We start from the raw sequence: 72,089 nt of genomic DNA on the forward strand, positions 1-72,089 counted from the left end.
GTCACAGGTTTCCACTTGCTTTGGTCCTCTCTCGGTTCTTTCTTGCTTGCTTGATCTCTTTTGTTATATTGTAATCCATTAATAAAATGTTAACCTGAAAATTTGCTATGAAAACATTTCACAGTCTTGGTGTCAATCTGTATTTTTTTTTTCCCAATCTGCAAAATTTAGTTAGGTTGAAGGTGAAGTACTCAAGACCTATTACATCACATATAACTGTGGGTTCTCATGAAAATTCAAGTGTAAAATGCTTTATATAGGATGAGTATATTTATTATCCAAGGTAGGATACCTTTAAGAGTGGAAAGATTGTAGAGACTATTAATAATTAAGCCAGAATAATAGGAATAAACTAAAAGTGTCACAGGTAAAACAGGGCAAAAGAGCACCTTATTTAGAGAAAGATTATAAAATACATGTGGGAATATTGTCATAATTCAATATAAGCTCTTCTTAAAATTGCTTATTTAGATACACCCCTTAATGTTCTGATATCTTAAAGGAGAAGACAGATTCTATACTAACTCTTTAATCGGGTTATTTTTCATTCAATTCCTTCCTTCCCTCCTTCCTTCCTTCTTTCCTCCACTAGACTGAGGAATGGAAGCTAAAAGAACATTTTGAAAAATTTATAGTAAGATTGCTCAACCTGGAAAGGCTTTTTTGTTTGCTTATTTATTTAATCTGTATATTTGTTTGTTTGTTTTTGATGATTATGAAATGTTTGTAAGCCACTAGTTAGGGACTTACTGGATTAGAATGTAGTTTGCGTATAATAAATATTAAAAACAGTAATAGGTAATGAACAGTATAGCAGAGTATGAGTAAGCAGATAATAATAATAGTCAGTCATTTCTGTGTATATTATCATTAATCCTTATAAAAACCCTGTAAGTTTGTAAGGTACTATTAGTCCCACTTTACAGATGCAGAAAATGAGGTTCACTAGCTTGCTAAGGTCACAAAGTTGGGATGAAAGAGAACTACCGTCTGGATCCAAATCCCATGATCTTCACTGTATGAGTTGTCTCTCTCTCTCTCTCTCTTTTTTTTTTTTTTTTGAGTTGTGTCTTTCTTTTTTTTTTTTTTTAAAGATTTTATTTATTTATTTGACAGAGATCACAAGTAGGCAGAGAGGCAAGCAGAGAGAGAGAGAGGAGGAAGCAGGCTCTCTGTGGAACAGAGAGCCTGATGTGGGGCTCGATCCCAGGACCCTGAGATCGTGACCTGAGCCGAAGGCAGAGGCTTTAACCCCCTGAGCCACCCAGGCGCCCCGAGTTGTGTCTTTCTTAAGAAAGACCTGAAAATTGCCTTTGTCTACTGTCTGCCATCATCTCAAATTTCTCCACAATGATTAAAGACGTATAATTATAATATAATATTATGTGTCTTTTCCAGCAAAAATAAATATGTTATTTATGTTGTCTATGGAGCTGATTTTCTGGTCTGCCTGTAATGCCTGCTTAGCTAACATGATTCACCAAACAGAATTGCAATAGCTCTCCACAACCGATGGTTGAATACTAGGGACCTGAGTGATACTATTTACTCACTTACCTGTAATAGTTTGGAAACTTATAATAGATGGAAAAATAAGAATCTTTTTCTTAGATAGATTAAAGAAATGCTTGTTTAATCTCCAAAGATGGCAGTCTGCCATGGCAGCCAGTTGAAGCCACTTCTTAGGTAGTTTCGTCTGTTGTACCCTTACACCCACAACAGCCCTGTCTCCCTGAGCGCCATTTAGATAACAAGGGGTACCAAACAGGCCCCTGATGGGAACACAGTCTAAAGAGTGGTAATGACACTGGGATAAACAGAAGTGCAATGACATTGATTATATACAACACAGAGATTTTACTCAGGACACCTGCCTTGCTGTGGAGTAACCAGGAGGTAGGCTAAATCAGAGTCTCGTCTGATGTCCAGGACTTTGGGAAACATTGGCCCTGAAAATTCTAGAACGTGCTATGTCCATTCCCACTAAGACTGATTTGCAGTCCACCTACTAACTCATTCTAGAGTCACTCTTAGGTGAAAGGGCCCATATTACTTGCTCTGAAGCATTTGCAGTCCAGCTTCCTGAAGGCAAAAGTGGAGGCAGCTGGCCTCTTTGCCAATGACTTTCTTTCCGCTATCCCATGAAATTTAGCATGCTGAATTGAATCTTTTATTAGACTGGGTTCCAGTTGTATTTCTCTTCTAACTTGATTCTTCTGCCTTACTTATAAGCATACTAACATTCTCTTCATTCTAAAACACAGCTCTTTCACATTCAAAAAGACTCCTAACAAAAACTTCACATTTATTTAATAATACTTCCCGTTCAAATTCTTGCCCTATCTCTAGCTTTTTAAATTGATGTTGACATACTTTTTTAAACTTCTTTTTCTGTTTAAAAACATTGCCAATGATTTAAAAGAAATTTTTTTTAAACCATCCCAGCCTTTAAAAATGGGCAAATAGAGTATAAAGTACTTTTTCTCCCTGAGCCACTGGAGAGAAAGTTGCCATCCCCCTAAATATTTATGATTTGGGACAGTGACCTCAATAATGTTCATCTGTGTTCCCTGTAGTGAGAAGCCACACTGCCTTCTCCATCGTTCTGCTGCTGGGACTGCTGGGCTGTGTAATTCACTGGACAATATTTGTCTTCTCCAAAGCAGATGCCAGACTTCTTAACGTTATCTTGTGTCTTCCACCTTCTTCATTAACTGGACTTTCTTTCAGTCCAGCCGTGTTGGGCTCTGCTCTGACCCTCTGCAGGAGTGGCTTCTGCGAACATCATATCAGACCCCTTACTAGTCACAGTCTTGGTGTTCTTACTTGCTAGTCTCATTCTCCTTGGCTGCTTTGTAGCACTTGACTTGTTTTATCCCTCTGTACTTTTTTTTTTAAATTTATTTATTTATTTGACAGACAGAGATCACAAGTAGGCAGAGAGTCAGGCAGAGAGAGGGAGAAGCAGGCTCCCTGCTGAGCAGAGAGCCTGATGTGGGGCTTGATCCCAGGACTGTGAGATCATGACCCGAGCCGAAGGCAGAAGCTTAACCCACTGAGCCACCCAGGCGTCCCACCTCTGTACTTTTTGAAACTGTCCCTGTGGTTGGTTTCATTCATTTGTTTATTTATTTACTCAACAAATATCTATTTGTTGAGCACCTGTTATGATGCAGGCACTGTGTTAGGCATTGTGTGTCCAATGGGGACTGTGACAGAGAAACTCTCCGCCTTTATGGAACTAACAAACAAAATTAATTTTCCCAAACCACATTTTGCATCATGCCACTATTTATTTATAATGCCACCTTCTAAGTTAAAAAAGACAAACTTTGGGGCACCTGGGTGTCTCAGTGGGTTAAAGCCTCTGCCTTCGGTTCAGGTCATGATCCCAGCATCCTGGGATCGAGCCCCACATCGGGTTCTCTGCTCAGCAGGGAACCCGTTTCCTCCTCTCTCTCTCTCTCTCTGTCTGCCTCTCTGCCTACTTGTGATCTTTGTCTGACAAATAAACAAATAAATAAATAAAAGACAAACTTTATGGTCCTTATTCAATAGGCTCCTATAATGGTATCCTAGATTATCTCTCTAACCATGCCCTTCATTACTTCCTACCTGACACCAGTGGTTTCTAAACAGAGGACCAAAGACCCCTGCCCTGCGGAACAAATTTTTTATGTCAATGGATCCTGGAATCCATGCATGCCTTGACATTAGACTGAATCATACTATGCCCTCCATCTCATCTCTGTGTTGCTCAAACGTATACAGATACCATGGCACATATATTCCAAAGCGAGTTTAGAGCGACTTTGTCTATGGTGACTTTGTCTTTGTGTATTGTTTTCTATGAAAGGCTACTAGAAGTACAATAATTATCATATCGGGTGAGAGAAAAACTTTTCTGATGTTTAGAGGTAGAACTTAAGTTTCCAAAAGTCTTTATTCTAGCAAACCTGGACAATTTTTTCCTTGCTATCCTGCCTTCAGGTTTTTGCTGGAGTTCAATTTCCATGACTTACTTTCACCTTTAAAAATTCTATCTAAGGGTCTGTTTTTACTTCAAAAATTCCCTACTATGAAGTGTCCTTTCCTCTTGCAATCTTACCCAGTGCTAGCCTTTTCTATGGCTGTCCCAGTGCTGTGTATAAGAGACTGTGTTTTATTTGTCTTTGTGTACCTGAAACACCCAGCATAAGGCTGCCACATCATATAAACAGAAAATCTTGTCACCCTGACATAAAGATTGGTCTGTGAATAATCAGCATCGATACACATATAACATAAAACTTGTACATTAAAGTCAACGGAAATAAGGTGATATATTTCAATTATTGTTTACTTTATTGAGAAAAAAACATCGCATGAATTCATCATTATGCTACTTTAGCACTTTAAAATTCATCTGGCTTTTAAACTGTTTTTAGCTTCTGAACCTAGTGCACAAGAAGCTGAATTCACTCATGGTTGTTTCCCATGCAAAATAAAATTTCTCTTACAGATAATTAACCTAATAATCTACCTCCCAACAGTATTGCTTAACTAGTGTGTTTCTAGGAAGGGCTAACTTATGAAAGTTAAGGCCAGAGTTCAAAGACTTGGTCTTGTGTTAGGATAGAAATCTTACTGCCATTATTGCCTATACAACTTTGATAGATTTTTAAGTCATCACTGGGACAAAGATCAAATCTCTTTTATCTCTGTTTTTCCCTGGTCCTAGAGAACCCATGCTGCTTCACATACAAAGTGTGTTCCAAGCATCTAGTAAGCAAATACACACATGGAGCAGCCGCAAAAAGGGCTCTGTGCTGACCAGGAGTTGAGTCTAGTTAAGTCAAACAGACCCGTGTGATAATGACTTACTACCGAGGCCCAATAGATGAGATAGGCCTTTATTTATCATGATATAAGAGAAAAATATTACACCCCTTTATGCCTCTTTTCTCTTATTTTACCAAAATTATATGATACATTTTTTTCTCACTCTATTCATAGAGAATTATAACAAATTTTCATCAAAAAAGATATGTGCCTTCCTTGGTAACTGCCATTCAAACTACCTAGTTCTTTTAGATCTGTTATAGCGGGAAAGGTGCACAACTGAGAATAGGAAACAGCAGAGCAATCCTTGGAGACCTTCCAGAATTTCAAACTATAATTTTGGTGGGTCTACATCAATCAAGGGAAACTGGTAATGGAAATTCAGAAATCCATTTTTCCCTTGCCCTTTATCTGTGATTTACATTTTTTTAGAGCACCACTTATTATCAGTTGAGATTCAGGATATCATTTCTTTGCCAATTTAGAGACCAATAAGTCTGACTTTAACTGGGAAATCATCTCAAAATTTTAAGTGTGCTTCTGCATAAAGAAAAATTTCTTTTTGTCTTAGTGCTAATAGAGCATTGAAAAAAAGTCATGAAGCCCAAATAAGATTTTTCTAGAGAAGAGTTTAATTTTATTTTATTTTATTTTATTTTTTAAAGTTTTTATTTATTTACTTGACAGAAAGAGACAGGGACAGCAGCAGAGAGAAAGGGAGAAGCAGACTCCCTGCCAAGCAGGAGGCTGATGTGGGGTTCAGTCCAGAGACCCCGGGATGAGCCGAAGACAGAGGCTGAACAGACTGAACCATCCAGGGACCCCCAAGGGAAGGGTTTAGAAAGGCAAGCACCGGTTCTCTTTATACAGTTGGGACTTTCAAAACAGCTCATTGAGACTCACTGTAAACCATCCTCCCTCCCATCACAGAGCTAGGAACAGAATTTGGGAAATCCCAAAAGAAAGAACTGGGAACACAGTCAGAATGATAGTCCTATAAATTTAGAAACCAACTCCTCATGGCAGTAGGATTAGGAAAATGTCCTTAAGTTCAATTGATTCTATCATCAAACAAGCTATTTTTAAAACTGTTTTTTAAAACCTCCATATAGTCTTACTGGGGTGCGGTGCTTATTTCTTCCTTCCTTTATCTTGGCAGAACATCCCCATCATCAGTTTCCCAGAAGGAAATGCCAAATCCGAACATCAGACAGTCAGAGCAAATACAAATCACTCCACATTTTCCTTTGCCGAAGAATCGTTACTCCTATTACCATTGTATTTGTAAGAATATACCCAATAGTTGAATACTTTTCTAGTCAATTGAACATATATATATTTTGGGGGGGGGATTTGAGTCTTTATTATTTAAAGTTTAGAGATTAAGAAAACACTATAGAAACTTTTAATTTTTTTATTATGTTCAGTTAGCCAACATATAATATAGTACATCATTGGTTTAATGTAGTATTCTACGATCCATTAGTTGCGTATAATACCCAGTCCTCATCACAACATGTGTCCTTCTTAATACCCATCACCCAGTTACGCTGTTCCCTCCTCCTCCCTTCTGTGATGTTCAGTTTGTTCATGTATTTTTAAAGATCTGAACTTTATTAAAAATCCAACCAAAGAAGACAGTAAAGCTTGATCGTAAATGAGACGACTAATTAGACATACTTCAATTCAAATTATGACTTCAAAGGTCACCAGGCTTTATCAGAAATGAGGGTGTTCCAAGACAGGCTCTGTTCCTGCAAATCCAAGTGTGCTTTGGCGCTGGAAGGGGAGGCCATCTCGAGGTGTCCCTGTCCTGGAATCCAGGCGGTCCAATCATAATAGCAGAGAAGATGTCCAGGGAGGAAGATGATATTCCAAGTCATTAAGATTTACAATCAAGCCAAACACCTCCTCCCACACTGAGAATCAAACAAGGATCACGTACAGTCCTCAGCCCCAGGTGTGAGCCTGTGCTTGCGATTGATTACCTGTCTTCTAGATGTTCAAACCTCCATTAAATTGTTACCTGTCATTTAACTCTAGTGCTGGGAGGTGGCTTGGTTTTTCTTTATTAGTTGAAGAATTAAAAAAAAAAAAAAGAAAAAGGCAAGGAGGACTCATTCTTTTTTAGATTTCACCTTGAAGTGTGTCCCCATACTGGACAATACAATTTAAGGACACTGACTCAAGTTTTCGAGTTCTGTTCACAGCAAAATGAGGTAAGTAGAACATTCAGACTTAAACTTACAGCAGTACCAGTGCTTTCCACGCCCTTCGGAAGGGACAAAAATAGTTGCCACCAAAAGAGTGCAATCTTTTTTCCCCATTCTTTCTTAAAAAAAAAAAAAAAACACTCCAAATATCCATGCTATTTATTATTATTATCGCTATTATTATTATGTGAGAAGTGAATTATATTCACTCATTAGGGTGACCCACTGATGTGCTAAAGTGGTAAGATGATTTTCTTTACATCTTATCTGACATTACCAAAGCCTCCAAACTCCAAAGCACAAAGCATGACATCATTAGTGGTTTCCGTGAGCAAGTTTAAGCAGATCCGTGTAAGAGTCATGTGGATTTCTTATGACAAATCATTATTTATTGAAATCTAAGTAAATATCATCTACCAGCTTGTGTCAAAACAAGGAGTTCAAACTTTACTTGATTCTTTTTTTTTTTTAAGACTTTATTTATTTGTCAGAGAGAGAGGGAGAGAGAGCGAGCACAGGCAGACAGAGTGGCAGGCAGAGGCAGAGGGAGAAGCAGGCTCCCCGCGGAGCAAGGAGCCCGATGTGGGACTCGATCCCAGGACGCTGGGATCATGACCTGAGCCGAAGGCCGCTGCTTAACCAACTGAGCCACCCAGGCGTTCCACTTTACTTGATTCTTGAAGCAAATCACGTTATACTGAAAGAATGGCTCCCTGGGACTGTGTTCAAACAATCAGTTTCTTAAGCAGTATGTCCTCTGTGAGAAGTCAATTCCGAGGAAGTAAATAGGACATGAGGCCATTTTAAAATCTGTGCCAAGATAAAACAAGAAAGCACCTCCGAAGTTAAGCCAAACAAAACCAGAAATATGTCGCGGGTCTGTCTACTCATAACTCCACATCGTTAATTCAGGTTATCTCTGTTTGTCTAAAGCCGCTTGATTTAATCTGGTTTCATAAAATGTCTGTTACAGAGTCAGTGCCAAACCTACTTCATGATGTACTCTATTTTTTAAATACTGGGAGACAGAAAATACACCTTGAACATATCAGTATTATTCTTTCTTTTTGGCTTATTTATTTGTAGAATGTAATAGCAAAATAACATGGACCCAGAAGTCCCCGTTTTTTTTTAAGATTTTATTTATTTATTTGACAGAGAGAAATCACAAGTAGGCAGAGAGGCAGGCAGAGAGAGAGGAGGAAGCAGTCTCCCCGCCAAGCAGAGAGCCCGATACGGGGCTCGATCCCAGGACCCTGGGATCATGACCTGAGCCGAAGGCAGAGGCTTTAACCCACTGAGCCACCCAGGCGCCCCCAGAAGTCCCCATTTTAAGACTGACATGTTTAATACGTAATACCATGTCATATCACTTTTATTTTTTGCATTTTATTTTTCAATTTTGTTTTTAAAACCCTTTATTGAGGTACGACTGATATACGAAAAGCTATACATACTTATTATATATAACTTGATGAGTTTTTTAGATAAATATTGTCAAATTTTTAGATAAGAAATTATGGCCATGCTCAAGGCCATAAATTTATCCATCACTCCCAAAAGTTTCCATCCTTCTTTCGTTTATATATTTATAATATTTTTTGTCTGTTGCGACAAGAGCACTTAACCCATGATCTACCTTCTTAGCAAAATTTTAGTCTACAATACAACGTTGTTAACTATAATCTCGATGTGGTACAGTAGATCTCTAAAACTTACTCATCTTGCATAACTGAAACTTTGTACCTTTTGACCTATGCCTCTTCATCTCCCCTTGCCCCAGCCCACAGTAACCACAATTCTACTCTCGGGTTCTGTGAGTTTTATATTTTAGATTACTCCTAAAAGTGTAATGCAGTTACTGATCTTGTAACTGGCTTATTTTATTTAGCATAATGTCCTCTGGGTAGGATTCCCTTCTTTGCCAAGCCGAGTAATATTTGATTGTTTGTGTATATCGTATTGTTTAACAGAGATATAATTGAAATATAACATCATATCAGTTTCAGGGGTAAAACATGATTTGATATTTGTATACCCTGGGAAAGGATGACCATAAGTCTACTTAATATCCATCACTATACTTTGTTACAAATTTTCTTCTTGTGCTGAGAACTTTTAAGTTCTATACATACATATAGATATGTATGTAGAAAATATATGTATATGCTCTATACATATATACACACATACAGACATTTTAAGTTATACACATACATATATATGGTATATATATATATTTTTTCCTTATGATGAGAAGTCTTATAATCTACTCTCCTAACAAATTTCACATATACCATACAGCAGTATGAACTAGAGTCATCATATGGTACATTATATCTCTCATACTTATTTATCTTATAACTACAAGTTTTTATATCACATTTTCTTTATCCATTTATCCTTCAGTGGACATTTAGGTTTTTTCCCACATCTTGGCCATAGTGAACAATGCCTTAGTGAATATAGGAAGGCAGACATCTCTCCCAGAAAGTGACTTCAATTCCTTTTATATACCCAATAGTGGGATTGCTGAGCAAATGATAATTCTATGTTTATGTTCTTGAGGAACGTCCCTACTGTTTCCATAGCAGCTACACCAATTTATATTCCCACCAGTAATGTACAAAATTCCCTAGTTCCGCATCTTCACTAACATTTGTTATCTTTTGTTGTTGTTATTGTTGTTGTTTTTATAATATCCATTCTAACAGGTGTGAGGAGAGATCTTGCCATGCTTTTGGTTCTTCCTGATGAGTATTGATGTTGACCAACTTTTCATACATCTGTTAGCCATTTATGTATCTTCTTTGGTGAAAATTCTGTTCAGGTCCTTTGCCCATTTATAAATTAGATTATTCGCTTTTTGCTATTGACTTATAGGAGTTTCTAATGTATTTTGGATATTAATCCTTTATCAAATACATGGTTTGCAGGTATGTTCTCCCATTCTGTAGGTAACCTCCTGCTTGTGGATTTTCTTTTTTTCCTGTGCAGAATCTTTTTAGTTTGATATAATCCCACAAGTCTCTTTTTGCTTTTGTTGTCTATGCTTTTGGTATTGCATCCAAAAAGTTCATTGTCAAGTCCAATATCTAGAAACTTTTGATGTTGCTTTGTTTTAAAACACTGTCCCATTTTGCTCCTTTAGGATCTTGGTATGTTTAGAATGTGTATTTCTTAACTATTTATTAAAATAAAGGTCTGGTTCACACTACACTATTCAACACTCTGTTCTATTTGAAGCCAATCTAGGATTCTTCTCTATCCTCCTATGGCCCTTTGTCCCAGTCCTTCCGTCACAGCAGCTGTTATACTGAATATATATCACTACTTGCAGAATCTTTGGGGTTCTTTCCCAGATGTTCATTTCTGGGCGTTCATTCTTTTGTGTTTGTCCCATAACACCTTACAAAGTGCCTGGCACCTAGTGGATTCTCACTAAATCCTCTCAGTAAACAAATGAATGAACTAATTAAGGTTGTAATTACTTAAGGGCCTGGAATTGAGCCATTTTAAAATCCCATGAATAGTAGAACAACTTTTAGAGATATGTATTTCATAGACAGGAAGCTTCCTTGCTGCTTATGACCTTTTCAAAAGGCCAAAAAGAAAGCAAAATATAACCTATAAATCAAACAGTGGTTTTATTGGATTATCAGATTGATCAGTTTGGTTTAAATTTTTTCTTTTCTTTCTTTTTCTGTTTCTTTCTTTTTTTTTCTTTTTTTTTTCTTTTTTTTGGAAAACATAGCTGGCCAGAATGTTTTCACACTTAGCATTTTAAATGCTGACATCAATGTTCATGTTCTGAGATGCACGTCTTTGGTGATGGTTTGTTTGTTTTCGTTGGTACAGAAAACGTGCTGCTATAAAACAAAAAACAAAACAAAACAAAAAAAAACAGACAAAAAAACCCACACCAACATCAACCCACAAAAGACTGTGTGAGATGGAATCTGAGTATCTAAAGGTATTTAAAATAAATATTTCCACCCTAGAGTTTAAGAATTTTCAAAACAGATGTCTTCTATCAAAGAAAGTAGCAGTTTTTTGGTTTTTTTTTTGTTTTTTTTTGTTTTTTTTTTTTTTTTTTGCCTTTTAACTTGGCAGGGACATTTGTACTTTTTTACATTCTTGATTCCCTGATAGGAAAGGGTTTTTGTTTTTTTCGTCTTTTTCATTTTTCATGTTTTAGAGTTGTCCTCTGAGAGATGGAGATACCTTGGTGCACTGGGAAAGGACGTGGGCTTTATAGGACATGGGCTTTATAGGCAATAGAGTTCTAATGTCAGACCACCTGATAACAATGGCTAACGTTTGCAGAGAGTTTACTAGGTGCTAGGTCTTGAAATACTTTTCTTTGTATAAATTATTTCACTCAATTTTCACAGCTCAGAAGATATTATTATTTTTTTAAAGATTTTATTTATTTGGCAGAGAGAGAGAGAGAGATCACAATGAGGCAGAGAGACAGGTGTGTGTGTTTGGGGGGCGGGGAGCAGCCTCCCTGCTGAGCAGAGAGCCCGATGTGGGGCTTGATCCCAGGACCCTGAGATCATGACCTGAGCTGAAGGCAGAGGCTTAACCCAATGAGCCACCCAGGCGCCCCTCAGAAGATATTATTATGCATATTTTTTACATGAGGAAAACTGATGTTAAAGTATTAAGTAATTTTCCAAGTATGCTCAGCCAGTAAACACTAAGAGAGCATTTGAATCTAGGTCTATTTAACTCCAAAACCCATATTTGAACCATTACACTCCTAAATGACTACTAATTGTGACTTTAGTCAAGTTCCTACACATCTCTGCATCTTGTTATCTTATTGAGGGATTATACAAATGAACATTTGTAAAACACAGGATGGTGCTTAGTACAAAGTAAGCTCTTAATAAATTATAGCCTAGAAATAATTATTATTTTTGCTTTTAACAGCCAATTGTCTGGTAGACAATTAGAAAAGAAGGAAAAATAATCTTTTCTATTGATCCACAAACATATTTTATATATCCCTCATGCCTTCCTGTAATTTCCATCTGGTATTATTTCTCTTCAGCCCAAAGAACTTTCTTGTGGCGTGGATTTGCTGGCAACTAATTATCTCTACTTTTGCTTTTCTGAAATGTTTTCTCTCTCTCTCTCTCTTTTTTTTTTCAACTTTATTAAGGTAGAATTGACAGAAAAAAATTGTAAGAAACTTAAAGTGTGTATCGTGGTGATTTGACAGACATTGTGAAAGGACCCCTCCCGTGTAGTTAACATATCCATCACCTCACATGTTTATGTTTTTTTGTGTATGTGCGAGAACATTCAAGTTCTACCCTCAGTACATTTCAGTAATAGAATACAGTGAATACTGTAGTTACTGTGTCTTAGGCTATATCCCCCTACATTATTCATCTTATAGCTCAATGTTTGTACTCGTTCATCAACCTGTTTCTGCCATACCCCTCAACAACCACTTTTCTACTGTTTCCAAGAGTTTGAGGGTTTTCTTTCTTTTTTTCCTTTCTTTCTTTCTTTCTTTTTTTTTTTTTTTTTTTTTGATTGCACATATAAGTGACACCATGCAGAATTTATCTTTCTCTTTGGGGCTTATTTCATTTAGCAAAACGTCCTCAAGTTCCATCCGTGCTGCTGGTCTCTCTCGTGTCTAAATACTATTCCGTTGTATCTACTGGCTACGTTTTTATATCCGTATTGTGCATGATGATACATTTTAGAGATTCTGTATCCTGCAGTTTCCTCTGAAAAGTACTGAGGGCTTTTGGATTGCTTGCTTCTGTTTTAGCAGGCAGTTAAATTACTGTCGGATCACCTTGATTCTGCCAATATTTAGTTTTAGATTTGAGCTTTGTTAGGGTGGAACGATTTTAGTTTTAATCTTAGTTCTGGGATGTGATTCTTACTCCTAAAGTGTGGCCCTTCTAGGGTTTTACTAAGATGTATACCAAACCCCATTAACTTAATGAGACTTGCTTGTCAAATTCTGCTGCCCCAGAAGCCATAGGCAGGAGATGTTGAAATCTCTGCTAGTTCTTTCAGCCTTCCTGCATTCGATTTCCGCTAAAAGCAAGGCATTCTTTTTCTAAGTAGTTTCTGGACCCCATGTAGGGCTCAAACTCACAACCCCGAGATCAAGAATTGCACACTCCACCAACTGAGCCAGCCAGGCACCCCAGATATATTGCATTCTTATTTCTCATTTGTGCAGTTCAGGATTTAGCTAAGAATCTGAACGTAGTTTATGTGCAGATTTGAGGAGCTGTCCCTATTGGTAACTGCTTCATTTCAGAATTTCTTCCTTCAATTTCCAGCTGCTCTGACAGCCCTAAACTCTGATTTCTGACTTCTCAGCACAGGACCTCTCTTCTCTGATTGAGTTCTAGACTCCATACGCTGCACGGACTGGGGATTGCCCTAAAGAGAAAATAAATAAATAAATATTTATGATTTATATATTTACATATAAATATCAAATATATAATGCAAATATCTATTTATATAATATTTATAATCCTTAATATTTAATATAGTATTCAATATATTTACAATATTTAATTTATATATTTATATAATATAAATATATATTAAATATATGCCAGACATAAAAATATTTATTTAATAATTTAGTATTTGATATAACTTAAATATATTTATGATGTATAATTTATATAATATTTATATGATATAAATATATATTAAATATTTATTTATAATTTATTTAAATATATACAATCTTGTCCAGTTTGTTTCCCTTATTTCAAGGATCATATTGCTTCCATTTTCTGCCTACTTTCAGTTGCTCGTCAGTACTTTCAAGCAGTTGTGTTTTATATTTTGTCTACAGTTTATAATTGTCTGGCAGGAGGATTATTTTCCTATATGCTACTCTCCCATTATCAAAAGCCAGAAGCATGCATTTTCAAGTGGAAAATTATATATATACAAATATATACAAGTATATTTGTATATTATATACAAATAATATAATATTTGTATTATATTACAAATATAATTTGTAATAATTATATTACAAATATTAATCATTTTTTATCACTACGGCACTATCAATGTTAAATTTGGCATAGTACCACATCTGGCCACAGAAAGAGCTTTCTAACTCCAAGACATTGTCATCAGAGAGTGACTTGGAGCTTATCAGAAGGACAGCTGAAGAGTAGGAGACAACTGCAGAAGAGAAAGTCAAGGTACAAGCAGAGCCCTCCAGCAGTTTGAACTCAGGGTAACCCACGGTCACTCACACAGCATCGCCTGCAGCTGTCTTGGGAAGTCCTTTGTATAGCCAGATGTTGCTTCTGAAAAAAACCATTATAAAGTTCGTAAACTCAAGCAAAGACTTTTTTTTTTTTAAGATTTTATTTATTTATTTGACACAGAGACAGAGATCACAAGTAGGCAGAGAGGCAAGCGGGGCAGAGTAGGGGGGAAGCAGTCTTCCTGCTGACTGGAGAGCCCGACGCAGGGCTCGATGTGGGGTTTGATGCTGGGCTCTATCCCAGGACCCTGAGATCATGACCTGAGCTGAAGGCAGAGGCTTACTTAACCCACTGAGCCATCGAGACTCCCCTCAAGCAAAGACTTTTAGTTCTGACCTGGTGTGACTGATATACTCATCACTCGGCAGAAAGAGAAATCAAAGAAAAATACAAGAATGATGAAATCTGGAAATTATAATATTTTACATTGCAATGAACAAAACTCTTTGGCTGCAGATCCTATGCTCCTACTTCAGAAGAACGGAGAAAATTGTGTTCCATAATGTGCTCATATAGAATGCGCAGCCACATCACCTATTCCTATCTAGGCTATAGCTGAATTAAATGTAGCTATGAAAATACACAATATCACAGCCAGAGGGAAAAAAATCAACAAATATTTACCAAATGCCTACCCTAAAAACAAAAAACAAAAACAAACAAAAAAACTATGCAGACTACACCAAACACTGACTTTGTTCTAAAAATTCTAAATGCAATCAAAGCTTTGTGAAAGAGGACTGAACAGATAAAAAGGGAGCATTCCAACTTGGACTAGAAATTGAAAGTGAGAGTAGCAACTCGCAAGAAAAGGGGATACTATCTAGATGGGAGGTTAAATACCACCCAAATCTAAGAAATAAAGTGGCATGAGACAAGAGAAAAGTAGGTGTAATTAGAGTGGTGTAAACACGTAAAGATGTGAGATTGAGTTTATAATGTGGGGTCAGAGAAGGGTAAAGAGTCAAATACTGGGGGGGGGTGAGTTTAATTCTGGCAATAGAATATCTTTCAGGATTAAGAAATAGTAAATGGAAAATACTATTCTTAAAGAAAATATCTTTAATGGGGAAGATACATTTGTTACTAAGATAATATTACACATTTGATTTTATTTGGTATTATTTCTGAAATTTTTCTTTAAAAAGAAGAGAAAACACAGTACACTCAAGCCGTAGAGAAAAAATCAGATACAGAATCTACACTTAATGGAAGCATAATTACTGTGATAATAATGGAGATAATCATTATAATGAAATATGAAAGGAAAGGCCTTTTGCACAGTGTAAGTTCTCACTCTTGCCTTTACCCTTTTCCACCCAGCAAATTTCCACTCTGGTTTAGTCAGAGATTTTAAAAGCCATTTGAAGCCGAGGTTGACACGGTTGACACCAAGGGGATATCTATTTTGTGTACGGAATTGTACAAATTCACGTTTTGTGAATTCATTATTCAGCCAACCATTTATAATTTTACACATATTACCTGAGCCTCCACACCATGCCAGGCATTACTTCAGGCACTGGGTTTCTTCCTTCACGGAGCCTGCTTTTCAGGGCTTCCTCCTTACTCTGTTCCCTCTGCCTCCCGGAGGCCGCAGGCTTGCTGCCCATCCTTGTTCCTTCAGACCGAAACACAATCTGGCCTGTTTGAGCTTGAAACATCAGCTTCCCTGTCTTCTCCCTCATGTCCTTTTTTCTTGGTTTCATATAATCTTGGAGAACTTCCAGAGTAAGACCGAGGCTTTCAGAGGTACTCCTTTCAATTCCCAGCCTGCATGAAGAACATTCCCAAAGTCATTTCAACCTCTCGAGCAGGACCCAGTCCCAATACATTGTTAGGTATTAGAAAAATAAGCTGCAAAATAACTACTTACTTTCCTTTGAACAAACCAGGGATGATGTTGATTGATAGATTCTATTTTAAGACGTAGTAAGAGTTTTTTAAGGCATACCCTGTATATTTTCCCCTCAGTCTATTGACTTCAAGTTTCTTCTTTCATGTTATCTCTTGTTGAAATGAAGCAACAATCATAGGTCTGTCACGCAGTTTTATTTTTTTATTGCTCTTTTATAGGAGGGACAGATAATGTTAAAATGAATCCTAATGTTCTCTGCCATGAGAAGAATTAAATCATTTCTTGAGGTTGAATTATTTTTCATAGGATACTGTATGAGGTTAATTCAAGATAGAACCCAAAGTGGTAGAACCTACCAATAGTATTTTGACCTCCATGTATTCTGGTATATAGGTGACCTACAGGTGTGGAGTCAGGAGAAGCTAGAGCCATGAGAGTGTTGTGTCCATGGCAGAGCAGATGACTTGTGGTTGATGAACATTGTTCACTGCCAGCTTGATTTTTAGAAATCAGTTTTATTTAGGGCCGACCATTCTGATACCTACAATTGTAAACATAGTACCTCGCTTAGAGCCTTCCAGGCATATAGAGAAAATGAACTCGTGTAGTGTTTATTGACAGGACATCACATTGGGCCCATCAAGTGGATTTTCTTTTAGCAGCAAAGAAGTTTTCATGGCAAAAAGAAACCTACATGTAAATAAGTCAACAGAGTTCAAAGAGCTTAACAAAGTCCATAAATACTTGAAGTAATAGTGGACACACTCAGAAAAAGATTTATGAGAATGAGAAATTACATTTTACTCTGATTCTCATTTTTCAAAAAGGGATAGTTTCTCCTATAAATCAAGAACAAATTCCAGAATAAGATGTCTATGAGTGGAACATTTAACATCTTCTGAGCCTTAGCTAACACAAGGACCTCTTAATTCCTTTTTCATGATGGACCTTATTTTACCTTTCATATCTGGGATCTATAAGAAATCATTGAACCATATGGTTAACCATACAGTATTGTACACTTTGAAATATCTCGAGATGATAGATCCCTTGTTAAGTGGCCTTATAAACAATAATAGCAGCAACAACACACGAAAGAACTCAAGGAAATTTGTGGAGGTAATGACTGTGTCTGGTACTTTAGTTATGGGGATGGTATCACAGATGTGCACGTGTCTGACTCATCAAGATGTATACATTAACATTGCAAGTTTTAATATATCAGTTCTACTTCAATAAAGCTTTAAAAATGTAACTGTGTTTCGTCTACTCGATTTGATCAAGTGGTAAGTTTGTTATTCAGTAAGGATGACTCTTCAGCCATCTTCTACCAGAACCCTCAGTCCCCTATTCTCCAATTCCAGAGCTGAGCCTACCTCAACTCTGTCCGATCAACATGACTCTGCCACAAGACATGCCATCCTTCAAATGGGGAGTGTATTCCCAGGCTTCCTAATAATGCATTAAAGCAGCCCAATTCATTAAATCATTAAATATTTTATAGCCTTTATATGTGTGAATCCAGTGGAATTATGAATGAGAGTATATATATGTGTGTGTGTGTGTGTGTGTGTGTGTGTGTGTGTGTGTGTGTAGTAGACACACATTGACCTCCCTTCTTTGGGATTTGTCCTTTACCTTCATTCACTCAGTCCCAGGAGCAAGTTTCTGTCAACCATCTTTACGCATTGTGAGGATATCTGGTAGACTCCAGTGTTACTGGTCCAGGGGAAGGCACCAGACATCAGCTGAGGCTGGCAGAGTCGCTTTCTTGACCTTTTTGAATGGAGCCAAAGAGAGTCCAACCTTAATCTGGGATATGAAAGAAGATACACATACTTGGGCCACATAGATCAGGGAGTGGATAAAATACCTTGGAGAGACAGAGGGAAAGAAACAGAAGCAGAAAGACTGGAAGACGATTTTGGTGGGGAGTTGGGGGTTTTGGAAAGGTTCCCCGTGACTATCCTCTTTCTGGCATATTATGAACACTCATATATATATTTTTTAATTTCCCTTAGACCTCTCAGGGTTCTAGGGGTTTCCCAGAATCCATACAATAAATCCTTTTTTTTTTTCACTTTAACTATGCCAAGTTGATTTACATGATTTGAACTTCAAAGTCCTAACACAACAAGAAAAACCAATTTCAAAACAAAATTTCAACTACATTTAAAGTAGAAGTTCATTAGTTATGTCCATTTTCCTGTTCATATCATGTACATTTTCTTTGTCTAATTCACTTGCAAATTCCACATCCTAGACTAGCTAAGTCCTTCTTGCCTTAACATGCTCTTTCTTCTGCTAGTCATGACTCCCATTTTCTACCTAACCATTAAAATCTGGGTCAAAACTCAAGTATTCCAGGAAGTCATCGCAACTTAATCCAACCCATCCCACTTTTTTCTCAATTCTGTTTCTGCATCTACCCACGGTCCAGAGACCATTATATTACTTTGCACGTGTTTAACTGTTGCCTTAAATTGCCTTTTTTTGTTAATATTTTTTCCTCCAAAGGTATGACAAACTATTTGACAGAAGAGATAAAGTATTTTATTCCCTATTCTATTATTTACCTTGAAATAGCGCCACTACTATGAATTGTATACCGCAGGAGCCCACAAATATCCACGGACTGTCTCTTAGTGATCCTAAATGAGTCATGAAAAGCCCAGTTTTATAAAACCAGAAGCAAATATTTGAAAACAACTGACATCAAGGAACTACGATAATGATGGCATCTAGAAAGGCCAAAATGTTAACCATCTAAAGCTTACCTATGATACATTACTTCCCTCACGGATGTCCATTTCTGCAAGAGAAACAGTGTCAGAGTTCTAATGCAAGTTCTTTTATGCATAATATATTCAGATGACTAACCACAGAGGTCCCTCCTTCTAAATGAAGCCAAGCCAAGTAGAGCTTTCCTAAGAGTCTGGTGCCTTGGATTAGATTTTCAAGGTCTCACTTGTCAATAGATGCAGTGAATGATAAACTCTGTAGAAAGAGCAGAGAAAACACCAGAACCATGGGGAGAATGAGACATCGTAATCTCTGAAAAAGTGTTTGAAGAAAGTGTACAGGGAAAACTTTCAGATTCTACAGATTTTATAGATTTTATAATCTATAGTGGGTCATGAAAAAAAATTATCATCCCCTCCTGATAAAGACTATTCTTTAGTGGTGATGTATCCTAAGACATTTGTGAAATTCATCAGCAGTTAAGAAATAATGCAAACCATCTACAAGAATTCTTCCCCCCCGCCGTCCCCCAAGGGGATAAGGAAAAAAGTAGTGGATAGGGCTGAAGCAAAGACATTTTTTTCTAAAGAGTCTCAATTTTTATATTGTCACATGCCCTGAAGCTACTGGGATGAGAACATTTTTGCAAATCTAAAATAAATAACTGAAGTAGGTCTGTTACTCACAGAAAAACACTGCGTGTTTACATGAATACCTTTTTCTACTTGATTCCTTTGACCTGAGAACTTGAGTGAAACTCTGAAAAAGCTGCCAAATTCCAAAGCTGGGAACAGACCCAGCCCAGCATGACTTTTCTTCTCTTCCTCTAACTACCTAGAAACATTACCTCAAGTAGACAGGGGTTAAAATTTTACAGCCCCATTTTAGCAATCAATATTTGTGAAACTTTGAGGCTGCATATATCCTAAGAATGAAAAGTTTTCTGTTTTAATCATCTGTTAGGTGTTAACAGATTTAACTCAGCCAGTTTTCTTGTTTGTTTGTTTTTTTCTTCCTATTTTTCCATGTCTGTCTTCTCAAACCTAGTATTCCTTGGATTTTCACTCTGCATTTGCCTTTGCCCCAACATAGTTTGCTCTATCAGATCTGCTTCTGCTTAAACTTGTGGACAGCCCCCTTTCCCCCAGTTGGCATCTCTTGTCATCTCTCAGTTCAAAGGCTTTCTGAAGATTTGTCTGGTTAGGAAAAGCCAGCAGAGAATAGGCATCTGTATCACCCACTGAAGGAAAGGCAGGTGGAAATCCAGTGGAGTGGGGGAAGGGAGGGTTGGGGGGGTAGGGGGTGTTCTCTGTGGTAATGGCCACACCTACTCTTTTATTGTTGCTACCCTGAGACCCTGAAGGCACTTCTTTCCTGGGGTCGGCTCAGGTAGTGGCCGTTTTACCCACTGTCATGTCTGTGGCCCTTTCTTCTATAGCCTTCCCTCAGTACATTGGATTTCACGGTCAGCAAAGTAGACATACTTGCTGTCTGAATCAGAGGATACCTGACCACTTTGGAAGGAAACAATTCATTACTTTTCCCAAATTACAGGCCTGTTGGGAAACTGGACAACCATTAAAGGGGCTTGCTTGGTGTTTACTTGAGCAACCATAGATTGGGATTTTTCTAGCCAAATTTCATATAAGGAGCCATGGAGTTTTCAGGCAAAGCCAGTCCACTGCATCTACCAACTCTTAGTCAGTGTGAGGACAATCTTTCAAAGATAACTGTTCTCTTTTCAAGAATAGAGCTCCAAAATGGTCACTACTCAATCCCCCTCTCCCTTCTTTCCTGACTCTCCTATCTTAACCTGTCTCAAGAGAAGCTCATGAGAAATTTGACATTTCTTATGATGGGCTTCTGGCTTAGGTAAGATATAATAATGAACATGCAATCATCCAACCTTAAAGTAACCTAAATAAGCAAAATGTAACTTTGATTCCATGAACAACGTTTATTTTCCTTTCACTCTTCTTTATATCCTCTTAGAATGACCCATTTCACAGCACCATTTCAGTTGAAATATTTTTTTCCACATTGGTTTTACGGTTCTCATATTTTGTGAATGATCTGCCATTTTTTGGTGTATATCGGATTCCAAATTTTTTAAAAATAAAATTATCTAATTTGCTCTTTTAATACTTTTTTGACCTCTCATGCCTGTAATAATATTTTCCCATGTGGGTCATTACCCTCTTTATAATAGGAAGAAATAACTTTCAGATGCAGGGAACTTTTGGAATGTAAGTTTGAGTCTTTTAGAAATTCAAACAACCCCAACTTTTGGATGCAAACAAAATACAGAGACTTGCAAATGTTCGTGACTCATAATAGAAATGTGCCCTTTCATCCAACGACTTTTTCAGCATTTAAAAAATGTTCATGAGAATGCAAAATGGTAGAGCATCTTTATAGAATAGCTTGTCAGTTTCTTACAAAACTAAACATACTCTTATCATATCATCCAGCAATTGTGCTCCTTGGTATTTACCCAAATGAATCAAAAACTTATGTCCGTAGAAAAACTTGCACACAAATGTTGATAGCAGGTCTACTCATTATTGCTAAAACTTGGAACCAACTAAGATGTCCTTCAATAGGGGACCATATACACAATCTGTCGTATCTGTGGACAATGGAGAACCATTCAGCGGTAACAAGCAATGAGCTTCTAAGCCACAAAAGAAGATGGAGGAAACTGACATGCATATTGCCAAGGGGAAGAAGCTAGTGGGGCAAGGCTAAATATTGTATGTAGGCTTCCAACTACATGACATTCTGGAAAAGTCAAGACTACGAAACAGTCAAAGGTGGCCAGAAATTCAGGGGAAGGGAAGGAGGGATGAAGAGGCAGAGCACAGGGCATTTTGGGGGCAACAGTGAAACTACTGCTGTGTATATTGTAATGGTAGATACATGCACATCTGTCAAAACCCACCGGATGTACAAAAAATATGAACGATGCCTAATGCATTTATTTGGTAAAGAATGATATCGACGTTGGCTCCTCAGTAATGACAAAGACACTACAGCGATATAAGATGCTAAGAGTAGGAGAAACTTCAGGCAGTGAGGGTAGGATGGGGAATAAACGAGATCTCTCTATACTTTCTGCTCTCCTTTTCTCCAAACCCCAAATGGCTCTAACCAAGAAATTCTATTAATTTAAAACAAAACAAAACGAAAATGAGCTTGTTTCTTCTGGACCATGGCAGAGTAAGATCTTTAAGGGCTTGCAAGGACCTTCCCATAACTTCACGGCCCTTCGATCGAACACTGGAGAGGACCAGCATTAATGAGCAAGTGCATCTGTGGTGCCAGCCCCTAGGCTAGGGGCTTTCCTGCATGACCTCAGTGGAGCCCTCTGAGGGAAGCATCATATGAGGCCACAAGGCTTAGAGAGATTAAGTAATTTGCCCAAGGCCATAGATCCAGGAAGGCCATGGTGACAGGGACCACTGCATGGGTCTTGGAAAGCAGTGCCATAGCAAGGTCAGTGACTGCCCTGTCCCCATCCCCAGGCTCCCCTGTTGGGCAAGGTGAAGCTGGGATTTGGGGTTTCTTCCTGAGGTAGCTGGGAGCTCCTGAGTCAGAGGGAAAACACAAATCACTTATGAGGAAGGCCTACGGAGATGATCTTGCATTAATATTCTATAACACACTTGCAGTATTTGCAGCATCCTTTATGATCCTCTCAGGATATTTTTATAATGCTTACGGGTAACAGCCCCTGAAAGGTAACACCCGCAGTGCTCAATTTACCCGTGCCACAATCATATTCTTTTCTTTACTTCTGCTCTTACATTAAAAAAAAAAAAAAAAGTTTCAGAGGGTACATATTCCCTTTGCTAATTTTGAGACAGAAGGAAAACCTGCAGAATCAAAAGCTCAAAGAGCTCACTTTAAAAGCACTTGAGAACAGGAGAAAGTTTTATGTGATTACATTAATAGCAGTGACAAATGCATGTAAAACACTTAACCATGGTCTGTGATGCAAAGAAAACCCATTTAGGTGTCATTCATCTTTTTCGCATTAGTACAACGAGTACTCCCTGCTCTAACTTCTTCTCAGACACACTGGGATTACAGTTTTGTGTTTTCCAGAAGCCAGCTTCCTCACTTTTATTTGCAGGTCCCTTTCACAGAAATGGTGAAGACTCTGAAACCCCAAATATAAAACAAAATCTTTTTTTTCCCTCTCCAAGTCCATCTCTCTAAAACACACACACACACACACACACCCCAAAAAACCAAACATAGGGAAACACTTTCTCACTGAAGGGACCTAATTTTTATTTACTAATTGGTTATCTCTAGGACTTTTCCTCCAAAGAAAATAAACGATGCAAATTAAACTCTAAGTCCTGATCGGGTGTTTCCAAACGGAGAATCTTGAACAGAAGGGAAATAAGGAAGAGAAAAGAAATGAGTGATGGGGTGTGGAGACACGGGGTGCGGGAGGGAGGAGCCAAATGAAGGAGAGACAGAGGGGTGAGAAATGGTTGCTCTGAACCTGCTTCCCACGTGCCCTGAATCCGGCTTCTTTCGGTCACTTGCAGGGCATTAAAACTTTAAGAAACTTAAACGATTGTCACCTGCTCCCCCCAGCCACGCACACACGTGCGTGCACACACACACACCCACGCGTGCACACGCGCTCGTGTCTTACAGATGAGAGAAACTATACGATATGGTGGAGAAAATGTTCTTACTGATGTTCAGGAGACCTGCATTTCACGAACTAACGATCTTGGCAGGATCCTTGATTGCCCCCTCCTTCCATTTCGATAGTGGAGTAGGAGTTGGGCTTGAAAATTCCATTGTCCCTTTCATCTCTGGCTTATCTGAGGATCAGTCCTGGAGAAGTTACTTGTACAAAGCCAGATAGCTAGTCAGCGGCAGGGCCAAGGTAGATCTAGGGTCCCTGAGGAAGCATTAGGATTTTTATAGCTTCCTTTGGGTGGAGTGGTTTGTGAAGATGTTTATTCCGTGGGCTCTTGCCGGCACTCATCTTTCTGAGCTGCACTGTGTTTCTCTAAACCTCTTTACAGTTTTGCCGTCTGTTTACAAATTTTCCTTGGCAGGTCAAGTCAGCCTGTATAAGATATCCCAGTGCTGGAAGCCTGGCTCGTTTCTACTGTGAAAGTGAGAAGCGTAGAAAAGAGCGATGTGTTTACTAATGGGAGCGGGAAGACAGGGTCTCACTAGAGCACAACGGAAACCAGGCAGGTAAGTGCTTTGGAGGGCGGGTGTAGAGACTCGAACCCTCTGTCTCCCTGCCCCAACCTTATCTCATCCCCCGTAGCTGTGCAGAGAGACTCTGGGACTCAGTGGACAGGAGATCCAGTGTTGGCTGTCTCTCCTCTCTGCCCTCCAAATACGCATTTGAAGACTCCCAAAGGGATTTCTTGCAAACTTGAACTTCTGATGTGGAAGGAAATGTTTCCAGATATTTAAAAAAAAAAAAAAGAAAGAAAATCACAACAAGCTCCAACATCACACAAAAGAAGAGAAAATACTTAGGTTTGAAACTTTGAAGGAATATTAAATAAGAGATAGGATTTTGGTTATGCCAGATATGAATGCCAGTACTATAGGAAAGAAACTCATAAAACATATCAAGCCCAGGCAAAAATAAAACAAGCAAAAATAGAATATCACTTGAACTATAGCAGACCCATAAATTCAGCTCCAAAATTACAAGCCAACACACATACCATATTGTACAACCGAGCCTGAAAAGGGGGAAATTAGCAATAAACCAAAAAGCTTTTAAAAGTAACAGAATGAAGTAGAAAAAAAAAACCCACAAAGCTACAAAAGTCAGAATAAGTACTCTCTGGGAAGAAACAGCAACAAATTATGTGATTTTCCTTTTTAAAGATTTTGGATTGCGGAGTACATCTAAGACGGTGGATGAGTCAATATGGGTGGGTAGGTTCAGTGTGTTTGACAAATAAGTTTTGCTTCTCACCAGGACATTTGGATACTACATAAATAGAAATCTTCTTTTCATCTGGAGAAGCATAAGGAAGTGCTTTCTCAGAGTGAATATTTTCCTCAAATCACTTGGAAAAGAGAAAGAACATTTATTTCCATGTTTCTCATATCTAGCAAGCTCTATTGACCTTAGGGTGAACTCGAAAACGTTGTTCTAGCGCAGGCTCTCTATAAATTCCAAGCTTGCCTTTACCATCTGTCCCCGGTCTTCCAAACACCATCTCCTGCACTACCTCCTACACTTAAGAATGCTGTTTTGTTCCTTGGAGGGTGGGGTAGAATCCCCTCTGGGGGTGGTGTCCCTCTGGTGTGTGCAGTTGGGCATGAGCGACCAGAGTTGAGGCCCTGGTGACGCAGGGGATCTGTGATGGTTGAGCAGGCCTGGGCAGGGGGCAGTGGTGGCGGAGGAGAGGTGGGGGGCTCAGTGCTGGCGAGGACAGACGGGCCATCCCCCTCAGCAGCTACTTGTGAAAAAATATGTTGAGCCTATAGCTCCCACTTTCCGGAGCCTGAAGAGAACAGAAGACCCCACCCCCCACCCACCATTGCACTGTTGATCATGCTGAACCCCTCTCCCCTTCCATCCCTACCCGGCGTAGAAAGCAGTGTGTGGCATGGGCTCCCGGACTGCCTAGATGCAACTGTCTGTTGCCAAGGCCCAAAGTTGGTCGTGCGGGAGGAGGTGGGCTGTGTTTTCACAAGATGAAACTCTACTCTCCCTCCAGTTGCTACCTCCTTCTTACCGGCAGCATTCAGAGCCCTTTGAAATTTAAAATTCAAATTTGCCATTCGCCGCTGGTGTTATTAGACTTATTTATTTCAAAAAGGGAGGGAGGAAGGACGGCTCTAAATGAGCCCTTGAGAACGAAAGGAATTGTCTGAAGGAAACAGATCAGGTGCTTGTGTTTCTCAATTTATTTGTTTCTCTGCTACTATTCTTTTTGCGTTTCTCTTATTTAGTCTCTGACCCACAGTTGGATCTAGAATCCAGATCAGTATCCTTAGAAGGAAACTGAATAATTAAAGGTCATTCAATATACTGTCATTCTTTTATATAACCTCCAAGGGAAAGGCACTCAGGGCTAACAATGCTGTATGGTTCAATCTTGTAAAAGTAGAATTATCGTTGTAATCCTAGAATGCCATGCTTTCTACTCAGCCTAGGCCCTCATGTTCATTCTTAAACAGTTGCCTTTATGTTTATTTGCCAGGGTATGTAATAGAGTGAACGTTCTAAGGCATTTCATTTCTTCAAAGAGCCGATGTTTGAAAATCTCAAATATCTGTACTTAATTGCCAAATGTATATAGAACTGGCAAATATACATACGTGTTTTACTGCCAAATATGTGTGTGTGTGTGCATGTTTGTGTGTATGTGATTATGAGATGAATGTTTTTTTCTTAACGACACGTTCTGCTTTCAAAAAACCCACTTTTTCTCTTGGATCCAATCCAATCCAATGAGATATGTTAGAATTGAATTGTTATTCACCTATTAAATATAGAAATTCCATGAATATTGATGATTCCATGAGTGGGGTAGTGAACATAGGAATCCCATGGATTTCATAAGGAAGCCCTTTCTTGTTTGCCTGTAGAAGTATTGGGGGAAGTTCGGGTCACATACATGCCTCTTTCTCCTGCTGAGGAATGTCTGGTTGGACAGGGCAAGAGAGTCTCCACTTTTGGACAGGGAGCATTAGCTGAACGAAGGAGAAGTTAGGATTTAAGCTGCCTTAACAAGTCTAGATCCTATAACTCTGTGTTTGGCCATATACAGTAGAAATGTTTGATTTTACATTAGCTGTTGCTTTCTGTCTGGAGAGATCCCAACATTTTTCACAGGAGCTACTCATAGAAAATTAAATATTTGTATCACAAACTTGAGAGCTTCTGGAACACTGAAGAGCCTCTGTGCTCCAAGAGACTTACTCAGGAACTTGGAACCCTCTGACCCTGCGTGGCTGCCCAGGGACTGCGAGCACCAGAATCCAGACCCTAATTCAGCAGCCCTGGCTAAGCCCATTGCAAAGCAGGTAAGATTTGTCTTTCTTCCCATCTTGATCATTTTTATTCAATACTTTAGGTATTGAATAAATCAATTAAAAAAAAAGACACTGTCAACTGAGTTTTTAAATAAAGTCCCACGTGTGATGATCAGAGAGGTTCAAAGTATGAAACACAAATCTGATAGTTTCCTATATGGAGTTTTGTGTATTTGTTTTTTTAAAAAAAAAGTATTAAAAAGAAAAGCAGATTATTTTTCATCTTTACCTCCAACTACTTCATGTTCTGGCTGTTCTGTGTATCTTAGCCGGGCTTACCACCATTCAAAAATCATCCTTTTCTTGGCCCCAGTTAAAACTCCCATTCTCTGATAATTAAAGAAATTCACGTTAAGATGAGAATAAAATTTAGCTCCATCCATTTAAAAGAGTTTGTGACCATAAGTCAATCTTTAATTATCGGAACACACAGGGAAGCAGCAGGCATTCTTAATTTCCTCATAAGCTCTCTGGCACTCTCTTTACCCACTTATCTCATTTTTCAGAGAGTGGAGAATATGGAAGCCATTTTTCTGTGCCGGAGAATCTCACGAGCTTCCCTCTCCTTTCTTTCTGGAATTCCTCTGTTTCTCCCTGGCTTCAGGAAGAAAAGAGTCACCAATCTGCGAGAGTGTGTGTTGGGCACAAGTCACTGAATTCTCAAAACCCAGGTCTTCAGAGATCTTGAGTCTGAGGGAGAGACACTTTTCTTTTATCCCTTACAAAATAGTCTTGAGAGATTCCCTTTTGAGTTAAAAATACCAAAATGTCTGAAGGATCAGCAACATGTTCAAAAATGGAGACAGAGATCATAGTTTCATGGTGAGGGACTGGTTTGCCTCCCGCTTATGGCCGCTGCTTGGTTGCTCGCCAATAGTGTGGCGGGGTGCTGAGGGTAGCTGGCCAGGCCATTAGACAAAAGGGCATTTGGAGTAAGAAAGACTTGAGTTTAAATCCTGATTGGGCCACTTTCCAGAAGGGTGATCTTGCATTGATTACTGAAGCTCTCTGCGTTGTCTCTGTTTCCTCGTCTATAAAATGGGCTATTAATCCCAGCTCAAGAGGTTGATGGGCCAGCGAAATGAGATGTGAAGTTTGCTGAGCACGTAGAATCCCATCTTGAAGAACTGGTCTGAAATTAAACAGATGGCACGAAATTGTAGTTTCCCTAAGACATTCCACCCTGTCCCCTATTTGGGATTCTGATTTAGGGGCATCCAGAGGTAATTATTTCTTTCCACCCCACTGTTGGGGTAGGGAAGAGAGAAGGTAGGACTTGTCTCCACATTTAGTCTGGCCCCAAATCTGGCATAGGAAGCCAGGCTTCCCCAGGAATCCCGAAGTCCCTGCCAGGCTAGTTCTGCCCTCCCGGAGAGCTGCTGTCACAGAAGCAAAGCTGGAGGGTCACCTCTTGGGGATGTCTCTTGTCCATACTTGTCGGGACTCTCCAGTGCTGATGCACAGTAGAAATTCATATGGAACTTTCAAAAACACTAATAACAAGGCTCTCACCCCAGAGATTCTGATTTAAGTGGTCTGGGTTAGGCCCTGAGCAACAGTATTTTTTTTTTTTTTTAACTGCCTCAAGTGATCCTAGTGTGTCTCCAGATCTGAGAACCGCTGTTCCAGATAGTGCAGATCTAAGTGATTGGGAAACGTTAGGGAGCTCAAGGTTGCAGCAGAAGGTGTCTGATCATTTGATACTGGAACACCCTCCCTCTCTCTGGTGCTTCGGTCATGAGGCCAGGGCAAGAGAGAAGGAAGTGGGGGTAAAATCAGCTCCACCTGGAGCAAATTCTGGGCAACGTCTACTTGTCTGCTAGTGGGTTCCCATTTTCCGAGTAGCTGTTGAATAACAGAGCACTGCAGATTTTTTTTTTTAACAACATAACTCCAGAAGCCTCGTTTAAGCCGATATCATTATGGACTTTTAAATCTCCTGCCTACATTTAGTTCCTTTATTTCTGAATTAAGAAGTACTTAAAATGTAATGACTTACTTGAATTGCTTGTTCTCTAATGGCGGTTACAGAGCTGCGCTCTTAAACCACTGCACACGGAGGATATTTTGATCAAGTCAGAAAGAGCAACATGAAAGCATTCGAATTATGGGAACAGAACCAAGGTGTCTTGATTTCCAGTCCTCCCTGTCAATTACACTACATAATTAAACTCAGAGAGGTCTAGTCCTCTCCTTGAAATAGTGAAATGTACATGTCTTTTCTCTTTCTTTTACTGACGTATATCTCCAACCAGCCACAATGACCACATTTCTTCTCTGCCTCATCTGTTGAAAACCTTTCTCACCCAATGAAATCCAATTTCTACTTTCATTCTTGTTTATTTACACACCCTAATCAACTGAATATCCTTTTGCTAGATACCATGGCTCCTCTAGGTGGGTAGATACCCACTCTCCTCTCCGATGAACAAAGCCTCAAACTGAGAAAATAGTAATCTTAAGCATCTTCAGGGCTTATTTTTATTTACTCTGTCACTGCTAAATAACTAGAAGCCACCTTAAGGACTATATAAAAACTAAAATTTAACACAAAAATGAACGTTTCTGACTTAGATATCTGCACAAGGAGGGAATTCATTTAACTACCTGATCCCAATCGAAGGGCTTTGCTGTCCTTACACCACCCACCCTTGTCTCCAAAAGATATTAATATCAATTGTCAGGGAGAGAATTTATAACATGGAGTTCTGCTATAACCAGGATGGATTTAATTACCTTTAATTAATTTGGGCAGGAGAGCATAAGGGTAGTCATGAAAATAAGCTCCTACTAAATCGGGATCTATCTCTAATCTTAATGACAGTAGGACTAAAAAAAAAGAAGAACTTTTTACAATTATCATATAATGTCTCTGATATGGGGAATTTGAGAGATAGGGAGGAGGGTCGTGGGGGGTAAGGAGGGGGAAAAAATGAAACAAGATGGGATCGGGAGGGAGACAAATCATAAGAGATTCTTAATCTCACAAAACAAGCAGAGGGTTGCTGGGGGGTGGGAGGGTAGGGTCAGTGTGGCTGGGTGATGGACACTGGGGAGGGTATGTGCTATGGTGAGTACTATGAAATGTGTAAGCCTGATGATTCACAGACCTGTACACCTGGGTCAAATAATACATTATATGTTAATTAAAAAAAAAAAGAAGGAAAAGAGAAGAAGAACTTTTTAACATCTAACTTGCAGATGGCGACAGTCACAGGAGCTGTGGGTGATATTCCCATAGAGGAGAAGGTTGCAGAAGGCAAGCTCTCAAGGTTAATTACTGGTTCACTGTGCACAGTGGATTCCTTCATTCCACAAATACATATTGAGTGCTAGTCACTTACTAGACACATACGGTGCGTTGATTGGAGGCGGAATGTTTTTGTTAGGCAGGCGTGGTGACTCTGTTAAGTAGATCAGCAGGGCCTGATCTACTTAGTGTACCCTGAATTTAAAATGATCTCTGCATCGAAAGTCCCAGGGAAGCCTTATAAATCATTTATGAGTTTCTTGGAAAATTGTCTACTTATTTCCGATTTCAACTTTGTTTATATGGTGCTGGGCTCCACAAACTTAAAATTCATTACAATTTCTATCTCTAGTCACTTCACTGATCTATGTCCTTGATTTTGTGTTCTCTTCTTATACTTGCTAGAGGCTTGTCAATATGCTGTAGCATTTATCAAGACAAAAATTAGCTCCATAGGGGTGCCTGGGTGGCTCAGTGGGTTAAGCCTCTGCCTTCGGCTCAGGTCATGTTCTCAGGGTCCTGGGATTGAGCCCCATGTTGGGCTCTCTGCTCAGCAGGGAGCCTGCTTCCTCCTCTCTCTCTGCCTGCCTCTCTGCCTACTTGTGATCTCTGTCTGTCAAGTAAACAAATAAAATCTTAAAAAAAAAAATGGCTCCACATACAGATTATTGTTCTGTACCGTAAACATATACGATGAGAAAAATATATATAAGTGAAAAAAACAAGTCACAGAACGGTACATACAGTGTAATGGGGAGGTCCGGGGGAATGAAGAAGGAAGTCAGCTTTATTCCCACCTTCTGTACCATTTACATTCTTTATGGCGATTAAGTTTAATGATTTAACTTTAGTGAAAATAGCTGTCTTAAATGTATGAGGAAATCTAGATGACATGAAACAGTGCTCACCTAGCCCACTGCGAGGATCCCAGCCTTGTCAGCCCTGTGGGCTTCGGCTTCAGGTCCACTGAACTCAATTGTGCTGTTGGCAGCTGGCAGTGTGTCATCGGGGTGGACTGCCAGAGCGCTTCGGAGAAGTCACTTGATCGACTTGTCCTTGGCACAATGGCCCTTCTGAAAATAGATAGACTCAAATGAAATGAGTTATGCTAAAAACTTCTCCCAAACATTCAGTTCTCTGAGTGCATGTTGTATATGAAAAAAAAACAAAAGCAAAAACAAAACAGGTTTTAAACTGTGGAATTATTTTGTGTTAAAGTGAAAATCTCTGCCTGATTTACAGTATTTGGTTTGGAGACATGTCTTCGTATGATCCGGAGTGCCCTTCTGGGCTGGCTTGCCCTTGCTGTGGCCCGTTTAGGGATTTCTAAGCGCTCGGGGCATGTGCCAAAGCAGGGAGTCCTGTGTCTGGAAGGGAGAGAAAAAGAGCGGGTAGACAAATTTGCTACTGCAAATAACACACATCACAAAACTAGGGAAAGTCTTTTTACAGCAAATGTGACATAAGCAAGGTTAGCCTTTTTATAATAAGACTAGCTTTGCCAAATGTATTCAACATCCGTGAAGATAAATGGGCAAAGGCTATAAATCAGCAGTTCTCCAATGAGGAAATATGGTTTATTCATTCATTAATTTGATAGAGTTTTGTTTGGGTCCTTGAGATATTTGTCACATATTATTTGTCACGAGGTCCCTCGGGGAGACTAATAAATGTTCCAAACAAGGAGGAGAGGCCCTCACCTCCTACACATTAGGAGGCTCCATCAATATTGTGGGTCTTGTGACCACAGAGAGCATCCCTTTAAGGCAAATGGACTTTCTAGAATCACAGCTGGTACTTCCCTACCACAGAGGAGTACTGCGTACTGCGCTTACGAAGTCTGTAGCTTTCAAAGAGCTAAACGTGCTATAATTGCCACAAGAAACACCAAGTCATACCCGGTGGCATTCTTCGGCCTCTGGGCCTCGTTTCCAGCATGTACCGTTTCCTCTGGGCCTCATGGTCTCGGTTGTCCCCCCCTCACCTTCTGCTGGCTGGTTATTATGCAGTAATTTGGACCAAGAGATTAAGGACATAATTTAGGATAAGAGTAAAGTGGAAGCAATAGGGACAGAGTGGGTAGATAAATTCATAAACTACTTCAGAGACTCTCTTGACAGAACTTGACGGTTTGTCGGATGGGGGCTGTGGGTGCACAAAGGGAGGGGTGACGATGGATATCACCCAGGTTTTTGGTGTCAGCACCGGGGAGACGGTAGTACCAGTAACCAAAATAGAAAAATTATAGGAAGAAGCGTATGAGAAGGAGATGAATTCAGTTCTGAACATGTTGAGTTTGAGGTATCTGTGAGATACCAGCAAAGAGATGTCGCTTAAGGTTTGGTTATACTCATTTGGAGTGAAAACAGGCAGATCTGGCCTGGAGATACATACGTAGTTGTCATCAGCATAAAGATGGGCATCAAGCCATCCATGGGTGTGGATAAGATTGCTTAAGGCATGTTTGTAGCATGAGATGATAAGTGGGCCCAGGCTAGAGTCCTGAGTAACCCCAATTATTTAGGGATGGGTCAAGAAGGAAAGAAGAGATAATAAAATAGCAAGAGAAAGAGAAGGAAAATTGGGAGTGTGCCTTTGTTCATACTGACCCCTTTCCCTGGAGTAGTAAAATATAGCTAATCCTTCAAGACATCGCAAATGTCTCTTTAATGAAGCAAAACTTTCTTGATTCGCTCTCTACTTCCCCAAGTGCCATAAAAGCTCTGCTCTTCTCTCTGCTTCTATAGCACTTAAAAAAAAAAAAAAGCAAAAGTGTGAACATAACCACTGAGGACACCGCCAGCCACTATTCCCACCATTTCCTGAGCTAAGATCCAGGAAGAATATGACAGGTGGTTCGAATTTCATCTGTGTCTCCTAACACCAAGCAGCGCCTATGAAATGCTCAATAAGTATTGAATTAATTTTATTTGCCAGGCATTGAAAAGTTTGTACCTCATTCTGACAAATGTTTCAGCCCTGTGGGACACGTTATTCATAAAAAATATCCACAAGTTTTGAAGAACTCTTGATAACAAAATCTATTTCTTGTATGGCTTTAGAAGTTAATCTAGTTTGTTGTTATTCATACCACACCTACTTCCAAAAAGGATTTGAGATAGCTTGCAATGAGTCATATGAAAAATTGCATCTTTAGGAAAAACAGCACAAAAGCATCGTGCAATGGGAAAGGGCGGTAACATTACCTGATTAAGTAAGGCAGTGGAAAAGTTGCAGTGACTGAGAGTAAGGTAGAATTTTGCACTTCTAAGGAGACAAGGTGATACATTCTCATTTTTTGAACAGCCCTGGGATTTTCGTGGGACTTTGTGTAGGTGGAGGATAGCACATGGGTACATTACTCAGACCAGCTAAAATTCTGCTGGGCTTAATTATATCCTTTAACTATTTATTTGCAATGTTGTGCATAATAGATATGCTTATAAGTAGTCTGTGAATTAGAACAACAGCAGCAGCAAAACAAACAGAACAACAACAACAAAAAAAACGTAACAATTGTCTCTCTTGCAGAAAAATTAAACAGGCCTTCTGTCATGCAGAAGAGGATTCTTTTTTAAGGTAAAAACATTTTAAGCTATCTCATAATTGTTCTTTTAGAATGTGTTGCTTGAGAACATATGACCAAAAAATTCCATAAATTTATAACCCTGAAATGTTTTTTCTATTTATTAAAGCATAATAGTATCTTAATGTGCTATAAGAGACAGCACAAATATTCGTCCAAGATTGGGTGTATAGTATGGAGACATTGCTCGGTGAACACATGGGTTTGAAATGCTTTTACAGTGATTCCAGGAGTCTTCTCATCAGACATTGGGAACCATCATCTAGGTTAGCAGTTTTCCAGTTATTATTCTAAGTGTTTATATAGTTGTAATTGGCAGTGTAGCTCTTTGTCCAAAGGACTCCTATTCTGAAGATAAACAAATCACGGCTCTGGTTAAGATTGGAATTGGAGTCAACCTGATTGAGGTCCAGAAAGGAATTTATCAAAAAGTCTTTTCAACCCCACCGAAATTATACTAAAGAGAAAATATTATTAAATATCTCCAACTTTCCTACATGATGATGAGTAGTTTGGCGTTTAATTTAGCTTCAGAACGTTCATTTAAATATCTGTGGCTTTAAAATAGACACTGCCTTTATTTTTTTTATTATTTTCTTTTAATTTTTTATTTCTTCAGTGTAACAGTATTCATTATTTTTGCACCACACCCAGTGCTCCATGCAATCCATGCCCTCTATAATACCCACCACCTGGATCCCCCAACCTCCCACCCCCTGCCCCTTCAAAACCCTCAGATTGTTTTTCAGAGTCCATAGTCTCTCATGGTTCACCTCCCCTTCCAATTTCCCTCAACTCCCTTCTCCTCTCCATCTCCCCTTGTCCTCCATGCTATTTGATATGCTCCACAAATAAGTGAAACCATATGATAATTGACTCTCTCTGCTTGACTTATTTCACTCAGCATAATCTCTTCCAGTCCCATCCATGTTGCTACAAAAGTTGAGTATTCATCCTTTCTGATGGAGGCATAATACTCCATAGTGTATATGGACCACATCTTCCTTATCCATTCATCCGTTGAAGGGCATCTTGGTTCTTTCCACAGTTTGGCGACCGTGGCCATTGCTGCTATAAATATTGGGGTACAGATGGCCCTTCTTTTCACTCCATCTGTATCTTTGGGGTAAATACCCAGTAGTGCAATGGCAGGGTCATAGGGAAGCTCTATTTCTAATTTCATGAGGGATCTCCACACTGTTCACCAAAGTGGCTGTACCAACTTGCATTTCCACGAATAGCGTAAGAGGGTTCCCCTTTCTTCACATCCTCTCCAACACATGTTGTTTCCTGTCTTGCTAATTTTGGCCATTTTAACTGGTGTAAGGTGGTATCTCAATGTGGTTTTAATTTGAATCTCCCTGATGGCTAGTGATGATGAACATTTTTTCATGTGTCTGATAGCCATTTGTATGTCTTCATTGGAGAAGTGTCTGTTCATATCTTCTGCCCATTTTTTTATATGATTGTCTGTTTTGTGTGTGTTGAGTTTCAGGAGTTCTTTATAAATCCTGGATATCAACCTTTTGTCTGTACTGTCATTTGCAAATATCTTCTCCCATTCCGTGGGTTGCCTCTTTGTTTTTTTGACTGTTTCCTTTGCTGTGCAGAAGCTTTTGATCTTGATGAAGTCCCAAAAGTTCATCTTAGCTTTTGTTTCCTTTGCCTTTGGAGACATATCTTGAAAGAAGTTGCTGTGGCTGATATCGAAGAGGTTACTGCCTATATTCTCCTCTAGGATTCTGATGGATTCCTGTCTCGTGTTGAGATCTTTTATCCATTTTGAGTTTCTCTTTGTGTACGGTGTAAGAGAATGGTCGAGTTTCATTCTTCTGCATATAGCTGTCCAGTTTTCCCAGCACCATTTATTGAAGAGACTTTTTTCCACTGTATATTTTTTCTTGTTTTGTCGAAGATTAATTGACCATAGAGTTGAGGGTCCATATCTGGGCTCTCTACTCTGTTCCACTGGTCTATGTGTCTGTTTTTATGCCAGTACCATGCAGTCTTGGTGATCACGGCTTTGTAGTAAAGCTTGAAATCAGGTAACGTGATGCCCCCAGTTTTATTTTTACATAACCCAAATTACCAGTGTTTTCTGAGAATTGCCCTAAGGTCCTAGAAAATTCTTTAGGTGCTAAGTTAGTCAAACATAGGGACTTCAAGAAGAAAATGACACTTCATTCTACAAAATCAGATGGAATTCAGATTTTGAAACTTCTGCCAAAAGCAAGGGAGCTCTGAGGTAAATTCTTTCTCTATGTTTTTAAGGTTCACCTGCTGCTACTGCATCACAAGGTAAGCACTGTAATTTTATTCTGTGACAGGATTTCCCTCTTCTCCATATTGCTAGAGTTCAAAAGAACTGATTTTGGCTCATAATTTCTTGAGAGCACCTTCATTTATTAATTTTGGTAGAACGCAAAGAATTCGAGAATCTCTCTTGGTATGTGTATGTGTTTTAAAGATCTATTTGTTTATTTTAGAGTGAGAGAGAGCAGGGGAGAGGGGGAGAGGGAGAGAAAATCTCAAGCAGACTTGCGCTGAGCATGGAGCCTGAGGTAGGGTTTGATCTCACAACTCTTGAGATCAGAACCCTGAGATTCCGAAACCAAGAGTCAGGCACCTAACTGAGCAGGCCACCAGACTCCCCTCTCTTGATGTGTTTAAACATATACACACACACACCCCCATCAAATCACAACTAAAATCCACTTGTGAAAGAACGACATTAGTCTTCCTTCACCAGCCAGCACTTCTGAATCGGCACTCAGTGTCACTGGTGTCCATCCCATATCATGGACCTGCTCTGTGATTTGACACAGATACTGAACCCTGAGAACTTTCTACCACTCAAGCTCCTTGAGGCAGAGAGAGTCTCCTATGGAGCTTATATTTCCGGCAGCATTTAACATAATCTGAGTTTGCAGAATTTAATTCAATTAAATATAAATCCCCATCCTAGTATACAGGAGTATAGGTGCCTTCTTGCTGTCCTCACCCTCCCCATCTCATCCTCCCATCTCTCCTCCTCAGCCACACCTCTACACATCCGCCCCCCACCCCCGCCCTATGCCACCATCATAATGAACTTCCTTTCGTTCCCAGCATGCTTCTCCCTAGTCTTGCCTTTGGCCTTATGCACATCGTCTTCCCTTTGACTAGAATATCCTTCTCCATCTTTTCCCTGGATGGGTCCTACTCACTTTTTAGGTCCATTATTTTGCTTCTTCTCTGGGAATTCTTTATAACTCTCCAAGTCTGATTAAGTAGCCTCCAAAGTTTGCTCCCATAACACATTATGATGCCATAGCCTCATGACACTGTTGTCACTGAAGTAGCCCCGCTAGGTTATAAACTTGAGGAGGGGAAGGAGGGTTTGCTACTCTATTTCCCCACATATCCTCAGGACCTTGGCACAATGATTGAGAGTTAGTAAGTGCTCAATAAATATTAGATGGATAAACAAATGAATGAATAAGTAAATGGAATGACTAGGAACTCTTTTTCAAACGTCCTTTCTCTCAGAATCTCTTCAGCAACTACAACATCGGTGTTGGCACAGTGGCATTCGGAAAAGTTCTGTTAGTTGATTTACAAAAATAATGCTGAAATTGCTCACGAAGATGGAAGTGCAATTGGATGAAATCTTGAAGCCATGTTCACAGCATTCTTTTGCGTAGACAAGGATGGAACTTGGGCTCCTTGCCTTTGGCTGAAGGATGTCAGCTTAGCCTTTCTCCGGCATTCCTACTTTGTCAGTTGGTATGCCACTGGATAGGCGGATGTGTTCTCTTTATTTTCATTCTTTCAGCCAGTATTGATGGAGGGTCTCTTCCAAAAAAAAAAAAAAAAAGTGTGATTTGGGAGCCATTCAAGAACCAAAATTCCACTGAAGTATGCCATCATCTCAACAGTCATGAGCCAGCAAATGCCAGGCAGAGAATGGGTAAAGGGAAAACCTTTACCAACCATTCTGAGAGTGCTTTGTAAGTTATACATATGTATTGGCAAAATGCTTTGATCGAGTCTCAGTATGCGCCTTTCCTCATAGTAAGGGATCCATCTTCTCTTAAAAAACAGATTAAGGCACACTTTAGAGCCATCTGGAAGAAGATGCTGGCTGATTAGGGTTCAGTCTCTCTCCTTACGAAACAGCTTACACCAAATTACACTGAATAGAGTTTCAGAATCAAGCTGCTTCTCCCTTTTCCTTTTACAATATGTACTTTACAGAGTGCACAGTGATCTCCGAAGGCATTTTTGTCTTTTATTTCCTGGTCTCTTTCTGACAGAAATTCTTTTCTTTGCAGAGAAATAAGCCTTTCTTTCAGTGTCTCTATTCCCTTGATGACATGAAGTGTTCAATCACAACCAATTTACAGATAATGTTGTGCGAGTTCCTTGTGTGTGTTTGTCAGTTTCGTCACCTGTGCCAGATTGTCAAAGGCATGCCCTAGATAACGTCGGGGCTTCAGTCAACAAGTTTCATCATGCTTCTTGATGGGAATGTAGACATTTTCCTCTCAGCTTGTTTTCTTTTCTGTACCTTTTTGGGTGACCGAGTCAGGAGTTCTTTGCCTGGCCACTGCCTCTTGCTCTGCCGTCCTTCTAGCTAGAGAGCTAACCCGGTTGTTGGCGATTTGTCAATCAAACTCATGAATACGGGGCCACTTTAATTCCTTGAGTCGAGATAGGTCTTCAGTTGGGAGATGCAGAAGAGATGAGAGCAAAGCAAACCTTAGGTTATCAGGTCAGAAAAGTGTCATTCATTCAACGGGTCTCTCCTGATTCTATCAGGGGCCTTCAGCTGAGCTGAAGCTCTTTGGGAAGTTCGCACTTTCTTTCCCCTAAAGGAAAGGAAAAAATCCAAACGATATGAAATGCCACAAAGACTCAGGCCATCCCATTTTTTTTTTTTCAGCATCATTTGGGTAAAGCAGCTTGATGATTTTTACTTGAAAGTGCAGTTTGGGACTAATTTTGATTTGGGTTTGTGGGGAGGCACAGGCAGAAGGGAAGAGCTTAGCACAAGTTTTGATGATCTCATCAATATTAGTGACCTAAATTACCTTGCTAAAAACACAGTGCAAGTTAAGAAGCCAGGGAGCTACAGACTACAGATTCCTAACCTGCAGATCTCGATCTGTACGTTTATGCAACCAGACTCCCGTCTTCTCTCTTAATCAATAGCAGGGGCTATGTGGGCCTGTTGCCTCTCCCTCCATAAGCTGACAACTGTAGCAGAAAAGCTGGCATGGAGCCTAGCCCCACGATCAGCTAACGACCAGTCAGTGGGAAGCAGCTATGAGTGGGGCAAGAGTTAGAGGGAAAAGTAGTCTCTACGCAGGGCTGACTACGCATGTGACCAGAGGCTGTCCCTTAAAAGAACCCTGTGTTTGCTTTAATACTCTGCTGTTGCCCTCTTGAAATTCTTGGTACTTTCTGAAGAAGGGACCTCTTTTTATCATTTTGTGCTGAGCTCACATAATTATGTCATCAGTTCTTTCTTTAAGGTGTATGGTCGAGACATCAAAACAAAACAAAACAAAAAAACAGTGCAGAAAAGTGTGTATATCATGCGTGAAAAAAAAGCCCCATGTACTACTTTATTTTTTTTTAAAGATTTTATTTATTTATCTGACAGAGAGAGAACACAAGTAGGCAGAGAGGCAGGCAGAGAGAGAGGAAGCAGGCTCCCCGCTGAGCAGAGAGCCCGATGCGGCGCTCGATCCCAGGACCCCGGGATCATGGCCTGAGCTGAAGGCAGAGGCTTTAACCCACTGAGCCACCCAGGCACCCCGCCCTATGTACTACTTTAAACGGCTGCCACAATCCTCACGTATGGATTGAGAGACAATTTTGAGGGTAGTTAAGAGTAAAGACTCTGTAGCTAGATTGCCTGGGTTTGAAACTTACCAGGGAAAGTTACCATACCTTGTGGTGCCTTAGCATCTTCATCTGTAAAATGGGCTGAAGAAAGTGTCTATCTCATAGAATCGCTGTAAGGACTGAGTGATTTAACAAATAGAAAGTCCTTAGAGCACAGTCTGACCCTTAGGAATGCTAGATTATCTATTGTGTTGTTATTATTAATTTAGGTTATGCTATTTTTATTCATTGGGTTATGTTTGCAAGGCTATATAATAAACTAATAAAAACGGTTCCCTTTAAAGAAGGGGACTAGAGAACAGGAATGGGGCAGAAGTGGATTTTGTAAGACTCCAACTTAAGGACCCTTTTAGGAAAAACAATAGATATTATAAATAAAAATAAGGCAAACATTTATTTTTTTAAAAAGATGTATTTACTTATTTCAGAAAGACAAAGAAAGAGAGAGCAGGGGGAGGGGCAGAGGGAGAGAATCCTCAAGCAGACTCCCTGCTGAGTGCCGAGCCGGGCGTGGGGCTCCACCCCAGGACCCTGAGATTGTGAATGGAGCCAAAATCAACAGTCGGCCCCTTAACCGACTGAGCCACTGAGGCAAACATTTATTTCGAAAGAAAACATTTTTAATGCTGAATAACTCCAAAAGTGTAGAAAAAAATAAAATAACAACTTTATTAATTGACTAACCAACCTCTAAAACATTTCCCTCATATTTTTGCTGTATAATCTTTGCCTCATCATGTGACAATTTTATGGTATTTTCTATGAGAAAAGGAAGATATTTCTATTTCTTGTGAGAATAGAAAGATAATTGAGTTTTTTCTGTCTGTAGATATTTTAATCATTGTTACTGAGGTATAATTAATGTTCTATAAAATTTATCATCACGAGTGCACAGTTGGAGATTTTTAAAATAAATTTATATAGTTGTACAACATGCTTTAGATCGTCTCCATTAATGCAAAAAGTTTTCTTACGTCCATTTGCACTTGTTTGTTAAATTTCTTCATTAGTGTTTTGATGCTATGTGAATGGAACGGTTTTCCTAACTTTATTTTCTGATCGTTTGTTGCTAGTATTTCATACAATTGATATTTTGCTTATTGATATTGTATCTTGCAACTTTGCTAAATTTGCTTATCATCGTAGTTTTAAGAGATATATTTCTTATGATTTTCTACATATGGGATCATGTCATCTGCCACTAGTTTTACTTTCTCATTTCCAATTTATATCCCTTTAATTTTTTATTCCTGCATTGTTGCATTGGCTAGAACCTCCTATAAAATGTTGAATAGAAATTGTGAGAGTGAATATTCTTACTTGTTCCTTTTCTGTGGGGGAAAGAACACAATATTTTACCACTAAGTGTGATTTATTTTTATTTTTTAATAATTTTTATTATGTGATGTTAGTCACCGTACATACATAAAAACACATCTCTCCTGTTTTCTGAATGAATTTGAGTCGTACAGGTATCATTTCTTTCTTAGATATTTAAGAAGATTCACCAGTGAAGCCGTTTGGACTTGGTCTTTTCTTTGAGGAAAAATGCTTAGTTACTAATTCAATTTTTCAGTTTCTTATAGGTCTAGTCAGATAGTCCATTCTTGGAGAGATGTATAAAACATCTGCGACATACACACAGTTTGTATTCACAGGTTTCAGAACTGTTAACCTTTTGTGATTAATACAGTGAGGAATGCTTCCAAGTACCGTGCACTAAGCAGTTGTGCCGCTGGAAATATTACAAACTGAGGAATTCTAATAAAGTTTCTCTTGTGCAATTCCCATCAAAAAAGGGGGAAAAAGCCTGTGGAACATTTATAATTGCATACACTATATCACTGGGTATATTCCTGACCAGAGACAACTTCGGTTTTGCCTAGACGTCAGTGAGAACGGAAACTTCTTCTTATAATTTTACTTGTCTGCTATAAGAATTTGCTAGCTTCTGGTTCCACAGAATTCATGACTGGTTTCACTTACACTCTGCATAGCCCGCCGGTACCGAGGGTTTGCCATTCTGGTGCATCTTCATATTATATGAGATTTGGTCCTCTGGTCTGGATACCTTTGTTTGTTTGTTTGTTTGTTTTAAAGATTTTATTTATTTGTCAGAGAGAGAGGGAGAGAGAGCGAGTGCAGGCAGACAGAATGGCAGGCAGAGGCAGAGGGAGAAGCCGGCTCCCCGCTGAGCAAGGAGCCCGATGCGGGACTCGATCCCAGGACGCTGGGATCATAACCTGAGCCGAAGGCAGCTGCTTAACCAACTGAGCCACCCAGGCGTCCCAGGTCTGGATACCTTTGTATCATGATGCCAGGTCGACTGGAGAAATGGGCAATAGGATTATTTGTTGAAGTCACATTTACTTTGAGACTGTTAGCAATACTGTAACTCCATGCAGAAGCTATTGTCGACCACATAAAAAATATCACACTAAGCCCAGGCTGAGAGTACCCCAAGTATGTTCCCATGTTGGCTGGAATCCTAAAATGCCTGTGGCCACTCCCGTGCACACAAAGAAAGAAACAAAACCATTTCTATACCAACTCAGATGAAATTATCTAACTTCTGCAAACATAAAGATTTTGCAAACGTATTTCTAGGTCCATCTTACAATCATGGAAGGGGTCCATGCAAATGCGGAGCTCTGGGGGCGCCTGGGTGGCTCAGTGGGTTAAGCCTCTGCCTTCGGCTCAGGTCATGGTCCCAGGGTCCTGGGATGGAACCCTCACATCAGGCTCTCTGCTCAGCAGGGGGCTTGCTTCCTCCTCCCCCTCTGCCTGCCTCTCTACCTACTTGTGATCTCTCTCTCTCTCTGTTAAATAAATATAAAATATTTTAAAAAGATAAAAAATAAATAAAATGAACAACAGTAGAATTGTTGACATTTATTCACTACTTCCCGTATGCTATGCACTTCAAGTGCGTTATCTCAATTCTTCCAAACTTTTCAAATAGGCTTTGTTAAAATCCCTATTTTACAATGAAGGAAACTGGGTAACTTTCCTGAAACTTACCAGTGATTACCTCATATCATTGTTCTGCACAGTTAATGTGGAAATAAATAATAAAAGTGACTTGTACACCCTGAAACACTACACCAATCCTTATCAGGAGAGCCCTTATAATTGCCAGAAATTCACCAGCTCACCTGTAAATCAGGGGAGCATTAAACGCCCAATCAGACTGAGCGAAGTCAGGTCCTGGTGTGTCTCCAGACAACCACAACCGCTCATCAAGCTACGACACCAGCGGGCAGGATGATGGACAATGGCATACAGTAGAGTGCAGTGGTTTTCAAACTTTACTTGGCATATGAATCATGAAGAGGGAACTGTGCTTTTTGAAGTAGAGATTTCTGGGACTTATTTCCAGAAATTCTTGATTCAGTCAGTTCAGGACTGGGCTTCAGGATCTGCACTTTCATTGAGTATTCTGGGTGATTTTGATATATGCATTTTTGGGTGATGGATTTAGCACAGAGAAGTTGGCTTCTTGGGGAGGGAGCTACTAGCCAACTTGATGTTATTTATTTTTTTTTCTGTCATTATATCCCAATCTCCAAAAGAGAGAATGAAAGAAAAATTTGTTTACCCTACCTACCTATTTGTTAAAGCTTCTAGGACTTCAGTCCTTCTGGGAAGGTGATCTTGCATTGTTATATATTATTTGTATTTTACTGAGTGAGTTTCCTATGTTTCCTTGGGAGGGCAGGTTTTGAGAGGAATAGAGTATGAGGACCGTAGACCCTTCAGTCGATGAGAGCTTTTCAAGGAAAGGAAGGGAATGCAACTGGGAGGGCAAAGTAGCCAGTGACTTCATTCTACTTTTACAGAGTAATGCCAGGCAGGGCCAGAGAGTCATTTGTTACTGTGTGGAACAACTGCAGGCGAACCATGGTGGTAATTCTAACAGCTTGGAATCCAGCTAAAGGAATAGGAAGGTCTGAAGTTTAGGATTGATTTTTCAAGTCGGAGCCTAAAAAGAGGCTGAAGTCACTCTTATATAGGGGACTATACATCAGATTCCACCAGATTAGGGATACTGATATTTTCTGTCAAACTTGTGTGTGACCAGAGATTACTGAGGTACCTTGAGATGTAAATAAAATTTATTTGCAGCGTATCTCGGGTGAACTGGGAGCCTCTGAGTGCTTTCTCTTTCAAGAGCAGGGATCAGCACATTTTTTTTTTCCTGTAAAGGACCATACAGTAAATATTTTCAGTTTTGTAGGTCACACAATCTCTGTCATAATTAGTCAACTCTGCCCCTGAAGCAGGCACAAATAATATGTAAACAAATGAGCGTGGATCTGTTCCAATAAAACTTTATTTCTAGGGCGCCTGGGTGGCTCAGTGGGTTAAGCCTCTGCCTTCGGCTCAGGTCATGATCTCAGGGTCCTGGGATTGAGCCCGGCATCGGCATCGGGATCTTTGCTCAGTAGGGAGTCTGCTTACCCCCTCTCTATGCCTGCCTCTCTGTCTACTTGTGATGTCTCTGTCAAATAAACAAACAATATAAATATATTAATATATAAATAATATTAAATAAAATAATAAATAAAATCTTTTAAATCTTTTAAAAAACAAACAAAGAAAAAACCCAACTTAATTTCTAGAGACATGTGGCATCCAGATTTGGCCCAAGGACTTAGGTTGCCAACCCCTATTCTAGAAGGTAGAGATGGCTTACTGCTTACTTGCATATCTCTAGCTCTGAGTTCCTGCTTCTGTTGAATTAGTTCAGCTTATTGGTCATTTTATCACACCATGAATCTGTCCCTATTCTACAATTTGTAAAGCAAGAATTGGAGCTCAAACAGCCTATGTGTAAGGTCATTATGCTGAGATCCAATCAGGCACCCATGTCTGACCATGAGACATTTCTTGTTGGTAACCTGCCCGGCATATCCAAACTGTTACATAAGACTCAGCTGACTCACTCATTTTGATGTGGAAAACAGGTTGTACCACCTCATTCATACTGGAGGAAGCAGGAATGGTTTCTTAGCAAATTCTGTGGGTGGGGGCCACATATGGGGCTCCCAATATTACTCTAGAAACAAACAGTTGTTAAGTTAGTGTCCCAGAGTAGGCTGGTCTGCTATCAGATGGTCTTCTCTGACTGAAAAAATGTATGGGTTGCTTCCTAACACTTGGAATTAACGAAATGTCACATTTCTAAATTATATTAAATACAACTGGAACTTTTAATTTTCCGATCCATGAGCAGTCCAAACTCAGAGATTTTCAGTGCTCCTTGCCCCTCTTTTGGGATGTAGAAAGACCCCAGGATTCGTGGGGTACAGGAAAGCACCATTCCTCAAGCTCTGTGTGCCTGTAGCTGTCAGAGCCTGTGTTTTAATGGTTGACTTCAGTATGGACAGCTGTCAGGCAATGCTAATCGTTCCATCCATGAATGACTTGAGGACCTTCACCAAAACTCCCAAAATCACAGGACTTGGTTCACAACAAGAGGCTGCATTTTAATGAGCTCTGACTTATGTCACTGGTGCTAACCAATCCTCTTGCTCTCCTCAGCAGCAAGAATCAAACCAATTTCCCAGGAACTTGGTTGCTATCCTTATCAAAATTTAAACAATGAAGCTTCTGAACCCCTTTCTTTTTCAGGTGAGCCAGTGTAATCATCTTACTGAATCCAGAATGTCAGAGGTACAAACTGTTTGTCTTGCATAGTGACTTATTTTTTTAAACACTTATTTATTTTATTTTGAGAAAGAGTGAAATAGAGAGAGGTAGGGGAGGGGTAAAGGGAGAAAGAGTGCTAAGCAGAATCCACACTGAGCATGGAGCCCAACGCCAGATTAGATCTCATGACCCTGAGATCATGACCTGAGCTGAAACGAAGAATCAAATGTTCAGCTGACTGTACCACCCAGCACCCCATTATGACTTCTTTTTTCTTTTTTAAGTAAGCTCTACACCCAACATGGGACTTGAACTCATGACCTTGAGATCAAGAGTCACATGCTCTACCGACAGCCAGCTAGGTGCACCATGACTTATTTTGTTTTAATGGAACTTCAGTTCCTTTACACTGGGCATGTCATCTCTAGTTTGTAATCCCTACCACTCTATTATCTTACTCCAACTAGCCCTATTTGTTGCAATTATCTGTTTTGTCTTAGAGGAGTGGTGGAATCGTTCCTATGTTTCTTCCTGAAAAGTTTATAGTATTAAGAAATGATAGAATTTGATTTCTCCGTTTATAAATTTTTAAATAAAACCACTCTGTTGTAAAGATTCTGTTTATCCGAGCCCAGTGGTTCTCAAGGTATGAGTCTTGGACTAGAATTATCAGCACCTCCTGGGAACTTGTCAGACATGCAAATTCTCAGGACTTACCCAAATCTACTGAAGTAGAGTCCTGGGGGTGGGGTCCAGTGATCTGTACTTCAACAATCCTTCAGGTGATTGAGATGCATGTGCAAGTCTGAGAGTTACTATTCTAAAATATGTTATATTTAGGGAGTGAGAATCCACTAGAGGAATATCTGTCCTTTAGAACTAATGGTAATCCTCACATTAGTCTTTAGTTCTCTGTCCTTTTCTTTGAATACTGTCTTGGAGTGCAAATTCTCTCAAAATTTTAATTGATGCCCTCTTGTGGCTATGAGAATTCCCAAACACATAACTATATCCCTGACTTTTTCTTCTGTTTTTTTTTTTTAATTGTTTCATTTCAGGAAAACTCCGTTTTAATGTTCTGACGTTATTGGAAGCTATATACTCCATCTGGGCCTTCCATCTTTCTCCTCTGTCATCAAGGACCTTGTTGCAGGAATGGGCCTAGCTAGGATCAACTGAATGAGTCACTGACCTCAAGTGCAAAATTTAAGGGGGCACCAAACTCTTAGTAATCAAAATAAATAATATTTTAGTGAAATAATTTTTCAAAGGTACAATTAGTGCAAGAAAATCCATGAAGAATAAAATAAAACAATTTTGAAACATAGGATTATTACCTTATACCAAGCCGTATTGGCTGGAGACAAAAGGCAAAAATCAGCAATACTGATTCTGTCTTTATTTGAACTTTGGATATTTTCTTCGTTACAAATATTTTTGCATAATTATTTGTTTTAAAAAGTACTGTATAGTTACTAAGATTTTGGTACTCACTTAAATTTTGTGTCTAAGGTACGATTTTGTGCCTTACTTCTCCAAATCCCTGAAAGTTGGAGTGTCAAGGTCTCTCCTATACCTTAAGTACAAATTGAGTTCTTTCAGAAAGGTGCCTCTGAACTCTCCTCTGTTCTCCTAAGTCTCTGCTGATGACAGCAGGAAAGAACATTGATTATATGCAGTGGTTTGAGAGGTACTGAAAAGTTGCCTGACCTGTCAAACTCATCTTTTGCCTTTGTTTTAGGTTATCATGACATAGCTGACACTTCGGTCCCAGGTAAAATAAAACACATTTTGGTTTCATGTTTCAAAAGGGTTACAAAGAAAAGTCTTGGATCCCAGAAGGTTCCCTTATATTGGATCAAAAAGTGATGGGGCTCCTGGAGAGCAAGTGCCCAGGTGAGAGGAGGTTGAGATGGAAAGGAAGAGCATGGAGGAGAGGAGAAAGACCACCACTTGCCCAGTGCTACTGGCTCTTTCCTCATCATCTCTACAAGAGTCACACACTCAGTGTGTACTAAACAATCTTATACTTGCTCTCAGACTGCTTTGTAATCAGTCTCTAGATGATTCAGATGTGTATATTCATCTCTACCATGTAGAATGCATGTCTTAATTTTAGGGATCATGTTTTCTCCTGCACTCTCCCCCTTTCTTTAGTAGGCTCTGCACCCAACATGGGGCTTGAACTCACAACCCCTAAAACAAGTATTGTGTGTTCTACCAATTGAGCCAGCTGGATGCCTCTGTTTTCTTCCTTTTATTGTGTCCTATTCTTTGAAGGGGATGAACCAAGTAGCCATTCCAGAAGCATCATCTATGTTAACTTGGTTTCATTCAGTCTTTTTTTTTTAATTTAAATTCAATTAATTAAGAATATAGTGTATTAGTTTTAGAGATAGAATTCAGTGATTCATCAGTTGCATATAACACCCAGTGCTCATTATATCCAGTGCCCTCCTTAAGGTCCATCACCTAATTAGTCCATCTCCTGACCTCCCCCACCCCCAGCAACCCTCAGTTTGTTTCCTATGATTAAGAGTCTTTTATGGCTTTTCTCCCTGTCTGATTATGTGTTGCTTTATTTTCCCCCTCCCTTCCTCTATGCTCTTCTGTTTTGTTTCTTAAATTCCTCATATGAATGAAATCATATAATTACCTTTTTCTGATTGAATTATTTTGCTTAGCAAAATACCCTCTAGTTCCATCCACGTTGTTGCAAATGGCAAGAGTTCATTTTTGATGGCTGCATAGTATTCCATTTTATATAGATACCACATGTTCTTTTTCCATTCATCTGTCAATGGACATCTGGGCTCTTTCCATAGTTTGACTATTGTGAACATTGCTGCTATAAACTTTGGGAGGTAGGTGACGTTTCTGATCACTACATTTGTATCTTTAGGGTAAATACTTAGTAGTACAATTGCTGGGTCATAAGGTAGCTCTATTTTTAACTTTTTGAGGAACCTCCATACTGTTTCCCAGAGTGGCTGCACCAGCTTGCATTCCCACCAGCAGTGTAAGAGGGTTCCTGCTTCTCTACATCCTTGCCAACATTTGTTGTTTCCTGACTTGTTAATTCTCAGCCGGTATTTTCTTTATTCAGTTCCCAGTACACTTGAGATCAAATAGGATTTGGGAGATGTCATTGAATGCAGCAACTCATCTTTAGAAGAGGTTAAAAGCCTAGTTGCCTTTGGCATCTACTAAAGGTTGACAGTTACATGAAGATAATCTCAACTCTCCAGGAGCTTCTGAAGCATGGAGGTGAGATGCCTTCAATACAGACATATATAAATAGTACATATATGATAACTTAAAACATTAAATCAATGTATCAGAGTAAATATATAGTTAAATCACATTCTCAAGGAATAGCAGTGTTTCTTTCATATGTTTCCAAACCAAATGCTACATGTCCCCACAGCCAAACTGGTGGGCCTTTGAAGATACAAGCATTATGAGCACAAATTAACCTTTCATGCAAAAATTCCAAAACCTAGCCCACAAACATGCACTTCATAAATCACCAAGAAGTCTCTTCAATAGTAATATACTATCTGAATTAAATTGTCAAGAGTATTTTCCTTTTATAGCGATTGATTCAATATCTTTTAAAGCCCTCAAAGCTGTCGTATTTCTACAGTTTGAACTCCAATAAATAAACTTATGCCTTTTTTGTGTATTTAGAAGTTTACAACATAAAATTTCAGGCTCTGACCTGTTGAGAAAGTTAGTTTAGTAGAATGAGATTTTATTACTATGGTAACTTAACAGGATAAAGGTATTAAGAGTAATTTTCCCTAGCACTGTCAGAGAATTTGCCGTTTAGAACTTGAAATCACTGTCTTACATTAAAAATAGAGAGAGGGAGATTATCTTTAGACAGAGCATTTCTTTTTATATTCTTTTATAGCCTGCAATGAATTTACAAGTATATTGAACAGAGCGAGCATCTTTTGGAACATTTTTGTGCCAATGAAAATGGTTCCATTCTGTGGGGCTTTGTGCCATCATGATAGCAAAGAAGCCAATCTACTCTGCTTGGCTCAGCAACTCCAACGGGCAAGGAGGAAGATGCGTCAACTGTGTGACGACTTAATTTGTTTTGAGCTGATAATAGTCAAGAGAGATGCCAATGATGGATGGCAATTTCCAACGTCATTGTGAGTCACAGAAATTCACCTTGAAAGCCACAGGTATGAATGTCTTCTAGAGGACAATGCCCCCTTGCTCAGATGTGGGGTACAGAGACCTCACTGCAGCTGACCTTGAAATCTGCAAAGGACTTGAGATCTCTTTCTACATATTATATTTGCAGAAGACTCAGCAAAGCGTTCCTGGGTGATTGACACTTAGGAAGGACTAACACTGTTATCATGCACTGATTGTTCCAGACTATAAAGCCCATGACCTGATGGAGGGAAGATACTTTCCCATGGCAACATTGCCGTTCTGGGGAGGATTTGAGTGACAACAGGAAGAAGTCCAGGCCTTCAGAACCATTTTGCACAACATGATGTATAAGCTAGTCATGCAGCAGTTTGGAGTGGTAGGAGGTCAAAGGGAAGGTTTCCTTTTAAAAGCTTGAGAATGATCTCCAGGCTTCATCACACCAGAAAGGGATGAGAAAAATTACGTGAGTGTGTGTCTATGTGTGCATTCAGGTGTGCGTTTTCCTTGGTTCTCCCTCTGAATTTTATCCTTCCCGGGTTTGTCTGCTGGTACAATGTCTGCTGAGGATGAGTCAAGTCTTTCGGTTGGATGTAATTTGCAGCCACATTATCCTGTCTAATAGGAACAAAAAGCAGCCAGAAAGATTTCCTAAGGAGCAGCTGGCACATGCAAATATGAGACTGCTCATTTTAATTTTGGTTGTCATGACATTTCCTCAATTACCTCATTGACCTGAATCACACTTCCTTGCACTGCTTTCAGTCTTACTGTCTGGAAGATACAGACTTGTTTCTTATTTTGATAGCCCAGAGAAAAACCATGAGCAAGTCTGGATGTTATGGCTCTCTCAAATGTTGGGCATATGCAGAAAATGTCATTTGAATTTGCAACATACCAAGAGTATAATTGAACAAGCCTGCCCGTCAAACATTCAATGGGTTTATTTCTTTGCCAAAAAGCCATTCTTGGATGATGTCTTCATTTTACAAATTGAGAAAGATATGCTCATAAATGATAAACGTAGAGAGTGCAAAGTACATATGGCTAAGAGAAATGATAAAACACCGAGATATTCATGTGAAACCTACTTGACAGCATGGACACAAATTCATGTATTTTTATAAAGCAGAAAAAGGTGTCTGCCCTAGTTGTTCCAGGTAGATGCTTAAGAAATGCTATTCCTCATCTTCATGATAGCTGGCACTTACAGGAGTGGCAAAAGCCCTTCGTTACGTTTCAAAACACAGAGCAGAAAAAGATTGGTCAGATCTTTGCAATCATGTAGTTTGTCCTCAGGAAGACATTCAGTCCATATTTTATCTCTTTTTTGATGATGGTATCAAAGATTCTAGTATTCATTAGAAAAATACTTTAATCAGCTGCTGACACATAAATATATAAGAAACGAATTAAAAATACAAGATTTGTTCTCATAGCAAGAGATATGGCATGGTTTTCAGTAAAAAAGGAATTAATTAGCTCTGATTTATAGGCACATATCCAAACGGTTATACATAATAAACCTTTGGGGAGGAGTACTATGGCAAAATAAATGCAGTCAATAATTAGTATAATAAGTATCTGCTTATTTTATGAATATATGTGAAAAATTAGATTTCCTTTCTTATTAGCTATTTTCTACCACAGATTTCTAATAAATGGAGTTTACTAAACAAGTTACTGGTGGAAATGTGGACAAATGCAAGTGGAACCTCTGTTCATTTTCATTATGTCCAACCCATAAGAAAATGCAGACTGGTCTTTCCCAGAAGTGTTGAGGGTACATTGTGTCTGAGACCAGATGGTCAGGTGTGCAGCGTTTGTGAATAGGCCTGTTCTGCTAATATTTACCAAAAACCACAAGTTCCTGTAGCTGGAAGATCTAGGAGCTAGCCTATTGTTTGAGCAAACTGAAGCTTTCTTTGGAAAACCTTGGCAATAGGAAGTACATTTGGGTATTTATTTATAACAACTGTCATGCATTTTTCTCTCTAAAGAAAAATAAGTCTTTAATTTGCTATTGAACTTGATCAGTTGGCAGAAAATTTTTTTACACAGCAACTTCATGTATAAAACATGAAGCAGGAGCAAACTACCAGGACTATATGGAAATCTTCTATAAGAAAGATCTTCTTGGTTTGAATCATTTGCATTGGAAACACAAAGGTGATCTTACTTAATGCAATGCTGTGTGAAGTGGATGGCAGAAATAAGTTTCATCTTTTTAGGGATCAGATCATATGATAGTAAGTTAAAAAAAAAAAAAAGCACTTGATGGGGCGCCTGGGTGGCTCAGTGGGTTAAAGCCTGTGCCTTCGGCTCAGGTCAAGATCCCAGGGTCCTGGGATCGAGCCCCGAATCGGGCTCTCTGCTCAGCAGGGAGTCTGCTTCCCCCCCTCTCTCTCTGCCTGCTTTTCTGCCTACTTGTGATCTCTGTCTGTCAAATAAATAAATAAAATCTTAAAAAAAAAAAGCACTTGATAATTGTAGGAATGGGTTTGCAACACAATTAAGACATTTTTTTCATAGCATCACTTAGTGTGGTATTTTCCAAATACCCAAGAATACTAGAAAACTCATCAGAGAGATATCTAACCTACATTATCTGCATGACTTTCAGTAGTTCCTGTGCAGCTACCAACACATGTAATTTCCTAGACTGTCTTGGTACTTCAGCAATGCCTTAACGTACATGCTTGCTCATATGGAAATGCTGTCTGAGGAAGGGACCCACCTTACAAAGCACTCTATCCCCAGTCTAGATTCAAGAAGGCTCCCAAACCCCTTTATTTTTTCTGACCCTCCTGTACTTTGCCTAACCGGCTATCCCCTGGTCTCTAGATTCCACAATTACTCCTTTAAAGCTTTGGGACTGGGTCAACTCAGAAGACCCACAGTTACACCAGCAGGTCCTCTTCGCCTAACACATTTTTCAGAAATTCTGGAAGCTGGCTACTTCCCCTTGTCTCCTGTCTCCATAGATATTTGAGGCCAGAGCAGAACTCAGTGTTTTTGAACCAACCTAAAACCACATTCCAACAGTGATCTTGAAACCTTCATATAAACCTATATCCTCCAAAATGGACCTGAGTTTTCTGAGCAGGTCTTGGCTAGCTTCAGCAGCAGTACAAGAACTCTCTGGAAGCAAAACAAAACAAATATGATACTTTGCCAACTAATTAGCTTTCTGATTGTTGATAAGGAGTTTCACGTTTCCATGTCTTCCTCCTCTCCAGCACACCAAATTGGTCTGGTATTAGTTTAGCCATATTATGGCAAAAAAACAAAAACCCGTGTCTTAGCCTATCTGTGTAAATACATTCTTTCAGCTTGAGTCTATCAAATATTTTTATTTAGCTCCCTCTATTGCTAGCACTGTGTGAGATGTTATGGCTTATACAAAGCGGGAGAAGATTCAATCCTGAGTTTCAGGTTTATAATTCAGTTGATAAGACCAAATAAATTGAGGTTGAAAAAGCAATGCATTGTTAAATGACATGGTAGTGAATTTAGCGTGATGGAAGTTCACAGGAAATGAAAAGATGTATGAGAGCTGAGCTGGGAAAGTTTCAATGAATAAAGTGACACAGGAGTTAGTTATTGAACAAGGGTCTCGGCAGGCAGACTGGTGGAAAGACTGCCCTCCAGCAGGGGACCACTGTGTGTTATCATACCCTACTTTTGATAAAGCCATGGCTGGCTTCCACATTTCTGTACAGGGGTAGCGCCCAAAAGGTTAAAAAAGCCTGGCTTCTCATAGAATTTTCACAATGGCAAAGTCATGTGAACTTTCACTAAGGATATTATAGCGTCATAGAGTTTGAGTTTGAAGATCCCCTAGAGATCATCCTCTATGCTTTCAGATTACCGTGAAGAGCGTTAAGCCATATTAGAAGTGCCATCTCCTCTGTTTTGCTGGAGACTCTGATCATGCTAGATTTCCTTCTAAACCTTCTAAACTTTCAGGGTGTAGATACCCTGAAGCCTGCATCCTAATACTTGGAGTGCTTTGGAGTCCTGCCAAGGTGTGAGTGGACTCTTGGGACTGGGAGCCTTTTCTGTACCAATGACACTCGATAGTGTCGATAGTGGAGCCACAGGGCTTCCAGGGAGTCAACAAGCAAGGAAGAAAATGTGTGAGTGACAGTGACTCTAGTCAGTGTGAAGCCACAGGAAGGTCCTCCTCTCCTCTCTTTCCATGTGAAATTCAATCCTTTGACTAAAATTGGGAAAGAAAAAAAAAAGTCTTATGAATATAGATGTGGAGAAAGGCTATCATTTAAAAGTTGCAAGCCATGTTCTACCTTTAGAGAGGGAAGCTCAAATTTATATGGCAAACTGGGAGAAGCCTTGTAATAGGCATTTTTTTTTTTTTTTGGTTGTTATACAGAAGATATAGCAGAACTTTCTCTTAGTTCTCAAAGAAAAGCCTACATATAGTGAAATAAATTAGATTTAGATGTTTCTTTTTTTCCCCCTTTCTTTTCTTTTTCTTTTTTTTTAAGAGAAAAAATGCTTCTTTATTTTTATTTTTTTTTCAAGATTTTTATTTTTGGGGTGACTGGGTGGCTCAGTCTTTTTTTTTTTTTTTTTTTTTTTTTTTTTTTTTTTTTGCTTCAAACTCATTTATTCTCTCCATGTGTTTGTTAGGGAGGGTCTACTATCTGTTGTTGCAAACTAAAAAGTTAAGTTCCCTCTTGTTTAGTGTAAATATAGTGTATGTTTTAGCACTTGCTACCTACGGGCTAATGTTTGTTTTCTCTGTGCCATATTAGACTCTCCTGGCATATTTATTATTGAGTGGCCTTGGAGAGTCATTTCTTGTCTGAGGAGCCCTCAACCTCCCCCTAGCCCCCATCCCAGGAAAGTTGGAGCCATTTCAGTGAGGAATGGCTTCAAGTAAGGTAATATTTTACCCTGGAGGAGTCAAGAAATTGACGGGGTTTGGTGGTATGGAGCCTGGACTAAAAGACTGGTGTCTATTCATGGCTGAATAAGCCATATTTGGGGAAATACATTAAAATTGGGGTACCACATATGGGTAGTGAATGATCCATGGTCCATCACCCTGAGAAGAGATGAATCTTGAAACTATAACTAAGAACTCAATTGTAGGCTTTAGGCTGTTAGGTGTGGGGAGGTACTGGGGTGTTTTCTCATTTCCCTGAAACCTCTTGGGATCCAAGTAAAGCAGACATGTTAGAGGGCACACCTGTTGAAGGGTGGCTGGCTGTTCCTTTTCCAGATGGTAGCAGACTAGGAGGAAGGCAGGGAAGTATCATTTAGGGACTCCTTAAGGAATGTCACCTGGCCTTGGGGCTGAGGGCTCTGAGCACACCCATGTGTAATACAGTTGCCTCTGTATGTAAATAGTCCCTTCTATGTCCCATAAACTTTCAATAAAACCTGATTAGACATCACCGATTGGTCTCGTCTTTGCCAGAAGGAGAGAGAGAAGTTCCCCTTCAGAGGCCACAGACCTGGTGATATTGGTGGTCACCAGCTGTTATGAACTGAATATCTGTGCTGGTATGATGAGTAAATGCCCAAAGAAGACTATGAGGGACCCAAACCTGAGCAATTATAGGAGATAACCATCGGTCCCCTTCAGAAATGGCCCAAAGACACTTTGAAATTGACTGATTTATGGTAAACAAGTAGGTAAGACTCAAGCTATTATTTTAAATGATAGCTTTTAAAAGGAAATATGATCCTACTTGATATTCATATGTATCTGAGGCTTAAACATATAATTTTATATTTTTTGCAAAGTAAATACCAGAGGCTGCTCCCTTCTTTACTGATGATCATAGTAAATCATCATGCAACAGAACATTTTCGAGAACCTCTTGAGTGGTTTCCGTATTTAAATAACTATGGAGAGACTATTGAGTAGTCTTCACCTGGGTATAAAAGAGTATAATGGGAACTGTGTGTGGCCTGACCAAGGCTAGCTCCCCACCATGCCTCTTAATTTCCAGAGGAGCCTGCTAAATTGTAGATAGGAACCTAGGGACCCCAGGCCTGTTCATCTCTTTGGGTGGAACAGTATCGGTAGATAAAAGTGAACAGGAAGCACACCAAGATTCTTCAAAGGGAAACGTACCAAAAAGAATGAGGAAGGTGAGGGTGTTTGTTACACTTGGCATATAGAGAAAGGCTATTCTAGAAAAAAATATCTGTGTCTGAGACTGTCATGCCCTTAGGATCCAGCTATGCTGGCATATTGTTGTGGTTTGGGAACAAAAGCTGAGCACTTGAACATGGGCTACTCTATGATTTAGGTATGAGATGTCCTTGCAGGATAGGCATGCTTTTATGGTACAGCGTGGGGCTAGTTTTGAACAGTGACATTCAATGGCAGCAGAAAAGCAGAGCAGGAAAAGTAGGATTAAACTCTTTCCCCCATGGTTCTGAATAGCTTGAGCTTCTTTAACTTAAAAAGAGTCTGTGTGTGTGTGGGAGAGGAACGTTTCCCAGGAGAGGTCTCAAGAGTGAGATGCCAGACTTCCCACTAACAAGTCATGTGGATGCTCACTGGAAAAATAAAAGAATATGATTGCTTTGTATTCCTGTGTTAATGAATCAGGACATGCCTATTACTGTAAAATTAAAGAGAAATCATGATGTTACATTGTGTAGGGTAATCCCAAATCACAATACATATTGAGATTTCTCTCTTATGTTTATTAACTTAAATGTGAGATCCAGAGAACCTTGGATTAACAGAAACCCTAGAAACCTCAGAGAAGATTTGGTCTCTTCTAGGTGGTCTATGAGAGTATTCCATAGCATAGAAATTTTCTTGCATGCCTGACTGCAGACTAATTCCTAAATTTCCCTTTTGAATGGAAGTCTGAAAGAACATAATAAGAATGTTGGGTAATCTGTCAACCTGTGGCTTCTCATGATATAGTTGGCTCAGTATTTGAGTTTGTTGCATTTATACACCTCTCTAAAATTGTCAGAGAACTCTCACTTATGTTGTTTGTACCTCATAAGAGCAAGGATGGATATGTCGAACAGGGACTATTAATTTCATTTAATACCTGAGGATACTGGGGCCCAAAGAGATTAAATGATATAACCGTAAATGAGTGAAAGAGAGTTTAAATGCAAGGAATTTAAGTCATTGCAAAGGAGAAAACAGCAACTTAACTATGAAGACATATGGTAGATACCACTTTGACCAATGATCAAGGTTATCATCACCAATAATGAGACAAATTGATATCATGTACCTCCTGACATAACACACATCACTTACATAGGATTCTTGACCAAAATACTAACCTGAATCATGACTAGATATCAGACACACTCAAACTGAGAGTCACTCTACCAGATTAGCCAGTACTCTTCAAAAGTGTCAAGATCATAAAAGGCAAAGAAAGACTGAAGACCTGTCCAGACTGTAGAAGACAGAAAAATTATGACAACTAATGTTATTCGGAAACCTGGATCTTGGACCTGAAAAAGAACATTAGTGGGACCATTGATAAAATTTAAATAAGATCTGTAGATTAGTTAACAGTATGATTGTCAGTGTTAATCTCCTGATTTTGCTAATTGTGCTGTGGTTATGGAAGGTGTTAACATTTATGAAAGTCATGAGAAAGGTACACAGGAACTTTGTGTACTGTTTTTCCACTTTTTTTAGGAGTCTGAAATTGTTTCAAAATCAAAGTTAAAGTAAATTAATAAATAGGTTTTCTCCTGAAGCCAAACCAATTTTTATCTTCAAGGACAATTTATGTAAAGTTCAAAATCAACTGGAAAAAATGGAGCATTTTTTTCCAAGTTTTTATTTAAATGCTAGTTCACTAACATACAGTGTAATATTGGTTTCAGGAGTAGAATTTAGTGATTCATCAGTTTCATGAAATGGAGCATTTTTGCATTTTTCAAACCCATAGATGACGCTCCTATGGGACTCTTCTATATTCTACTGTAGAATTTTGGAAAGATATAGAACATGGTGGTAAAGACTGCAAGATCTTGGATTTGGCTAGATGAATCCCAGTCTTGCCATTTTCTAGGTACGTGAATGTCAGTTTCCCTATCTAAAAAGTGGGGATAATGGTATATCATATGATTGTTGAGGGATTAAATGAGTCGATGCATGGTAAGTTCCTACCACTGTGTCAGGTACAGGTTCCAGCTTTTGAATTGATTGAATTTAAATAAATGGGTGAGAAAAGATAGCTTCCTGGGTCAGTCACACTTTGTGTCAGAATGGCTCCTTTGGTTGATAATTCACCAACTTAAATGGACGTGCTTACTCAAAAGCTGTTTAAAGCATGCTCACTACTAATAAAAAAGGAAAAGGATGTTATTTACACAAATTGCCCAAGGATATTTTGAAAACAATAAGCAAACTGTTAAAAGCTTGCCATGGAAAAGATCACAGCTGTTACCAGCACATTTCCACTGTATCAGTAGTCAGTCGGGTACCGTCCTGGGAAGAGAGAGTGGAAAATGGAAACTCTGCCCAAAGTTCTGCGCCCATGGAGAGCAGGGAAGAAACCATGACTGCTCCCGGAGTCCAGCAAAACCTGCCCTGAGTGGGCGGACAAGGCTTTAAACAACTTGGAAAGGCTCTTCAAAGAACAATTAAAAACAACCTCCCGTGGTGGGAAGTGAACTGGCTGGGAAACTCCTGCTTTCTTTCCCCAGGGTAGAATTCCCAGGCTTCTGGATCCCGGTGGAGCACCCTTGGCAGTGGACAGCGAAGTATGTTCCCTTTTCACTTTCCTGGGGCTCAGAGCGGTGGTTTTGAGTACACAGGGTGAAGAACTCTGACTCTCCTAAGCTGAGAGAGATTTGCAGTCAGCAGGTGGGGGTTGGAGGTTTATGAAAATAACAAGGTGAAGTTCATTTTGTGGACAACTCTTGGCCATGGGTGTTATTTATTTCAAATTTAATACTGCCAAGCTCCTGTGGGCTTATTGAGATCAATTCACAAACAAACACACACTAAGTTGTGTCCTGGGGATAAATAATAAGTTTGTGTGACTTTGGGGTTGCATGTTAGAGGTAGGAGGGGAGCCACAGCTAAGGTCTTGGAGTAATAATTTGAAATTCCATGCTACACTCCTATTCGGGTAAAGGCTGCAGAAAAGTCCATGAACTATATATAAATTTTGAGGCACTGAATTAATGTCTTCAACATTTCTAAAAAGAATTACTACAGAGTGAAGGCAGTAAGTAATCCCACAGAGTATCCAGCTTTCCTTAAGAGTATATGGAAAGATAAAATAAACACTTTGGAGACCTGACATGTTCTATAAAATGACTTTAATATGTACTTAATATATACTTCATTTAGTCTGTATTCTAATAGTAGTGATCCAAAATCATCATTTAGTCAATTATCTTGCAAATATCTATTGAGGTTCCTCTATGTGCCAGAACAATGTATGAGCCAAAATTCGAACTAATTTATGGTCAATATTTTTTGATGACTTGAGAGTTTCTCCTTTATAAGAAAGCTTTGACTTTTTGATGTAATGAGCATCAAGAGACATCCTTCCCAACTCAAAATAGATCCCTGTATAGCAATTCTATGTGCACACACTGTTATCTTTGTGTGTTCAAAGTGGTGGGAACTCACTGGATGAAAGGATGAGTAATTGTGAGAGGGGTATGTATGGCAGTCTTGTCTGAGCAGAGCAGTAAAAAGGAGGCTCTACATTCCCAAATTATACCTGAAACAGAGAGATGTTTATTTCCCACTGTGAGGTCAATCTCAATGAGATCTTGGGAAGAAAGGCCATCATCATCAGAAAGAATCATAGTGATTCCATGAGATCATTTAGCCTCCAAGTCCAGAGTGCCTTTTTGCAACACAAAATTTAATAGGTAGGCAGAGACATAATTGAAAGAGAAGAATGAGTGGAAAATAATGAAGGGAAAATTATGGAGGGGGAGAGAATCCAGACCAAAGAAGTGAGAGATGAAAAATGAGAGTGAAAAGAAAAAAAGTGAGAGAGAAAAGAAAAGTAGATACCATGGAAGGACAGAGAGCCCAGTACAGGACAGGAAGCCCAGGAATGCTTGTAGCACAAGCTCATTTCCATGCTTCTTTCCATCCCTCACCCACAAGAGAGGTTCCCACCCAGAAAGAATGATCAGGAAATCTAGGTAAGATACAATCCCAAGATTTGATGTCAAGGTTAGTGAAAGATCACTCTATGAAATCGACTCTAGGTGGACAGCAATATTTATTAGATAATTTTGTTGTCTGTGGAGCAACCCAGATTTGCTAATGGAATTAGCATGTTTCTCAGTTCAGTCAATAGAACTCTTCATTATGTTGCAACATGTTCAATGCTGAGGTAATAGTGATTTTTGTAACTAAAACCAGTAATTGGACAGTTGAGAATTTCTTAGTGTAATTTATTAGTGTTTATCCATCCTAGTTCATGGGAAGAGGGACTTTATCTGACAAAAATAATTATTCCAGCTACTACAGGGGTGAAGTTGGTCTTGGGACAAGGATTTCCCTCCCTTCCCCCTCCTTACCTTATATATTAACTATATTCAATTTCTTCTTGCCGTTACAAATTTGTGGTCTTCATCATGAGTTCAATGTTCCTTGACAATCTTTATCCTTGACCCTTCTAGTTCATCACAAAATTTTATTGCTTTCACCATCTTCATTAAATATATCACTCTTACTAGTCCTAATCTTGAACTTCCTACCCCTCTTCTCTGTTTAGGGACACCCTAATTCCTTAGCCCAGCATCAAAGGCTTCAGTCTTCAGTACCCATTTTGTTGGAATTCTCTGAGGTGGTTCATACAACTCATTCTGAAACTCTTATTATTTGTTTTCTGGAGTATCACTTTCTATTTCTCCCCTTACCTCTCTTACTTTTCCATTTCCTATAGGGGATGTTTCCCTCCTTCCCCTTCAGTGTCACCGTTTGCTAGAGCTCTGTCCCAGGTTCTGTCCCCTCAGCACACTCTCACTAGGAAACTCATCCTTTCCCCCTTGTAACCTACTTACGTGCTCAGCACTCTCAAATGCAAACCTCCAAGCTGGGTTTCTTCTCCATCATTGCATGCCAAGGTAAGTAAAATCCAACATATCTGAAAATAAACTGTTACATTTCCTCTCAAATATGCTTCAACTATCTTTCTTGGCTTGGGAAATAATATGTCCATCCACCAAGTAATCCAAGGTCAAACTTGGGTTTCTTAGTCTCATTTCCTCCTTTTCTCTCCCACATTTAAAGCTTTACCTTCTAAACATTTCCCAAATCTGTCTACTTCACCCCACCATCACTTCTATGCCTCGTTCAGGTCCCTGTCACCTTTTTATTTTGGAGAATTTGGATATTTTTCCAACAGATTTTTTTTCTGCCTCTCTTCTTTCATACCAATAATTGATTATCCACACAGCAGCCAGAGCGATTGTTTTACATTTCAAATCTAACTAAATTATTTCTCTAACTTATAATCCATTATAGACTTCTCATTACTTAATGGCTCTCAAATGCTCTTAGCACAATGTAGAAGGCCCGATACAGCCCACCCTCTAGCCTGACCTCCAGCTTCTCTTCTTCCCACTGCGCAGGCTATGGTCCAGCTGTAGCCCAGCAAAAAAGTTGTGAACTAAACAGCTGGAGCAGAAGATCCTTACAGGGTCTTGTCATGTCTGAAAAGATGGACTTCAATGGTTAAGAAAAATTAGGCATGATATTTTCTCTGCCTCCATCAGCATATACTCTGACTTAGAGATTTTGTTGAATTTTGTCATTACTGGATGTTCTTTTCATAGTCTTCAATCTTATCTACACTAGCTGTTGAGGGCCCATGGGTTGATCTCACACCATATCTGATATTTGCTCCCACTGAGGGAAGAAGCCTTCTTCATGTTCTAACAAAAAATGGAAACATTTATCATCCCATTGACAGGATCTAAGGATCTCTCTCAATGGCATATGTCATTAATTTCAGCCTTTGATAATCCAAGAAGTATGGAAAATTCCCACCTCCTACTCTTCTGCAGGATTTGCAACTCTGCCAAGTTGTGTAGCTCATCAGGATATTTACAAGCTAACTGTGGAGCTGTGGAAAAAAGAAATCTTTTTATCTTTAGTTAGAAGCTTTATAAGGAGCATTCAAATAAGGCAGTGTGGTGAGGGAGGCAAAACACTGGAATCCATTTCCAGCTTTTCCAGGAATAAGGGGTGTGATCATGGAGGAATTCCTAAACCTTTCTAGGACTCAGTTTCCTCATTTCTTAAGCAAGAGTCTTGGCTGACCTCTAAAATTACTTCTAGCACTAAAAGAAAACAAAACAAACAAAAATCTTTAATAATTTTCTTTCAAATTCCTGCTCAAGCTGGTGAGTGTAGGATGTTTCCTTGACGTAGAGGAGAAATATAAATAGACTTTTGTCTTTTTCAAAACTTTTGTCCTTCTTTGGGGTCTTCAGCCATTCATTGCCTACAAATCAAGTTATGTCCATTTTTAAGTAGTTACTGAAAAATTGAGGGCATTTTTTCCCCCTGACCAACTGATCCTATAGATAATACCCTTTCACAAACACTGACATGATGTACAGCCTAGAAAGAATTTCTTCTGTTTGTTTAAGAAGGAAAATCAGCTTTCATCTGGGTGAAAAATATCCTAGACCTTTTACTGTTCTGAAGTTAGCATGGAAAGATGAATGTTTAAAAAGCTATAAGCAGTTAGTGGCTGGCTCTGATGAGAGAGGACTCAGTATTAGCATGAGAAGTGAAAAGACGCTGAGTACAGCTGAGTACGCAAAGGGACTTACCGTGCCACTTAACATGCTCAGCCTTCAGCACTTCCCCAGATGAATACAGCATTCTTTCCCTTACTTTCAGGAATATAACAGATGTATAATGTTAGGACTAAAACCAGACAGAAACCACAGCTAGCATTGCGGCCTCATCCAAGTTGGAAATCATGACATGCCATGCTCTGAGTGACTACATTTTCTGTCACCCAGAAACACAATTAAAGTATAAATAGTTAATGAAAATATAAAAAATCCCAGACCTTTGTAAATTAATGCATATGACATAATATAGGGAATCATAATGTAAATTAGAAAATACTTAGAACAGAAATATTTTAAAAATTACATGTCAAAATTTGTGGGAAGAAACCAAAGCAGTAATGAAATTTAGTTTCAACCGTATGCTAGAATGAAAATTAATGAGTTCAATGGCCAATCCAAGAAGTTAGAAAAAATCCAAAAGAGTAAACACAAAGAAAAAAAGAAACAGAAGAAACAAGAAAAACAGAAATTACCTAAAACACATTTAGTGCCTTAGAGAAAAACAACAAAATCAATAGCTTATCCTTTGAAACACAAATAAAATAAACAGGTTTTATACGAGACTGGCCAAGAAAAGAAAAAGGTAACAAAAGATAGGGCAGACCTGTAGATACAGCCTACATAGAAAATAATTTTTGAAAATTCTATCCATAATTTGTGCTACTAATCTACATATTTTAGTGAATGGATAATTTCCCAGAAAACAAATAACTTACCAAAACTGACTCAAGAAAAAATAATACATCTAAATAGTATATACCCCTCAACACACACACACACACACACACACACATAAATGCCAAATACTGCCCAGACCAGTTTACAGGTTCTACCAAACAGTGATGAATCGGTTCACCTCTGTCACATCAGACTATTCCAGGAACACTAACAAAGAGAAAGCCCTCTATACTTTGTATGCCCTCATGTAGAACTTGACCATTTAGTGAGTAAAGTGTAATATGAGAAAGGGAAAATACTCACTGATCTCCTTTGTCTTCATAAATGTAAACTTTCTTTTAAATTGAGTAAATGAAAACCTAGCAATACATTTATTTAAACACATTTCACTTCATTAACAGATTAAAAGACTAGAAGTTATGTGATTATCTTATTAGATACAGAAAAAAGGATAAAATTTAACAACTTTTGATTTGATAAAACTGTTAAGAAATTAGGAAAAAGAGTTATTGCGTCATCCTCACAAGGAGTGTCTTACAAAAAAAAAAAACTATAACAAACATATAATTTAGGGAAATTTTAGAGCCCTCCTTTAAATTATGGCAAATATGGAAAACAAAAATGATACCCACTGTCACCATTTTAAACTGGAAGTCTCATTCATCCAGCACAATAAGGAGAGAGAGGTTAAAAAGAAGAATGAAGAATGGAAGACATGGGGAGATGGAGAAGAGAAGAGAGGAGGGAAATTGGAAGGGGAGGTGAACCATGAGAGACTATGGATTCTGAAAAAAAACCTGAGGGTTTTGAAGGGGTGGGGGGTGGGAGGTTGGGGTAACCAGGTGGTGGGTATTAGGGAGGGCACGTATTGCATGGAGCACTGGGTGTGGTGCAAAAACAATGAATACTGTTATGCTGAAAAGAAATTTAAAAAAATAAAGATAATAACAATATGAGGGACAAAAATATCACCACAGATCTCCCCAGTGGGGTTTGTGAGTGATCAAGAATTATAAGTTCTGTATGAGTCTAAAATCAGAGGACACTCTATATTTCTCACATCTCTAATGTTTGCTTGTTCTTGGTATTAATTAAATCCTTGCTAGTGTTGCATGCTAAAAAAAGAAGAAGAAGAAGAAGAAGAATGAAATACCTAGGAATAAATCTGGGTATCACAACAGTGTACAAGAACTTTTTAGAAGGAATTATAAAATTACCAAAAGATATTAAAGAAGCTCTTAGTATATAGAGAGATAGATTGTGTTCAGAAATAAGAGGAATCAATATTAGAAATGACGTCAATTCTTTTCTAAGGCAGCCATAACATTATGCCAAGCATGGCCCATTATCTGATTCATTACATTAGAAACAACCAATGCCAAACATTTACTTTGTGTTTTTTTTTTTAATATAAAATAGTATTAACAAAAGCCACATTAAATTGTGCCAGTTTCTAAGTAGGTACTGGAAAATTGAAGGCACTTTTTCCCTCCCTCATCAGCTGACCTTGCTGTAATAGCATTTCACAAATACTGACCAGTACGAAAAGTTTAGGAAAAGTTTTCTTTGGGAGATTTTTATTAGTCCAGGAAGAGTCTTGCTGGCCAATTGGATTATAAAGGTCCCGTTGCTTCTGTTCACTCTCCTACTCTGATCTGCGGAGTACTTGCTCCACCTCTGCTCCCAAAGTAAGGGAGAAGCTCATTTTGTTTTGCCATATTTCATAGTCATGGAAGCTGAAGATCATCCACTTCTCTGTATGGGGCTGGTTTTCTACCTAGTGAGGAGCAGAAGACCTTCTAGGCAGGAATGGTTCATCTCATCCTCAACCACATTAGTGTTGAGAATCCTGTCCCATTCCTTTAGCTTCCCAAATAAAGCCATGGGTCAAGGTTAAAATGGCAGCAGGACTCCTGAGACAGCTGGTGGAATTGAGCTTTTCTCCTTGGCTCACAGATACCACTGAGAGTCTGTCCTCTTTGCTCAGAATTGGGACTTGACCCTTATTAACAGGTCCCTGATGAGTGTGGTCCGTGGGCTGTGGCAGCCACAGACATTTGAACGCAGGATCAAACAGTGGGGGAGAGCGTTGGGAGCATTTCATTCTGTCTTTTCATTGAACCTTGTCTTCCACTTTTAAACATCTTTCCTTTCTTTCTTTTCCCTCCATTTCCCCCCCGACTTTCCTTCTCATTGTCATCTGTACATCTTTCCTGTCATTTCCACTGTTTCATTATTGTCTATCTATCAATCCCCATTGGTCTCTCTCCTTCTTATCCCCACTTGCCCTCTTTCTATCCTCTGCTACCTCTCCCTTATCCTATTTTCTTCAATATCTGGGTGTGTCCTCCTATTTCCACCAATTTCCCCAGGTTCTTTCCTCCTTGACCCTATTCCTGCCCCCTCTCCCTTTAGCATTCTTCTACAACATTTCTACTCATCATCTCATGGCATATATAAGCCATCATTCTAACAAGAAGAACTAGTTAGGCTCCCAATGCAACAGATGCACATTAATGAAACAAAAACATCATCCAGATGAAGGTCTGTGCTCCATGAACTTCCAAGCCTCCTCCTCTTTTGGCAAATGTATTGCTTTATTTTCTTTTTTGTGTAGGCAGATAATGTTTCAGATAATTCTCCAGAGATTCATTATCATGAATTAGCCCAATGCAGTTTTTACAGCTATGTTTTTTATTATTTTACAGTTAAATGTGGGTTAGCTAGGAATCCAGAAACTCACCAGAGCTCTACACCTAAGTTACCAATAAAACTATTTCACAAATAACTAGATACTCGTGTGTGCTTATGAAAATTGTGTTTATGTGTGACTCAAGAAATTAAAGGCCAATGATTAGCCTGTATTTCAAAGGGAAACAATGTTCTGGCTGATCAGTTTGGAGCATCATTCATCTTTATATCTTGAGTACGTAACATAGCTATTGGTGTCTAAGAGAATCCCAGAGAGTGCTTGTGGAAACAAATATCGGTTTCCATCCAATGTATCCTCCTGGGATCCCTAAATACATAACTGAAAGGGTCTCCTATGACTACATATTTCCACTCCTATAACAAATAACAAAATTTGCACGTAAAAGATTAGCGTGACTGAATTACTTCTTGGCATTTGAATAGCCATTTATAATTGCAAGCCACTTGGTAGTTTTCACGAACTGGTTATTCATCATAAAAACTCTACGGAAAAAGAATTCTTACAAATTTACTGATGGAAAATCCAAGGGGGAAAAAGCACATAGATTCTCACAAGGGACATTTTTCCACGTCGTTTAAAGAAATACTAAGAACGTAAAGGAAAATTATCTATTGTGACATTCTACAAACGTAGCTTTTCAAAGAAAGAACAGGAAGAAATGGTATGAAGAGGAAAAGAAATAATGACGAAACCCCAAGTGACCTCAAAAAGTCTCTGGATTTGCTCAGTTCACTTGACTCCCCCCACCCCCCACCCCAGGTTTCTCCCAGTTTCCCTGTGGTTAACTAAAGACATAGACACTTCACAGCAGAGCTCAGGGCTGGATTGCCCTGTTGACATTGTTAGTACATGTTGAGAACAATAGCAACGCAGAAGCACAAAAACTATTTTTTTAAATAATATTTCCAAAAGAATTTCAAAACAGACATCCCAAGAGTCAGAATTTGGGGAGATTATTCTTTCTGTTATATTATAGTTCAGGGATTTAAACAAATTCTGAATTATATATAGCAGGGGGCAGGGGAGCAGCAGTGAGTGACAAGTGTAGATCCTCTAAAAGGCTAACCTGGCCAGGACCCAGTTATGAAGCTTGGCCATTGATCTGCCTTTAATATTTTTACTAAAATTTTTGTGTTTGGGGCAGATAGATAGTCATACACCTGAACAAAAATGAAGAGGCCATGTAGCCATAAAGAGAATAATCAAAACTGCCAAAATTACTGATTTGACCTCACTATACATAATCTTTACAACACTATTAAGACACAAAGCACAGGGGCACCTGGGTGGCTCAGTCGTTAAGTGTCTGCCTTCGGCTCAGGTCATGATCCTGGGGTCCTGGGATCGAGCCCCACATTGGGCTTCCTGCTCAGTGGGAAGTCTGCTTCTCTCTCTCTCCCACTCCTCCTGCTGTGTTCCCTCTCTTCCTGTGTCTCTCTCTGTCAAATAAATAAATACAATCTTAAAAAAAAAAAAAAAGATACAAAGCACAGAGGGAGCCTGGGTGGCTCAGTGGGCTGTGTCTGCCTTCAGCTCAGGTCCTGTTCCCAGGGTTCTGGAATCAAGTCCTACATCAGGATCCCTGCTCACTGGGGAGTCTGTTTCTTCCTCTCCTTCTGCCTGCTATTCCCTCTGCTCATGCTTGCTTTCACTCTCTCTCATATAAATACATTTTCCAAATATCTTAAAAAATGAAAGTAAAAAAAAAAAAAAGATATGATGCTTAGGTAGTGTGAAATGCTGGAGGATTCCAAAAACAGTCTTGCACACAATTATGCCCAGGATCATTTTTTGGCCCTTAGCTCTGTCTCTTACACCCTGTCATCAGAGGGCTGAGACTGGAGATTTGGAGACCAGGACAGATCCTGGGTTTCTCCCTGGAACAGGATGGTCAGGAGGAGGAGAACAATACAGAGTCACAAAGAACAATGGGCTCTGAGAGACCTCATTTTGAGTCTTGCCTCTTTTACTTTCCTAGCTCCACAATCTGGTCAGGTTTCTGAACTAGTCCCTGACTTTATAGAGACAATAATACCAAGCTCACAGAATGTGGGGAAGATCAAAGAAAGACCTAGAAAGTATGTGGAAGTTGACCTAGTAGAGTGAGTAGGTGTTCCATAAATGATAGTTGCTGCCACACAGCTTCTTATATGATTACATGATTATATGGTCCCTAGATAAGAAGTTAATTATTTATCCCACCAATATTTATTGTGCACATACTAAGAGCTAAGCACTAAGGTGCTGAAATGGGCTATAGACTGTTCAAATGTAGGGGGAAATGTAGTATTGAAACTGGAATTGAGGGAAACACTAGAAGTGCCATAGAAAATTGCTCTCAGCTGCTTTACAGAGGAAGCCAGATATCCCTGCTTCTGTAGAACGATTATCAAAAATCAGAGCCTCTGTAAAGTTGAGGAACCCAACACCAGGCAGAGTTAAAACAGGTTTTCATTTCATGCATAGTTTCCTTATTTGAACTCCTCCTCTCATTGGTGCTCTGGCTCTAGTCATTTAGATGCTAAAGCCAGGCCCCTACTGGGGTTGTGCAGATCTTAGCTCCAAACAAAATGGACTGGATAAGGAAGGGAAAGCAGAGAAATTCCTGCCCCTTCCCTACGACAGAGAAAAGTTTACAAGGTTTTTTCTCCCCTCCCTCCTCTGTCCCCATTATGAGACAGTTCTACTCTGAAGAGAACAATCTAGTTGAAATCAAGAAGTATATACCTACCTTGATCTGTTGGGATTTTTTTTTTAAGTTTATAACCCAATGCCACAAGAAAAAATAGACTCTGTCAACTATGACAATCTTACCATGTGAATCTATTTCACTACTTTCTCCATAATTCCCTGAGCCAACAGCAGAGGGAATGAGATTTGCTGGCCTTCTCCTGTAAGGAAATGGAAGGCTCTAATTACTTCCATGCAGTAGACAGAGTAACCCCAAAAGATGGTTCTAGTCCTCGGAACCTGTGCATATGTGACCTTACGGGGCAAAAGTGATTTTGTAGATGTGATTAAGTTCAGGATTTTGAGATGGGGAGATTATCCTGGACTATGCAGGTAAGCCCAATCTAATCACACCAGTTCTTTAAAAACAGAGAAACTTTCTCAGCTGTGATCAGAGAAAGACACGTGATACCAGATGCAGGGGTCAGAGAGATGCGACACTGGGTTTGAAGAAGGAGGAGTCAAAGAATGTTTAGGCCTCTAGGAGCCAGAAAAAGCAAAGAAACTGATTTTCTCTTAGAGCTTCCGGAAGAGATATAGCTATGTAGATGCCTTGATTTTACCCCAGTGAGACCTGTGCTGGAATTTGGTGTTACGGAACTATAAAGTAATAATCCATATTGTTTTAAGCCAATAAATTTGTAATAAGTTATTATGGCAGCAAAAGAAAATTACGGGATGGTGGGGGGCAAGGAGGGAGACACAGAAGTGAGAACTCTAGGCAAATGGGGAAGAGGAAGAAGGGTCAAGGCAGAGCGGTGAGAAGGTTGCTTTAGTCAGTCCCCCTCCTTGATCCAGAGACTACGCAGCATGATCTCCATGCTGGCGGACTATGGACGGAAACAGAGCTGGCTATTGAACTATAACAGGTGATTGTACACACGCTTACTCCCTTCAGAAGAACTTGGTTCTCCATTCTGCGGCCTTTCTTCTGCAAAGATCCCTGTCCTTACTGTTTATCACTGTTGCTGTTTTTAATTTTCCTAAAGCTTCTCATAAGGTGTCACCATTCTGCTTCTTTTCTAGATTACTTGTGTAATAATTTATTTCATATTTGAATATAAGCTTCCTTAATCCACATTAAACTGCAGGCTCCAAGAACAGAAGGACTACAGGTATCCATTCATCATGCTGTTTGCCTTGTCCATTCATCGCCGAGTGAATGGGGACATTTCCATGTCTTCTGAGGCTGTCATCCCTCCAGGCCTCCACTGTCCTCTTAGGCCATTCCAAGGAAGTTAGTTATAAATAAAGAAAGAAGTTTGTCCTTCACTATTTCATGGTCGAAGAATGGCTTTGCTTACAGCCGCTACATCATTTATTAAAGTTCATTTTGTCCTTTGGGGTTAATCTTAATTTTCAGATACATAAACCATGGAGTATTAACTTTTAACGTGATCATGGAACAATTTTGAGAACAAAAAGACTAAAATAGTCACCATACAGCAGCACGAAAATATCTGCTTTCATTCAGTGAATCAACTTGACACATAGAGGCCTTGAAAATTACAAGGAAATTGATGTAAGGGGAGCTCAAAGTGAAAAGACTGGACCAGCCAAGGGTCATATATAAAAAGACTAGGTGGAGCTAGAACAAAGCATCCAGGAGTCATGATTTTCAGTTTAGAAGTTTGGGGTTTTTTTCCCTTGTTTTCCTTAAACACCATCTTTCCCCAGCAGGCCCATCTGAAAGTGGATGAGGCCCAGACTAATCCAGGCTATTGGCCTTTTTCAACACTTCTCTCCCATTCCTCCAAAAAATGTGTTTATACTGGTGAAATCAGGTGACTGATGAACCTCAGTTCTTATAAGCACCAAGTGGCCAGGATGCAGAGATGGGAAGGAGCCCTCCGCTCATTCACTCCCTCCCTCAGCCAACCCGGGGCCTGTGCCATCAGGCCCTCCTAGCCTTGCCCTAGAGACCCGTGTTCAGCCTTTTAAAAGATGCCCAAGACGGACCCACCCACAGGAATTATGTTTATTTATTGCTCTGTTCTTCACCATCCCTTCGCCCCATTTCCTGCCTGTCTTCTTGTTGGTGTCTCATGTCTGCCCTAAGACTAGAGTTCTGGTACTTCTCCTACTTCAGCTCTTGGCTCTTCTCTGTTCTAACGTTCAGAAACCCCTTCTGGCCTTGCTGCGCTACTCCACCTCTGCTTCCCAGATGGGGCTGATAATCATCCCAGGCTTCTCAGCCAAGGACCAGCCTGCTCCAAGTTTCAGTCTTATTAACTTAGCATGTGACAGGCTCCCTTGTGCTGAGGACATCTCTCGGTTTCATTATTTTTCTCTGTCCCCCCCCCCACTTCCTCTGATAATCAGTGGGTGAGGTTCTTATGATAGAATTCTCTTTTCTTTCCTTTTAAAAAATGTTTTCTCCTTGGGGCGCCTGGGTGGCTCAGTGGGTTAAGCCTCTGCCTTTGACTCAGGTCATGATCTCAGGGTCCTGGGATCGAGCCCCGCATCGGGATCTCTGCTCGACAGGGAGCCTACTTCCCCCTCTCTCTCTGCCTGCCTCTCTGCCTACTTGTGATCTCTCTCTCTGTCAAATAAATAAATAAAATCTTTAAAAAATATAATAAAAATTAAAAAATAAATAAATAAAAATGTTCTCTCCTTATAGACAGATAGTAGAATGGTGGTCATCAGGGACTGGGGGCAGGGAGAAAGAGGGAGCTGTCGTTTAATAGGTATAAAGTTTCATATTTGCAAGAAGGAAAAAAAATTCTGGAGATCTGTTTTGCAACAATGTGAATATACTTAACACTACTAAACGGTGCATTTTAAAAATGGTTAGATTGGGGGTGCCTGGCTGGGTCAGTCAGAAGATCGTGCAAGTTGTGATCGTGGGGCCGTGAGTTTGAGCCCCATGTTGGGTGGACAGATTACTAAAGATAAATAAATAAATAAATAAATAAATAAATAAATAAATAAGATTAAAATGGTAAATTTTATGTTATTTTTTAACCACGATTTTTTTTTTAAATAAGTAAGTTTAAAACATATTTTTTTCTCTTGAGCTCTGTCCTTTATGGTTTTGGGTATTGAATTAGGTACCAAATTTAATCAAATGTTAATTCATCCGAATTCTTTTAGAAATAGAATCTACTAGTGGATCTATCTTGGGTTTGCCCAAATCATTATTTCTTGTTTCACAGACCTGATCCCAGTAATATGGAAGTATACATTCCATGAATAATAGTTGGGCACCAACTGTTTGCTAAGCACTAGCAGAAATAAAGATGCATTGCACACAAGCCATTACTTACTAAAGTTTATATACCTAAACAATGATAATAATAAAGCTGCCGTTTATTGGATTACGCTGTACCAGAAACTATTCTATGTGGTTTTTTGTTTTGTTTTGTTTTTAGATTTTATGTATTTATTTGACAAAGAGAGAAGGAGAGAGAGCACAAGCAGGGGGAGTGAGTGGCAGGCAAAGGGAGAGAGAGAAGCAGACTCCCTAAGGAGCAGGGAGCCTGATGTGGGACTCAATCCCAGGACCCTGGGATCATGACCTGAGCCAAAGGCGGATGTTTAACTGAGCCACCCAGGAGCCCCTGCTATGTCTTTTATATACTTTACCTCTTTTATCCTTTTAACAACCTAATGAAGTAGGTAATTTTG

The sequence above is a fragment of the Lutra lutra genome, chromosome 3 (genome assembly GCF_902655055.1).
Source record: "Lutra lutra chromosome 3, mLutLut1.2, whole genome shotgun sequence".
NCBI classification, from domain to species: Eukaryota; Metazoa; Chordata; class Mammalia; order Carnivora; family Mustelidae; genus Lutra; species Lutra lutra.